A 72,089-nucleotide genomic window follows, 5' to 3' on the forward strand; every position below is an offset into this window, starting at 1 on the left:
TGCTAGTTGCCCTCACAGTCGTAGCCTCATTTTGCATTTGACTTTCGTTAGTCATTTTTCCTGTCACCACAAGACAATAAAATTTAGTATTTTCAGAATACTATTTATAAAGTTAAGCAACTTTAAACTCTTCTTCTTGTTTTGAGTTAACGATGAAGTTTTTATGACTTCCAATCGTCAACCGAATGATCTTTAACTTGTGATGAAGATTTTATGTCTTCGAATCACTAGTTAAGTTCAAATGAAGTAGAAAGCTTAAAGCTTTAATCTCCAAAAACAATCAATACAGATTCTACAGAAATTATTCCTTAAGATTGTTATTTTATGTATAGTTTCGGGTACAAGAATCTGTATAATTGCAACACCAACTTCAACAATAGTTCATGTATAAACAAGAACACCTTTGAAGTTCTTTAACACCTTCAACACAAGATTACTTAATAATCTATCCAAGAAGTGTGTTAGATTTTAGAAAATAGATGAAACAGAATTTAAGGTCAAGTCCCCCGACTTCACAGAGTGTCCTTAAGGAATAATTTTCCTCACTGTACCCGAGGTTATGGAATCTTTTTTCCAAGATAAAATGGCTTACAATCCGAACATTAGCGGTACCTAAAATTGTTGGATTCTACAAACTCACTCAATAGTTTGATTGGTCACACAGAATGTTTTTAAGACAAGAAGAGAGTTTTTATTTCAGAAAAATTTCGTACCTAAACTTGTGGATGAAAGTAGGTTTATATAGCCAACATGCGCCTCTTCTGAAAAGTGGCAATGGTTCACTTAAAAGGTGTGACCTTTCTGGAAAACTCATGTCAGTTCGTCCAAAGAATGTGTCTTTTCCGAACAGGCATACCATTTCATGAATCAATGTGTCATTTTCAACACTGCACTATTTTGAAATCCATAAACCGATCGATCATTTGATAAAGCCGAAGCCGAAGCCGACCGACGACGACGACGACGCAAGTCATCTCTCATTTCTTGCCTCACTTACCATGTGGAGTAAGTGTTCCTTATTTTAAACACTCACAAGTTCTCTTCTTCCACCAATGAGAGAGAAAGAGTGAACTTTCCAATTTGGGAGTACACTTTCTAAATTGGTGTCTCCCTTCTCCACCATTTTTCCGCCATTTTTTCATTGCACTTTTTCATATATACTTCCAACCCAACATTGAATACTTTCACCAACTTATAATGATTTTGCATTCTTTCACATGTTGCTTTTTATAGGTTTAAGTTCAAATTTTCTTCCACATTATTACTTGGTTACCTTGTCAGACACGAAACAAGGGTTGAATCCTAAGCAAAATAGTTGAAAATAAAGGGTCAATCCTGACCTGAAAATAGTTAAGTTCTACTTTATACAAACTAACACGTAATGAATAAAAAACATGGATTATATTATGTCTGTATAAATTAGTTATACATATTATGTGGATACTCATAATTTTTAACATAGACGTTATGGGCCAAAGTTATTGAGTTCTGCCAAACTCGCAAGCAAAATAACTCAACCCCTGAGTATTCCATCAACTTATTGTTTAGATGTGGAGGAAGTTCTTTTCTATCAAGCTTTCAACAGTATCTTTCACGCTCAACTCAAGAGATGTGAATTTGACTCCTAAACTTTTTGCTCTTTCACTTGATACTTGGAAGTGTGGAGTAATAGGCAATCCATCTTCAAAACTGCATCCACATTTAACAATTATGATTAATCTCTAGTCAAATAATTGCTTTAAATAGAACAAAAGATTCTTAATTAATGAAACATCACGTAAGCTTAAGAAGGGTGCAATTTATGTTTTTTCTTTGCTGAAAGGAGATAGTAATGAAAACTAATCAGTATGAAGAAAATTATAACTGTGATATTGGCAATACTTACTTCTCAGGGAGAGTGATGGAGGGGTAAAGATTTTGTACAATCTTCAAAACCGACGAAGAGTATCCATTCACCCCAACTAAACAATATCTTCCATTTGCTGAAGGAACCTCAAATGCTAGAATATGTGCATTAGCAACATCCCTAACATCGACAAATCTGTATATTCCACCAGACCATGCTTCTTTTCCTTCATCAAATAAAAGACAAGTGTGTCAAACATTAGTACTATTTATTATGAAAAGCGTGATTTAAACCCTGAACAAGGAGAAAAAGAAAGCGCAAGGACCTTCATGTAGTAACTAAATAAAATAAGTCATCTACATATCAATTGAGCTGGTCATTTTTCATAGTATTTCACCACCAAAATATATATCTACTTCGTTTGGCCAGACAAGACTTCTTAAAGCTTTTTGGAGTAACTTGTTTGGTTAAGTTTTTTTCAGGAAAGTATTCTTTTGGATCTTATTGGGAGCACATGCTTGTTTTGGTTCACTTTTTCTCGACAAAAACATATTGCCATGGTAAATATTTACACTAAGTACACTCAGTTGGAGTTCTGTACCAACTAACTTAAATATTGCTTCAGCTTGACCATCCCTTTACCGACTAATATTGTCCAAGAGAAGGAAGGTGAATTGGTCCTCCTAAAAGTCTCATCCATAAAGGATGTGATGAGTTTTGTTTAAAAAATGGAAAGTTGATCCTGGTGTATATTAGCCAATTTGAAATTTTTAAGGAGTTTGGGTCGGGTGGGGGGTGTAGGCTTCAGACTGCCTTAGAATATTAATGATACACAATATTAGTAAGTAGGGAAATTGTAATAAGTTCCAGAAGTTAGTTAACACTGGAAAGCTACAGTGTAGTTAGTTACTCAGCAACTAAAGTTAGTTAAGTAGTTATTACTAACTCAAGCAGCCTAGTCAATGGATAGTGGATCATGAGCTCTATATAAACAATTAATCCATTCATTTTCATATAGATATACAAACATTAATTTTTCTTTCTCAAAATCTCTCTCTGTTTTCTCAATTCTCATTAACTGTTTTCTCGAGTTAGTTACTCCTGAAGCAGTAATTTCGATCCTCAAGTTCATTCGAACTCCTGCAATCGAGTAAAAGTTAGTATCATTGGTATCAAAGCCAATCGAATTTTTGGCAATCATGACGAAAACAGCTCGATCCATTGATAATTCTCCAGCTGACATGGGAGAAATAAGGGATATGTGTTGGTTTTTAACTTTGAAATTGGAGAAATAACATAGAAAGAGTTGGAGAAAAATAAAATACGGCAATAGTATTATCAAAGAAAATTATTTTATTAATAACTTAAATCATGTATTTATAGTTAAATTTCTAACTATACTCCAATTTAAATTGGATAACTAATTCTTATTCAAATAATAAAGGGACAACTAATTCCTAAATCACATAGGACTCTAATAATTTAAAACTACTAAAATTATTTATTCCTACTTTATTTCTGAGACATATTTTCAACACTCCTCCTTGGATCAGAAATTGTCTCGGCTTTGGCTGAATTTGACCTCTTGAATAAATCTGTCAATTCATCTTTGTTCTTGCATGGCTTGTGTGCATCTTCTGTTGGATTAAATAAGAAACTGTTGCCTCTTATATCAACTTGTAAAATTTCATGAGTAGTAGAATCAAAGATTCGACAATATTTGTCTCCAAATAATAATTTAAATCCTTCTTCCATTAGCTCACCAACACTTAACGAACTTTTGTCAATATCGGGCACGTAAAGGACATTTGAAATTATTTTTGTACCTGAAACTATTTTCATTGCAACATTCCCTTTTCCTTCTTCAAAAATATAGTCACCATTCCCAATTCTGATTTTATTATTTTCCAAAGGCAAAAACTCTTTAAAAAAAGTTTTGTCATATGTCATGTGGGTTATACAACCACTATCAATCATCCAAAAATCAGATTTCTTGGTTGAAGAATATGTTGCCACAAATAAGTGATTTTCTTCTTTTTTGGTGACTTGGGCATCTGCTTCATCTTCTTGATATTTGTTTTTGCAAATAACAACTTCATCGCCAAGTTGATTGCAGATCTTACATTCTGCATCTGGTCCATTCCAATATTTAAATGGAGGATGACCTATTTTGCCACAGTGCTGGCAAGGTGGGTAATTTTTTCTTGAATTATTATCCTTGTTTTGAGTCTTGTGGGCAGCGGAATAACATCATAATCCTCCTCAATGGCCTCCCAAAGATCTAAAGCCTCAAGATAAGTCTCCGTTTTTATTGCTCAAAGATGGTAATTCTCACCATCAAAGACAAGAGGGGTTATTTGGGAAAAGTTGTTTTCAGAATTCATCTCTCAGAGATCCCTCAAGAAACTGGCCCTGATACCAATTGTTGGTTTTTAGCTTTGAAATTGGAGAAATAACATAGAAAGAGTTGGAGAAAAATAAAATACGGCAATAGTATTGTCAAAGGAAATTATTTTATTAATAACTCAAATCATGTATTTATAGCTAAATTTCTAACTATACTCCAATTTAAATTGAATAACTAATTCCTATTCAAATAATAAAGGGACAACTAATTCCTAAATCATATAGGACTCTAATAATTTAAAACTACTAAAATTATTTATTCCTACTTTATTTCTGAGACATATTTTCAACAATATGCTGCAGAAATTGACTACAGATATGAGCAATTTGAAAGGGGAAGTTACTACCTTGAAAAGGTTGGATTAGGTGGTAATGGAATTAAAGGATTATTTGGAGAATTCTGCAGAGAATATGAGAGATAAATCTCCATTAGATCAAGCTGAAAGGGAGCACAAAGATCAAAGCCCTGGCAGTTATCACAATTCCCATTCCCAAGTGGTCGGGCATGGAGTTTTTGAGGTTTTCAGGGAATGATTTGCGTTCTTGGTTGTTCAAAATTGAACAATTTTTTTCAATGGAAAATGTACCTGCTTTTGATAAAATTACCATAGCCATACTACATCGGGAAGGAGAGGCAATTCAGTGGCATCTATCCTTCATTAGGTATTGACAATACCTTCAACCTATTGGATGGAATGAGTATGCGATGGCACTGGTGGAGAGGTTTGGATCTGACTTTGATGATCCTATGGAGGAATTGAAGAAGGTTAAGCAAGTTAGGACTCTCAAAGAGTATCAGGCTGTGTTTGAAAGGCATCTTACAAGGGTGAATTTGTCAGAAGAAAATGCCATTAGTTGCTCCATTAGGGGTTTGACACCTCAGCTTAACATTGTTGTTAAGATTACCAACCTTACTACCTTGTCTCATGTTTACAGGAGTGCAAGACTGCAAGAATCTTACTTGAATGCTGTTAAACCACCTGTAAGTTCAGATCGGGTGTTTAATTCAAGAAAGATAGGAGATCAAAAAACTTCCAATAATAAGCCTCTACTACCTGCTCCTAACATCACCCGAGGAAACTATAATAAGAATCTGAATAGGAGAAGGTTGAGCTTGGAAGAAATTAATGAGAAGAGGGCAACAGGATTGTGTTATTTTTGCAATGAAAAATATACTATGGGCCATAAATGTAAGACTACTAAGCAATTGTACTTGTTGGAGTTAGAAGAAGGGGATGAAACAGAAGATGGAGTGTCTGAAACTGAGGTAGAGTTACATGAAGATGGGGATAGCAAAAGTGAGTTGTCTCAACATGCTGAGCACATGGAGATTTCAATACATGCCTTAAATGGTTCTTTGGGTTTTAGGTTACTTAAGGTGACCGAATATCAAACCAAAAAAGGGTTGCATATTATAGACACAGGAAGTTCTCATAACTTCATAGATCTTGATTTAGTAAAACAATTAGGTTGTCCGGTCAGATCTACCAGTCCTTAAATGGTTGTTGCAGCAAATGGGAGCATGAAGGTGGATAAAATGACCACTATTACTTGGTTACTACAAGCAGCTAAATTTTTAGCAGATTTTCTGCTATTACCTTTGGGTTCTTGTGGTGTTGTATTGGGGATTCAGGGGTAGCTGCCCTTAGGAGATATCAAGATAAACTTCAGGAATTTGACCATGGAATTCTGGTACAAGGGAAGGAAACATCTGCTAAGAGGAGCTGGGAACCAGGTACAGACTTCTGGAGCTAGTAAATTAGCTAAATACTCAGGTAACCAATCTCAACTTTGTATGATTCAAGTCATGCCTATGGGGAGTGAACAAATAAAGGGTCACCCAGTATTACTGGAGGAAGATAAAACTGAATGTGATCAAGCTTTATTAAATCTATTATCAAAGTTTCAAAGGTTATTTGAGGAACCTATCGGCTTACCACCTCACAAGGGAGTATTTGACCATAGAATTGTATTGCAGGGGGGGACTGAGCCTATGAATAAGAGGCCATATAGATATCCTTCCATTAAGGACATTATTAAATGTCTGGTACAACAGATGTTTAGAAAGTGATCATATAACCTAGTTGTAGTCCGTTTGCATCCCCAGTGGTCTTAGTGGGCAAGGAAGATGGTACCTGGAGGTTGTGTGTTGACTATAGGGACTCAAATAAGTTTACTGTGAAGAACAAGTTTCCTATACCTATTGTTGAAGATTTATTGGATGAATTAGAAGGATCCAAAATCTTTTCAAGGATTGACTTAAGATCTGGTTATCACCAATTAAGAATGGCTGCAGAGGATGTGCCTAAAACTATTTTTAGAACCCATTCCAGCCATGTTGAATACCTGGTAATGCCTTTTGGCTTATCTAATGCACCTGTTACCTTTCAAGGATTAATGAACTCTATATTTCAGCAATTTCTCAGGACGTATGTGTTAGTTTCCTTTGATGATATTCTAATTTACAGTAGTACTATTGAAGAATATGTAAGGCATTTGAGGTCTATTTTTAAGGAAATGATCAGACATCAACTATTTGCTAAAAGGAGCAAGCGTTTTTTTGGGGTTTAGAAAATTGAATATCTTGGACACTTTATATCAGCAAAAGGTGTTTCAACAGATCCTCAGAAAATAACAGTTGTGAGGAAGTGGCCCATTCCAACTACTCTTAAGCAACTAAGAGGGTTCTTAGGACTGGATAATTACTGCAGGAGGTTCATAAAAGGTTTTGGTGTGATTTGAAGGCCTTTAAATGACTTAACAAAGAAGAACAATTTTAAATAGTCAACTGCAGCTCAAGATGCTTTAACACAAGCTCCCGTGCTTGCTTTACCTGATGTCAACAAAACATTTATGGTGGAGACTGATGCTAGTGGATTTGGAATAGGAGTTGTACTTATGCAAGAGGGACATCGAATTGCTTTCATCAGCAAGGCAATGTCACCAAGGCATGTTGCATTATCAGTGTATGATATGGAGTTATTGGCCATTGTTAAAGCTGTCACTAAATGGTCTCAATACTTGTTAGGCCAAAGATTTATAATAAGGACTGATCAGAAGGTTTTAAAGTTCCTTATGAAGCAAAGTTACATACTAATTCACAGTTCTTATGGTTGACAAAGTTGATGCCATTTGATTACTCTTAGAGTATAAAAGAGGAGTTGACAACAAGGTGGCTGATGCCTTCTCAAGAGTTACTGGAGCAGAATTGTTAGCCTTGTTTATTTCTCCTACAGATACTGATCTATTTCAAGCTATTGTGGATAGTTGGACTATGGATCCAGAACTTCAACAACTTACTGCAGATTTGCAGATTAATCCTACAGTTCACAAATAATTCACTTAGAGTCGAGGTCAGCTGAGAAGGAAAGGCAGACTGGTGGTTGGCAAGGTTCAAGAATTGAGAAGGGAGATCATGACATTGTGGCATGCAAGCCCCCAAGGAGGTCATTCTGGGGTAAAGGCTACATTAAGAAGGTTGCTCAGCCTCTTTTACTGGAAGAACATGAGAGAGGGGGTGAAGAAATTCATTTAAAACTGTGATGTTTGCCAAAGGAATAAGTCTGATTTGGCTGCATACCCTGGACTTTTACTGCCTTTACCCATACCTGATGTGGTATGGTGGCAAATTAGCATGGATTTCATTAATGGATAACTAAATCAAATGGTTATGAGGTGATTCTAGTGGTGGTAGACAGATTTAGCAAGTATGGGCATTTTCTTCCACTTAAACATCCTTATACAACCCAAACTGTTGCTAAGGTTTTCGTGGATAATATTGTTAAGCTGCATGGATTCCCTAATGCTATCACTAGTGATAGGAATGTTGTTTTCATCAGCTCCTTCTGGCAGGAGCTATTCACTCTACAAGGTGTTAAGTTGCATACTTCATTAGCATATCACCCTCAGTCTGATGGCCATATGGCCATACTGAGGTTTTAAACAGATGCTTAGAGACTTATTTGAGGTGCTACTGTAATGAGGATGCTTCTAACTAATTTTCTTGTCTTTCTACGGCTGAGTATTGGTTAAATACCTCCCATCACATAGCTATTCACTCAACACCATATGAGGCATTGTATGGAAGACCACCTCCACTATATTTACCATATCTTCCTAGAGAATCAGCTTCAGCTGAGGTTGATAACATCCTGCTGAATAGGGAACTCAAGCTGCAGCCGCTTAAGCATCATCTCACCAGAGCAGTTTATGGTCACCCAGTTTATGACTCGTATCTCATAAAGTAACTTAACTTTGAGTTTTATTTCAAAAGTCACTCAACTAACTTTGACTTTAGCAGCATTTACCAAACTTAACATTTCAATCATAAATATCTGATTTTTGGTCAGAGTTAATTTTTGTGAAGTAAATAAGAAGTGTTAAAAGATTGTTCCCATAAAACGTTCATCAGTGGCAGGGTAACAAATAGAACGTAAGCATTTAGAAAATCTTACTTCTGTAAATGATGGTTCTTCTTATTATAATCTTTAAGGCTTTAGAAAAGAAAATTGTTAGAAAAGATCATCAGAAGCAGAGGTTTGAGTTTCTGAATTGAGGAAACACTAACAGAAGATGTACAATGCAAAAATAAGTTTCCAGTTAAATGATCATTAAATTCCAACATCATTTCAATCTAGTCAAATGCAGACAAAAGAACACATGTTCCTCTTATGTATTTCTACACATAAATATTTCATCAAGGGTGTCATATAAGCTGATTAGAAAAGAAGAATAGGTGTCATGGAGGGTGGGGGCAGAGGGCGGGAGAAGGAGGTAAGAATATCTCAAGGAGTCTCGTGTCTCTGAACAAACTTACCTTCTATTATGAAGTTCACTATAGCTTCACAAGAGAAATTGAGCGTAGGCTGCAGAAGTGGACCAATGACTAGACCTGGATGAAGTGTTACCAAGTCGATCCCATTCTCTTTTGCAAATTTCCAAGCAGCCTGCTCAGCCAGGGTTTTGGAGAGTTGATACCAGTCCTGCAAACAAAATACCTTCAAGGCTTCAATAAGCCAACTGTGAAGAGAATGCTGACATCTTCCATTACTTTCTCAAACATATCTACCAAATGAAGTATATAATACCATCTCCAGTGTGTATTATAGACATTTTAGCAAACTGAATTTGTTCCAAAATATTTGACATTACAGGAAAACAAGAATCACTTATTGCTTTTTATTTTTCAAATTCACCTTAACTGCTTCAGTTAGTGGAGTGGTAACAAATTGAGATGTTTGAGGGATACAGAGTAGTTTAGACAAATACTCTTATGATTAAGGTTTGTAAATGTATTTCTTAACGTGTATGCAAACACCTTAAAAAGACAGATAACATATATTGAATGTAATAATTATCTGATCATATTGACAAATACAAGGACAGATACTTAGCATCTCACTATTCGAGACAAGATGAGGCTTTCTTTCACTCAGTACTACAGGGAATGCAGAATTTAATTTTCTTCTGATCTAAGAAACATATCTTACTAGGGCAGCATAACACAGACTAACTCCAAAAAGCATGCACACACACACATAGGGACAAATGTGAAGGGGAAATATGAGAAAGTTTGTTAAACAGCAAGGGTATGAATGTCCCAAGTATAAACCTAGGAGTATTAGCCGATCGGGTACATCAGTATACATGTTCCTAGGCCTATTCAAATACAAAGATCAAATAAAGATATTTCTACAATCGTCGATATGTAAGTTTGGACTTCTTTCCATAGTAAAAAGATGTGGAAAAGATCAAACCGGAGAAGAGCACCGAAACACTAAATCAACTTCCAATGCTGCTCCAATAAAGATGCTCATAAATTTTCTAAACCACTGCTACAGTAATCAATGGTCCTCATCAAATTGAAAAGAACTACCAATTAATAGACACATCGAACCTTTCTTTCCTCGCAGAATTCTGGATCTGAATACCAAGTCTCATCAGCTACAGCTCCAGGGGTTGACATATTTTTATTGCAGACAACAGAAGCAGTAGAAGAAGTTATCACCACTCTTCTGACAGATGGTGATTTGGCACATGACTGAAGGACATTCAACGTTCCTTTCACAGCAGGATTCACAAGTTCCTCCTGAAAGATGAAAGAGAATATTTATTAGTATGAAACTAAAGCATCCAGGTCTATTTAACTGCAAAGTAAAAGCAGCAAACAAACGTGTTCCTCCTTAAAGACATCTCTTAACATATTTTGATGTCACAGTAGGTTTCTGACCTTAGATTTTCCTGTGAGAAAAACAGGTGAAGCTGTATGAAAGACACCTTCACAACCATCAACGGCAGGATCAAATGATTGCTCTTCAAGTAACTCAGCTTTGAATAGATGCAGCCTCTCATTAGCTCCATCAAGGCTTCGCAGGTGAGCCACTTTACTTGTATCGTCTGCGTGCTTATAACGAACATTTTAGAAGCTGGGAACAATTTTATACATACGAAGGATTAATAGCAACAGCTAAGCCAATGATCACATAAAATTATTGCAGAAATTCAGTTCTGTCATGAAGATCAAATGTATGTGAAACCACCATTTCGATTTGACTAAAACAAAAACTGAATGTACTTTAACATTTCTGAGAGTTAATTTCACATTATTGTTATCAAATCTATGACTTACAAGCTCAGTGAATTTACTTATTATATTTTAATTTGCCAAAAGTTATTGTTAAGGCTGCGTACAATACACCCTTGCGGTGAAGCCCTTCCCCGGACCAGCGCATAACGGGAGCTTTAGTGCACCGGGCTGTCCTTTTTTACTAATATAGTAGATGAAGCTCAGTGAGTATACATGAAATCAAATCTGTTTTTTTATGATTGAAATGATCAGAGGCCATAGTTGATGTGTAGACCATATTTCATGTAGTTATAGGTGCTTGATAAAAAAGGATATCGGAACTCTGACTACTTAATCTGGAAAGTTGATCCATGATTATCACATGCTGCAGACAACTTGAACATTTGCAATGGTATTCTTCTCAATTGTCCTTCTAAGATATCAGCCAAAACACCACCAAAGGGGTTCCAGTTCATGGAAATTTCATAGAGCATCTCGTATGAGGGATCTTTTAGTCAAAATTTCATGTGAAAATGTTGTTCCGATGGGTACAAAATCTGTATGTTTTCTATACAAACTTCAATACTAAGTTCAATAACAACTTTCAAGAACTACAATGAATTTACAACAACTTCAAACACAAGTCCAAATAAATAATCAAATGAACTATCAAAATAAAGTGTTTATCAACTTTAAGAAAGAAGATGAAGTAGAAAATTGTAGAATCAAGTCTACCGAATGCACGGTGTGTTCTTAAGAAATTTATTTCTCTCAAGTATCCGAGGTTATGAAATCTTTCCTCCTAGGATAAAATGATTCTCTTTCTGAAAATAACAGTACCTCAAATTTTCAGAAACTTCGAACATAAAATGATTCTCTTTCTGAAAATAGCGGTACCTCAAATTTTCAGAAACTTTGAACACACTCAAAGATTTGATGATCACACAAGAGTTTTTATAAGAAGAAAAAGATTGTTTTTCCACCCAAAAAAAAATTGTCTTTCCCTGAGGAAAAATTCATATATTTATAGCCATCAAGGTGTTGCTTCATCAAGAGAAGCAATGGTTTAGAAAGGTACATCCCTTCATAAAAATGCAACTCTTCGAAAAAGTCACTATCATTGGAAAGGTCTTAACCATTCAATCCGAAAAGGTGCCTATTCAAATTGCATCCTTTCACTTAGTGTCTTTCCGAAAAAAAACACCACCTTTTTATTTTTCATTCACACCTCTTAATAACCCAACAATCCCCCACATGAATGGAAAATGACTATTTTATCAAAAATTTACGAACAAGTATGTGATCAATGAGCAAAGACTGATTGCATCCGGATAAGTGGGTTTTCCTTTGAACTTTCTGTAGTGAACATGCATCGGATGCACTCGGTCAATTGGTAGATTTGATATTTTTGAACCGTCGAACTTTAATGTACACCTAGACAACACATGTCACACAACTAACCTTTTACTGTTTATAATTCTCACGGTTTTGTTCATTTCAGCCATGAACACGTCCTGGTTTCATGAGAGCGTAGAGAATAGGCCTTTACTATCATTCTCCTTGAAGCGGCTTCCACTTAACCCTCACATAGGTGATTTCTAAACGTTCAATCCTATAGATTAAACTATTTGGTTAAATCTGCAAATTTAGATAACCATTAAAAAGCTTCACACCATAAGCTTTATCCTTGTTTCCTAAACATTGTCTACATCATGAGAATGGGTTGAGTATATTGACAATGTTGAACCGTCAGTCACAACTTGGTTTGATCTCCTTGAACCTAGCTCTTGGGATCTCCAGTCTGCTAGGTAGAGTCACCGCCATACTGACTTGTCCTAGGCCGTAAACCCATTCCCTTCTATGTTCTCTCAACTCCCTCTCTAGGTAGGCCTTTTGTAAGTGGATCCGACACATTATTCTTTGACTTCACATAGTCGACAGTGATAATTCCACTAAAGAGTAGTTCTCTAACGGTATTATGTCTCTGTTTTATATGACGAGATTTACCGTGATAAATCATTCTCCCTGCCCTACCGATCGTCGCTTGGCTATCACAGTGTAAATATACAGCCAATGGTTTGGGCCAATAAGGAATATCTTTCAAGAAATTTTGGAGCCATTTAGCTTCTTCACCGGCTTTAGCTAATGTGATAAATTCAGATTCTATTATAGAGTGGGCAATACATGTCTGTTTGGATGATTTCCAAGAGACTGCTCCTCCATCTAAAGTAAATACATATCCACTCATGGATTTTACTTTATTCGATCCAGTGATCCAATTTACATCACTATATCCTTCAATTACCACTGGATATTTATTATAATGCAAAGTATAGTCTTGAGTATATATAAGATACCCCAAAACTCTTTCTATTGCCATCCAATGAGTTTTATTGGGATTACTCGTGTACCGACTCAATTTACTAATAACACATTCTATGTCTGGCCGTGTACAATTCATGATATACATCATACATCCCAACACTCTTGCATAGTCCAACTGTGAGTCACTTTCACCTCATTTTTTTGAAGTGCAAAACTCACGACTAATGGAGTCTTAGCAATACCGAAATCCAAATATTTGAACTTGTCAAGTACCTTTTCAATGTAATAAAATTGTGACAACGCCAACCCTTGTGGAGTTTTATGGACTCTTATCCCTTAGATCACATTCGTAACTCCAAGGTCTTTATATCAAACTTGTTCTCAAACATTCGTTTCATAGCATTTATGTTAGAAATGTCTCTACTGATAATCAACATGTCATCCACGTATAAACAAACGATGACTGTGATTAAATGTGTCTTTAATATAAACACATTTATCACATTCCTTTATCTTAAATCCGTTTGCCAACATGGTTTGGTCAAACTTTGCACGCCACTCTTTGAGTGCTTGTTTTAGTCCATAAAGTGACTTAACAAGTTTGCACACCTTCTTTTCTTTACCAGGAACCACAAAACCCTCAAGTTGTTCCATGTAAATTTCTTCCTCCAATTCTCCATTTAGGAATGTTGTTTTCACATCCATTTGATGGATTTCAAGACCATATACCGCCGCCAATGCAACTAAGAATTGACGTTATCCGTGTTACAGTCGAGTATGTATCAAAATAATCAAGACCTTCCTCCTGTTTTAAGACTTTTACTACAAGTCTTGCCTTGTATTTGTCAGTAGTACCATCCACTTTCATTTTCCTTTTGAAGATCCATTTAGAACCTAAAGGTTTATTTCTTGGAGGAAGATGAACCAACTCCCACGTATGGTTGCTCAAGATTGAATCAATCTCACTATTGACTGCCTTTTTCCCAAAGGATGAATGTGAAGACGATATCGCTTCTTTAAATGTTTGAGGCTCATTTTCTAGGAGAAATGTTACAAAATTTGATCCAAACCAAGTTGACGTTCTTTGATGGGTACTATGTCTTGGATTCTCATCATTACGTACATTCTCATTTGGTTCGTCTAAAAGTCGTTTAGACCCTCCTCTAGACAGTACATGTTTAGTTTTATATGGATAAATGTGTTCAAAGAACTCAACATTATCTGATTCAATTATCGTATTTTCATTGATATCCAAATGTTCAAATTTATGAACCAAAAACCGACATGCTTTACTACTTTTAGCATATCCTATAAATACGCAGTCCACAGTCTTAGGTTCTATATTCACCCTTTTAGACATAGGAACTTGGACTTTCGCTAGACACCCCCACACTAAAATATTTCAAGTTGGGTTTCCTTCCTTTCCATTTTTCATATGGAATTGATAGTGTCTTACTATGGGTCACTCTATTGAGTATTCGGTTAGCTGTGAGGATAGTTTCCCCCACAAGTTTTGCGGTAAATCTGAACTTATAAGTAAGGTATTCATCATTTTCTTTAAGATTCGGCTCTTTCTTTCTGCAATTCCATTAGATTGAGGTGAATACAGAGTCGTAGTTTGATGGACAATCCCATTCTCTACACATATCTCCGCAAAAGGGGATTCATATTCTCCACCCCTATCACTTCTTATTATTTTGATCCTTTTCTCTAACTGATTTTCAACTTCTGCTTTATATTGCCCAAACGCATCTATCGCTTCATCCTTACTATTTAGCAAATAGACATAACGGTACCTAGCACAATCGTCAATAAAAGTTATAAAATATTTTTTCCACCGCAAGATGTTTTTGACTTCATATCACAAATGTCTGTATGGATTAAGTTTAGGGGATTGGAATTCCTTTCAACGGACTTATACGGGTGCTTAGTATATTTTGATTCCACACACGTTTGACATTTTAATTTTTTACACTCAAAGTTAGGCAACACTTCCAAACTAGTCAGTTTTCGCAAGGTTTTATACTTGACATGTCCTAAATGACTATGCCACAAATTGCTTGACTCTAGCAAGTAAGAAGAAGCCTTAGTTTTCTTCATTTCAACAACCATTACATAAAGTTTGAGAAAGACCCTCATTGAGGTAGCCATTTCCTACACAAGTTTCGTTCTTTCTTATTACAACTTTCTTCGAAAAAACATACACTTAAATCCATTTTTAACGAGAAGTGTTATCGACACTAAGTTTTTCCTAATAGTAGGAACAAAGAGAACATTGTTGAGAGTCAACACCTTGTCGGAAGTCACTTTTGGGAATATCTTCCCACTTCCTTCAACCTTGGTTGTTGTATTATTTCCCATAAAGATCACTTCTTTGGGACCAACGGTATCATAAGTAGCAAAAGTTTCTTTTTCTGCTTAAACATATCTAGTGGCTCCTAAATTAAACCACCATTTATTTGGATATCCAACTAGATTGCTCAGTGATCATATCACATAGATTTTCAATTTTTCTAGTTGTTTCCAATATGTTTATCTAATCTCTTTTCTTGTTCTTATTTAGAACTTGACTATTTGGAGCTTTGTGGCCAACATCACTACAAATGTAGCAATTTCCTTTGAACATTTTTTTACTCTGCTCTTTCTCTTGTCCAGAAGACTTCTTCATCTTCTTATCATTTGGAGCATCATCTTTAATAGGATTTGCAACCATCATTGATGATTTTTCATTCAACTCATTATCCTCGTCTATCTTGGAATGACTCACAAGATCTTTCAAATCGGACTATTGATTTTCAATCATTATTTTTTTTCTAGAATATGATGATCTATACTTGTGAACATTTGCATTTATAGTTTGGCCAGCCAAAATGACATCATTTGTTGTCATTCTTTGAAGTTCACAACAAAATATTTTTCTAATTTCTCTGCCATTTTCATTGCTAGAGCAATACCTCAATGACTTAATGATGCAACATTGGTTGTCGTTAAGACAACATCACTCACAATCGAATCAATTTGTTGTTCAATTTCATTTGTCATTTTTTTGTCAATTTTTGACATACTTTTTAGTATTTCAGAATACTAACAATAAAGACCTTAATCTTTAGCCAACTTGTTTCTAGTCAATAATGAAGTTTTTATATCTTCAAATCATCAACCGAATGAACTTTGAAGCATGACGAAGTTTTTATGACTTCAAATCATAATCAAATTCAAACAGAGTGAAACCCCATAGATTTTAAACTCCAGAAATCAATACAGAGATTTTAACGAATCAGTGAAGTTTTTATATTCTTTGAACCGAATTCCCACACTAATTTCTCGATGAAATTTTTATATTCTTCTAATCGAGGGAGTAGAAATCAAAAGATTTTAGTCTCCACAAAATCAGAGCCAATACAAATTAACCAAATACTTGATTTATAAATTGTGATAAAAAAAAAAAATTTCACCAAACAAGCAGAAAAAATAAATATTTTTATAATTTTCTTAAAATTGTTGTTTTTCTTGGGTTTGGTATAATATGTATTTTCCAACAATAACTTCAAGCGCGTGTTCAAAATAACATATGAACAATCAAATGGAGTTTAAACTCCATATTTACAACTTTGAACGTTTAACAATGAGTTCAACCCAACTTATGAACATCAACAAAATGAAGTTCAAACTATTTTTCTGAAAAATAGCGAAACCAAATATTAAGAACTTCAACATAAGTTCAACCAACTTATGAACTATCAAAATGAAGTTTCAAGAACTTCAAACACAAGTTCAGACAGTTGAAGACTATCAATATGAAGTTCAAACTATTTACTAAAAAAGTAAAAACAAACAATACAGCAACAACAACAACAACAAACCCAATGTATTCCTACAAAGTGGGATCTGGGGAGGGTAAGATGTATGCAAACCAAAACGCTACCTCCGAAGAAGTAGAGAGGTTGTTTCCGATAGACCTCCGGCTCAAGCAAAAAAAAAAAAAACAATACAGATTAGTATAAATTCCTTAAGATTGTTGTTTCGGCGGGTACAAAATCTGTATGTTTTCTATACAAACCTCAATACTAAGTTCAAGAACAACTTTCAAGAACTACAATAAATTTACAACAACTTCAAACACAAGTCCAAATGAATAATCAAATGACTATTAAAATGAAGTGTTTATCAACTTTAAGAAAGAAGATGAAGTAGAAAATTGTAGAATAAAGTCCACCGAATGTACACTGTATCCTTAAGGAGTTTATTCCTCTTAAGTACCCGAGGTTATGGAATCTTTCCTCCCAGGATAAATTCTCTTTCTGAAAATAGCGGTACCTCAAATTTTCAGAAACTTCAAATACACTCAACTATTTGATGATCACACAAGAGTTTTTAGAAGAAGAAGATTGTTTTTCCACTCAAAAAAGAAATTGTCTTTACCTGAGGAAAAATTCAGGTATTTATAGTCATCAAGGTGTTGCTTCATGAAGAGAAGCAATGGTGCAGAAAAGTACACCCCTTAGTAAAGGTGTAACTCTTCGAAAAAGTCACAATCATTGGAAAGATCATAACCATTCAATCCGAAAAGTTGCGTATTCAAATTGCATCCTTTCACTTAGTGTTTTTCCGGAAAAAAAAACACCTTTTTATTTTTCATTCACACCTCTTAATAACCCAACAAAAACTGCCCTAGATCTTTCCAATAAATTGCAATCTTTAGGAATGTCGTCAGCGGTAAGATATTGAGCAAATTTTCATTGTCTAAAAAGAACAATGTTGATGAAAAACTTAATAACTTATTCATTTTTACATAAATGGAGCTAAGAAAGGCCAACTAGCAGGAAATTTATGTGCTCGAACCACAGTTTGTAGGCTTTTGACACTTTATACTGTTGAAATAAAGTTTTGCTTACTATCCACTACATATTTTGGGGTCAAATCCGCCGTATCTACAATTACAATCTCATTTGGGTGTGAATGAGTAGAATGACTTATCCCTTGGTCTATTAGTGAACCATCTCTCCAGGGATTGTGAAAGATGTTCTACTAGAAATACTCATATCTGATCAATTACTCTTTGCGAATCATAAGCATCTAGATTTTTCATTAATATTAACGAAGGCCAGTCCTATTCTAGTTCTACTATCTACGTTATTAAGAATCAATTCCGTATATGCAGTTAGAGCTCGTCATAGTATTTTGTGATGAATTAGGAAAAGAAATACATATCAAGCTGCTGAAGTAAGGGTCCATCTAAAGTAGCTATAGCCTAGTGTCATGGTGGTAAAAGAGATTATAGTGATACCATAATTTGCTTTTTCCTCTGAATTGATTTACAGAGATATAATTGGAGATATCCAACTCGATGTATATTTTCTTCTGAATTTATTTTGTGTGATATAATTGGAGAGAACCAACTATCTTCTGAATTAATTTACGGATTTGGATCAAATATATTGTCCAAAGCTTACTATGTCTTGGATAGAGGCTGATGTATCATACGGACATTTGACATTGGGATTCATTTGAGCTCAGTGCTTTCGATGTAGAGCATAAATTTATGAGTAAAAAACACAAAGATGTAGAGAAAGAAAAAGAGAGAAGTAACTAACTGAGGTTGCGAACAGTGGCGTTGACAGTGTAGCCACGCTGTAGCAACAACTGAACCAGCCATGAAGCTATAAAACCAGATGCCCCTGTTACACATACAATCTTTCCTTTTCCACTCTTGTTGTTTTCCATTGCCGTGTCCAAGTTAGAATATAGAGAAAGTAAACAAACAGTGCCTTGTGTTTGGCCATATATGCCGTTTGTTTAAAATACATACATTTATGTTCTTGGAAGTATTCACCAACCATGTTGTCAAGTGAAAAAAATGCATCACGTTATTTTGCTGCTATTTGTTTCACCTCATCACCCTCTCATCTCAAGTGACTTCACTTAAAAACTAAAACAAGAGTTTTAACTCCAATACTGCGGCTAAATTTATACTTAGTCCTTATCTTGATTATAGGTCCTCATAAAACAGTCGACACTTAAATATGATTTTTTTTTTTTCTAAACAGAGTCAAAACACAAAAATCACCGAACAAATTTAATAGCTGAGATCTTGAAAGATTAAAATCGAAATCCTTATTAAAGTAAAACAAATAATGAGACAAATACATTTATTTCTCATTGATTGGAACGTTTATTTGCGTGTTAAAAATGTTACATTTTGAATATTTTAGAGTTATAATACATTTAAATATGAAGTAATAATAATCTAAAAATTACACAAACCCACAACTTAAGTTTCATTTATTATAAAAAATCTCATCTCTCCAAACATATTATAAAAATTCTATTTTTCTCTAAAAATACATATACATAGCTTTCTTGTATATGTCGGCCTGTTATGTATATGAATCGACTTTATTATGTATATGTTGGCCTTGTTATGTATATGTCGGTCTTGTCATACTTGTTATATATATAAATCGGCCTTGTTATGTATATGTCGGTCTTGTCATATACAAAGATTTCTATGTATATGTCGGTCTTATTATGTATATAAATCAAGACAAAGAGTAAAGTAATTAAATGAGAGAGTGTATATATAATTCTAATAAGGTTGAGATTTATGTTATTTTTATTAATGATAATACAGACTTAACATAGCCCACAAATAACTAAATAATGTAATGGTAAATAATTCATTAAATTGTTTGGTTTTTGTCCTGATTTTCTTACTATATTTAAGTTTTACTTTTTTTTAGAAAGAAAATAAAAGTTACCATAATTAATTTTATTTTTTCTGGAAGAAAAATATAATTCTTTTTCATATTTGGCTAACCTCTTTATTGGATGGAGGAAAGGTTTTGGACATCTATAAATAGAAGACCTCTCCTCATATCATAATATAATAGCATTCACAATGTAGTCATTAAAAAGTCTTTATTTAAGGGAGATTTCTCCCAATAGGTTTAATGTTTTTTATATTAGGTTTTATAATATGTAGGCCGATTGGCCAAAACATATAATAATTTTATGCTTTTTTAGTATTGTTTTCTTTGTCGTCTAATTTATTGTCTTGAGGTTTGCAAACGTTAAGCTTCCGCATGACGCCCAATCGAGTTCGAACCCAACAAGTGGTATCAGAGCCCACGGTTCAATAAATCGATGGTCCAATTGTTGAACAAAGTTGCAATCAATTTGATAATAATGAAGATATATGTCCAAAAGCTACATGTGGAGATAATTGTTAATCATATTTTCAACAATTCTATTGTCACATATTTGAAAATAAAGCTCACTTTTAACCCTGCAAAAGGGCTCCAATATTTTTAACCTGAAAAGGGCTAATATATTTTTAACCCCAAAAACTCCATTTTTAAACATGCCAAACAGCAGTGATATATGAAGAATATATATGAAGAACGAAGATCATGCACAAGAAGAAGGGGGAGGATCAAGAATATTTTGAAGAAAATCAAGCCAAAAAGAGGAGAATTGTTAGGGTTATAAAAATAATTACATATACATGACCATATTTAATGAATTTCAATTATGACATATATAATATTTACATTAACAACCGTTTTCTCATATTTGAAAATTTTAAATATGGATGTTATATTAACAGATCACTGCTTCCTGTTTTTTAGGTAACAAATATTATCTTTCAAAAAAATTTATTTTTTTAGAAATTTATTTAATTTATTTCCTTCATTTTTCGTTCCTAAAAAATAGAAAATGATGAGTTATATCTATGTAAAACATGTTTTGCATATTTATGGTATATTATATCATATACCATAAATATATAAATATGTTTTAGTATGTTTTTTTATACTTCGTATTTTTATATATGTGTGTCTATGGTATATACATGGTATAAACTTCATATATAACATACTTTGTATATTTATATTATAAATATTCTTAGTATGTTTCTTAATACTTTGTATATTTATATATGTGTATATGGTATATATATGATATAAACTTTATATATAACATATTTTATATATTTCTATTATAAATATAATACTTTATATATTTATGGGTATAAATATAAATTAGCAGTAAAATAATGTCTTAAATAAGGGATAAAAATAATGATGAGAGAGAAAAAGAGATATATATTAATTAGGATAGCATTAAGTTTGAAATTATAATTATCTTATTCTTTAAAACTGCTATATACGTAATATTGAAAAAGTAATGTTATAAGTAGAGTTTTATGTAAAAATTTAAAAGATTGGGGTTATATGTAGTAATAATAATAAAAGTTTGAGTTGGAAAATTGTGAAAACAACAAAAAACTGTTTTCCTTTTTCAGAAAAAATTTTCGAAATTATATTCAGAATTTTCATGGCCAAACACCACAATTTCCAACTCCAAAAAAAATTTTCGGAAAAAAAGGAAAATTTTCCATGGCCAAACGGTCCCTAAGTGAATCATTGATTTTTTTTTAAAAAAAATTTACCCTTATGATTTGACAATCAATTAACTTTTGAAGAAGTATTACAAAGTCAACTTTTTTTGGAGGGTAAAAATGGAAAGTTGTGTTAAATTTATGTCTTTAATATTTTTTCTTAATCTGTGTGCCAAAATCCAACAATTCATTTATTATGAAACGAAGGAGTAATTCTTTTCCATATTTGACTAACCTCTTTCTTGAAGGGAGGAAAAGTTTTGGACATCTATAAATAGACCCTTCTCATACCATAACATAATAGCATCCACAATATAGTCATTAAAAAGTTTTGTTTAGGGGGAGATTTCTCCCAATAGGTTTAATGTTTTTTATATTAGATTTTATAATATGTAGGCCGATTGGTCAAAACATATAATAATTTTATGCCTTTTTAGTATTATTTTCTTTATCGTCTGATTTATTATCTCAAGATTTGCAAACGTTAAGCTTCCGCATGACGCCCTCTCGATTTTGAAATCGACATAAATTTGATAAGTTTCACAAGCTGAAGGATCAAGCATGCTGAATTTCAATTGATCGAAGATTGAACATTCTTTAGCAAGATATTATAAGGATCAAAATAAATATTTCTCATATTAGAGGGACTAAATAAAAATTCACTCGAAGGAAAAAATAATTTCATCTTTTGATATTGGGATAAGGTTTATATGGTTTACTAAATGCGGTATAAATCTCATTTCATGTTTAATTTTGAATATATAGTTAAATTTCTTTATCATAATAGTATTCGTCCAAAAAAATTTATGTATTTTATAAGGAGATGGTGTTATATATATATATATATATATATATATATAACGTTTAGATTTCATGTAATTGTTATAAAGAAAAATGTATAAAATTTAAAAATGCATGAATACAAAAAGGCAAATATTTATACTTTTTTTTCTTGTGAAGTTATGAAAAAATTAATGCACATCATTTAAATATATTTTTTTTTTTAAATTAGATATTCTTACTTAAAATTTAGTGTGTGCATAAAATTAATGATGATTATTATAAATATTTTGATATAATAAATTTTTTACAAAATATTATTATTACAAAGTGTACTACAATAACAAATATTATTGATGTTATAGATAGGATATTGTTATAAAAGAATAAAATATAACATAAATAATTAATTTTGAAGAAAATCAAATTGTTCTAACGAGGTGAACTTATATGAGATTATGATATCCATACGACCCAAAGAGTATCTTTTAACTGCGTTGAGCAACAAAAACTTTTGCAACTGAACAAGTACAGTACTACTAAAATGACAAAATTTCATTTTAACACCTTATTGTAGGTAAATTTTGTAGAGTCATATTTTCCAGAACCGAACAGTAGATCCTCCCTTAGAAATTCTCAATTCCAGATCTCATACATTGTGAGCAATGTCGATGGATTCGGAAGATCCGATGGAGGAATCATCTTCACCGGTGACGGGACTAGTCCCACTGGCATCACCTTCACAACAGCCTTACATCTCCGAACTCCTTTCTTTCACTCTCGATCGCCTTCACAAAGTACCCTTCTAATTGCCTAGTTTGATTATATTGCTTTGATTTGGACGAACTTTGATGTGGATTATTTCTGTAGGAACCGGAACTGCTGAGAGTTGATGCGGAGAGAATTCGGAGACAGATGCAAGAGGTTGCCGTTGGGAATTACCGTGCTTTCATTTCTGCTGCTGATGCATTACATGCCATAAGGGAACAAGTTTCTTCTGTTGATAAGCATCTTGAGTCCTTGGTAATTTTTTGCCTTTACGTTGTGGGAATTTTTGCAATTGCTTTGATTTTTTAGGTAACTAATTGTGTATATTAATCACCTGCATGAGAATTACAATCCAGCTAACAACCACGGTTAGCTCAGTCTACACAATTCACCTCACTCTCATCATCTATGCAATTCAGTCCTATATCACCTTCAGAAAATCTAATTACTACAGCATCCACGCCTGAATTAGGCTTTTAATTCCTACAGGAGCCATAAATTTGCTTTGGTTTTTGATTTGTTGAATTGCTATTTTAGTTCTCATTTGATTTAATAGTGTATATTGATCTACAAATAAGATAGTAAGCACTGAGTGATTTGGTGTGTCACATTGCTATAGCTTGAATAGATTTAAAAAAAAAAGTGTTGGACTTGAATAGCACCTAAGGGTGTGGTTTAGTGGTTGATGAAGTGGGTTGAGTACCATGAGGTCTTAGGTTTAAATCCTAGTCGAGACAAGTCTGTTCTAGTCTTACTAGTCTTGGTGGACAAAGTTACTTGATATTGCTGGTGGGAGGTGGGGGTATCATGTGGAATTAGTCAAGGCGCGCACAAGCTGGTCCCAACACCATGGTTTTTTTTTTAAAAAAAGGTGTGACTGGAATATGAGTGCAGGAATCTCTTTCCGAAGAAGATTTAAGCTAACCACACAAAGCTTCTAAGGACCCTTTTGGCTAGCTTATTCAATTTAGGTGTGCCTTATAGTTGGCTTCAATGTTAGTATCATTTCAATTTATTCATTAAATTTATATCTAGTTTAGTTTCTCTGATCAACAAAGCACTATGTTGAACTCAAACTCAAACAACCACAAAGCATTGGGATCTATAATGGAAACTCAAGTCATTGGATTCAAATCCGCTACCCTAACAGAAATAGTTACTCCATTCCAGCGGTAACAACCAAAGAGACGCGCCAAAGATATCATCATGCTAATTACAATTATTGCAACCAAACTAATTCTAGATTGATACAGGTTAATTCTTGAATTTGAGTGATACCATGAAGTATTGTTAAATGTGGGCAAGTTTTCTCGCTTCATTTAACTCAAAGTGCAACAAAAATTAATCAGAGAAACCCGTAAAATGCCGTAAGGACTTAGCAATTTTAAACTAAAAACATTCTTTATCCATATAAAGATCAAGCCATCAGTTGCACCCAAGGGTGTGGCGTAGTGGTCAATGAAGCGGGTGAGAACCATGAGGTCTCAGGTTCAAATTCCAACAAAAAACACTAGGTAATTTCTTCACATCTGTCCTAGCCTTGTGGATAGAGTTACCTGGTAGTTCCTGGTGGAGGTTACATGTATCCCATGGAATAGTCAAGGTGCGTGCAAACTAGCTCGGACACCACGGCTATCCCAAAAAAAAAAAGATCAAGCCATCAGCTCTTCTTTTGGCTATTTTGACACTGAACTTTTTTTAAAATATTCTTTTTCCTCTTTGCGTTGTTTGGAAATAAATTTTAGGTTAACAGCTTAAAATAATTCAAATTGAGAGGTCTAATGAGCAAAAGTTTCCTGTTAACTTTGTTACTAGATTTAATCAATTGAGTCAAAATCGAGTTTATATTTATCTGAACCTTTCAGCGTTTACATCAAATTTGGTAGTGCTCAGAACCAAGGAACATCTTGTATGCTATCTTCGTTCTATCTAAAACCTATATGCCATTGTTTTGGGCAAAGCTTAAGAAGGCTGCTTCACTGGTGATTCTTTATGTATTCACCTTTACATGCTGCAGTTGTAATTGCAAAACTATTGGCTAGTTTTCTGCTCTTGCTTTCCTTTATTTCTCTGTTTAACTGTGCAAGTGGGAAATGCATTTCATAGTTTCTTAAATAAAACTTTTTAGGTAGAAAAGGGCGTAAAAACTTATGGCTGTGTTTCTTGGTTTGCAGATCAATGAGGTACCTAAGCTAACTTCAGGTTGCAGCGAGTTCAGCACCTCTGCAGAACATATCTTGGAGAAGAGGAAGATGAACCAAACATTGCTTGCAAATCATAGTACTCTGCTTGATTTGCTTGAAATTCCTCAGCTAATGGACACGTATGTTTTCGTCAATGCTGTAAGGATCATTCGTTAGAATTGAAACTGCATCCATTTCCAAATTGCAGTTTTTGTATTTGACTCGTAAATTTGTGAGAGGATGATTTTGGTGCAGACATTGTAATTGAGTTATAATATCTAACTTTACTTTTTTAGACAAGGGATCTTAGTCTAGTGGAAAAGACCTTTTACCTTAAACCATGAGCCACGAGGTTGGTGGTTCGAGTCACCAAAGGGCAAAAAGAGTAAACTGAGAGGATGTGTAGTGTTTAGTTCTAGGTAGAAAGGTTTGGATGTGGGGTTTAGCATATAAAAAGATCCAAGTTTTTTTTTTTTTTTTAAATGTTGGGTGATGAGCAATGTTGTGTTGTTCTTGGAGCCATCACTGCTGTCATATCTGGAGATTCAGCCTGAATTGTCTTGCATAGCATAGCCATGCAAGTAGTCAAGCTTGAGGAAGAAGCTTTATGTGTTCAGAACATAATATGTATAATTATTACTATTTCATATTAGTGAATGAATAGTATCCATATCTTTTAGCTTCCATGTTTTGGTGGTGCCAGACTTGAATGATCTCTTAATTTTGCAGATGTGTGAGGAATGGAAACTATGATGAAGCGCTTGATTTAGAAGCATTTGTTTCCAAGCTTTCAACTATGCATCCCAAGTGAGTCCTGGGTCCTTTTTCTTGTTTTACTGTAGGAACTGATTTAACTGAATTTAATGAAAATTTACTAAGGTAGTTTTGTTTCTTTTTCGTCTCCCCCTGAAGGTTACCAGTCATTCAAGCCCTTGCTGCAGAAGTTCGGCAAACCACCCAGTCTCTTCTTTCTCAGCTTCTCCAAAGACTTAGGTCAAACATTCAGGTGACTTCTGGCATAGATTTATTTATATCTTGTTACAGTTCTTCTGTTGGAGCATACTGGATGAAAGTTGTCCATAAATGATGATGTTTAAGATCTTACTGCTTACAATTTACTGGTGCAGTTGCCAGAATGCCTGCGTATCATTGGATACTTGCGTCGGATAGGAGTGTTCAATGAATATGAGATGCGCTTACAGGTGAGATTGATATATTTTAACAACAGTGGGTCTAAGGCCAGTTTGCTTTTGGTATTCAGTTATTGCGTTTAGTTCTATTTCTTTACCAATATTTGACCAATTTTGCCAATTCAACAGTTCCTAAGGTGCCGTCAGGCATGGCTTTCTGGGATCCTTGATGACTTGGACCAGAGAAATGCTTATGAATACCTCAAAGGGATGGTAAATTGTCATCGAATGCATCTCTTTGATGTTGTTAACCAGTATCGTGCGATATTTGCTGATGATACTTCAGGGAGGGAAGAAAACTATGATGGTGGACTTCTCTTCAGTTGGGCCATGCATCAAATTTCTTCTCACCTTAGAACTCTAAAGTTGATGCTACCGAAGATCACTGAAGGAGGTTCTTTATCAAACATTCTTGATCAGTGCATGGTGAGCATATATATTTGTGCTAGGCAGCTCATCGAAATTCATTTTGCTCAAGTAAAACGTCTATTTGTCTGTGATCAACATTGATGTCTTCTTCTTGCAATCACCATGAATGCTAAACACGTGAAAGAAAATGTATTGTAATTTGACTACAGAACAAAGGGAGATGTAAATTCCCAGAATGGCTGGAAAAAAATAGTTTAAGCTTGTCGTATCATTCAAGTAGTTTGTTGCATTTTGGTTATCCTGCTGGAAATGTTCCAAGATTTTGATATGATTTGCGAAAGGCAAAAAGTAAGCAGTTGTATTCTCTTCTCTCTCTCTCTCTGTCGGAGCAGGAAAGCAGATGGTGGAGCAAAAAAAGAAAAAAACATATTTACCTTTGGGTACACTTGTCTGGTGAGCTAATCAGGTGTCCCATATAACTCAAAAGCTAGTATTAAGCCTAAAAGAGTAGAGGCGAAATCCATCCTTTTGTTTCCTTCTAGTTGCTTTGCGTTTCCCAGTCAACTTCAATTTCTAACCTAACCTCTTTCTCACATTTGTGGCCAATTTCAATTTTCAACACAACTTTGTCATATCTAGAATCATTCTCCACTTTGGCCTCTATCTCCATGAAACCAAAGCAGATGGCATCAACTTAATTGTCGTTCTTCCATGTTAGCAATACAAAATAAGTAGGCTTCAATTCCCTGCAAGCTGAAAAGTTAAAATCACTTCACATGTTTAAATTGTACACTGACTTGGCTCTGATGGCATAAAATATGGTAGAAATTACTTATTATATGTTATATAGAAGAGAAGTATTAGTTACAAGAGTATGCCTGCAGACTTTTTCTTATGTTCCCTCCGTCCTGTTTGATGTGATATCATTTGAGTAGCGTGCTCTGAGATAGAGATACGGACGTACACTCTATCCTCCTCAGATCCCACTTCGGTGGGAATACCCTGGGTATGTTGTTGTAGTGGAAAGTGTGAATAGCACCAAAATTTAGAATTTGCTTACTAAACGAGTTTAAGTTCTTGAAAATTGTGAAGCTTTTATAGAATTGTATTATTTTGAGAATTGTGTCAAACAATTTCCCGAGGAAAGACTGTCATGTAAATGTGACTAGGGGAGTGTCCACCCCCACTTTTGGAGGATTGTTCTTTTGGGTAGGGTTGGGGGTTGAAGAGGGACAGTAACCATCAGTTCCTTGCTGGTTATTATCTACGAGTTTAGGTGAATACAGTTATTGCTTGTTTCGTAGTCTTGCAATAGTTGTTTCTATTGTTACACTTGTTATTTACTCATTCACTTGTTAAATCAAGATTTGGATTTTATTCACTTATTTATGATTTATTCTTTTGTGTTGACAGTATTGTGCTATGGGGCTTGGTTGGGTTGGATTGGACTTCCGTGGCTTGCTTCCCCCTCTTTTTGAAGAGTACATACCTGATTGGTTCTTTGTGATTCTGGAATGTTAAAATCGGTCACTAAGCTAGTTCTTTTATGCATTTGATTTTCTAATGACTTTTGCAGGGCGGTCCTAAATCTCTTTTCGAAGAACATGAATGCAGCTGTTGAGAATTTCCAGGTATATATTTTAGACCATTGACAAAAATATTGTGCATAGCACAGTCGGCCTAAATGGGAACACTTTTACCTTATCGTCTGAAGTAAGCAACCTATCATTCTTCATTCTGAATTGGTAATATGTATACTTTACTTGATTCCAGTTGGTCCTCGATTCTCATCGCTGGGTTCCATTACCAGCAGTCGGCTTTCCTACCAGCAGTTTTAGTGAAGAAAGTCATGAAGATGTTACTCCTCCCTCAAGTCTAATGGAGCACCCACCTCTGGCTGTCTTTGTTAATGGTACGTTACTAGATCAGTTCACTACTTAAGTATAAGCACCTTTGCAAAGGTCCCCTTGGGCCCCTTTTGTTCATTGCTCTCAAATGTTAATTCACCAAATAAAGGACAAGTAGTAGCAAAGGATGGGATTTCTTATGCCAGCATGAGAGATATCTAGGTTTTTGAATTCAAAATTGTGCTTTGAGCTCTTGCTGGAGTACTCCAATAAATTAATGGTTTTATGGATGCAAGTATGTCATTAGAATTGCTTAAATGTCTCCAACTCTGCCTGTGGTCTCGTACCATGCAAAGGAAAGTTTCTCCTAGAATTCTGCAAGTTCATTCATTGGGATTTCCCATGAATAAATAAACAACAAAGGATCTTAGAGAGCGACTCACTTTTCTGTAACTTGTGTAGAGTTCACTCTGTTTCATCTTGTTGAAAATCTAAACCAGTTTTTTGAAAAAAAAAAAAAATTACGGTTGCTGGAATTTTTTGAGTTCTGATTATGAAATCTGGTTATCTCCTAGTTGAGAACTCAACTATAGAACTGATAATTGTTCATCTTGTCTAACATCTCTAATTTGGGCTAATTATCTTCATTGAGAGCTACGACCTCCAGGTGTGTAAAAGCTGTCTTTGATATATTCCAAAAATTGAGCTTCTATTTATCACGGTAACATTTGCAGGGCATCATATTCTCTGTGAGTTGTTATCATAATCAATTTATTGTTGAGCTGATACTGTCATGACTAATGGTTTCAACACCGCCCTGTATCAGTTAGGTGTCAGGTTCTAGTCCCACCAAAGTCTTTTTCCCCTTTTACCTTCCATTCCTCACTATTCATGGGCCCATCCGCACCAATTAAAAACAGACAATAGCTTCACCAACTACTAAGAATTATTGACCTTTGCACTAATAATACTACCTTTGGCCTTATGTTTAAAGCTCAAAAAAAAAGGAAAAGAAAATCGTAGGCTTTATGATTCGACTAATTGCTAAATAGTCATACTACCTTTGGCCTTATGTTTAAAGCTCAAAGAAAAAGGTAAATAAAATCGTAGGCTTTATGATTCAACTAATTGCTAAATAGTCTTTTTACACTAATCCAGATTTGTATGCATCCTCCGTATATAATATGCAGGTGTCTCTGCGGCAATGAATGAATTACGACCTTGTGCTCCCTTAAGTTTAAAACACGTGCTTGCACAAGAACTGGCGAAAGGATTGCAGGCTGTTTCTGATGCTTTACTGAGATATAACACTACTCGCATGCTTCGAGAGAACGAGTCTCTGCTTTTCCTATCACTATGTCGAGCATTTATTGAGGTAGCATCATATGAACTTGTTTGACCTTAATGTACAATTGATTTGTGCGCCAGTTGACTCAAGCATACAAATTATGTACCTTTCAGGTTGCTTTTCCACAGTGTGTTACTTGTTTTGGTCGTTGTTATCCGGGTGGAGCTGCTCTTATAGCTGATGCCAAAACTCTTTTCGATGGAATCAGCCAACTATTGGCAACCTCTTCCTCCCGAGAACTTCCAAAACCAGTTTGTAATTCAGAGGCCAAGAGTGTATCAGAAAATGGCGACGTGACTAACAAGGAAAATGGGGAAATTCCTAGCACTGAACAAACTGAGAGTACCAACACAGAAGAGGAACCCGACAATGTCCCCTCAGAAAACGAGGAGAAGCCTGATAATGTGTCATCATGATATGAAGAGCATATGCATTTAGGAAGCCAGTTGATATGTACTCCTGTTCCCTGATAGGAAGTACTAAAAGAGAATCAGAAAGATGCTTGTTTTTCCTACTTCAAATCCGGGGAGTAACTTTTTCATCCAATGAGATAGTGATGGTGGCTGATTCATTATGACCAGATAGCTATATGATCAGTCACGTTTGTATTCGTTCTAAAGTATACTGCTCAGATGCAGTTCGGCTTGTAACATATTTGAAAAAAAATTCTTCCTGTTCCACCTCACTTGATGATAGTGTTACCAAGAATTATACAAGATTTTGAAGTGTAATGAAGATTTTGTATACGCTGATGCTGTAGGGTTTTTAAAGCACTAAATTGTATGAGCTCTCAGAATTGTTTATTTTTTCGAACCAAGTGGGACTTGTATGCTTCTTCCTTTTGCAAAGTTCTTATTTTTTTAATTGGGGGTAGGGGAGGGGAAATGAGGAGGGGGATTAACATGTGATAAATTGAACCCTCACCGCTGAGGTGGGGGTTTAGGTAGCAAACCAACGTCTCACAACTTTGAAATTCAAAACATGTATCTATAGGTTCTTAATTTCCCAAAGGACGATTAAGCTTGTCAATTTTCTTTTATGTTGTCGCGATCTCCTTGAGAGCTTAGATATGTTGCCGTTGATTCATGCCGCAGCAAGTCGAAATGTTCAAAAACTTGTGTTATGGTTTTGGCTTCATGAGCCATTTGAGTTACCAGGTTGTCTTGTAACTTGTGAATCTTTGCAAGCTTTGAAACTGAACTTGTGTGGGGACGTACTTAAACTGCCTAATCATTTGGGATTTCGTCAGCTGAAATTGCTTCATCTTGAGAGTGCTGAGTTACCAAATGAGCACTTTACAAGTTGCTTGTTCTCAAAATGTGATGTCCTTGAAAAATTGGTCTTAGTGCATTGCAATTTGGCATATATGACTACTTTATATTGATTCGCCATCTCTTTAATGCATTACTGTTTCATAGGGTCTGGTGTTTTGACAATTGTGAAATCAAAATTTCTTGCCCCGAGTCTCAAATCCTTAACATATAAAGCTCCAGTGCCAAACTATATACTAATCATGAATCTCTTTTCAATAGAAGATGTTCACATCTTCTTTGATTTTAAAGGCTCAATTGGAAAATCGGAGAATGATTTAAGGAAGTCCCTTCTATATCAGTTCTGAAACTATGCAAGGCTTCACTTAAGGTAAAGTTCTCTTTAAGTTGAGCATAGAAGGTATATACAAGTGTTAAAACATATATAAGCACATTTTTAACTCTCATTTTTTGTTGTTCTAGGGTCTCTGCAAAGAGTCTCACCAAGGAAAACTCTCTCCCATCTCCTTTTATAAGCTGAAGTCCTTAAAAGTTCTCAAGGTGGCAATCTCAGTTCATATTTATAAAATCAACCCATGTTACCCACATTTTAATGAGTTGGATCGTTCGTATTTTAGTTAGGTAAATATGGACTTCAATCTCTTTTTAACCCATAATAATATGGACAAATATGGGTAAAATATGGGCATCCATCTCTAAAGTCGATTGGTTTCAAAGATGAAGAAAACGAAATAGAACTATAAGGTTTTTTCTGAAGAATGCACGGGTACTGGAAAAACTTATGATTGTTTGGACTGGCTATGCTCATTTATCAGAAGTGACATCAAAGGAGGTTTTGAAGATTCCTAGAACTTCCTGTATGACACGGATCCTTCATGTTTATGAAACTTCTGTGTAGTAGGGTATGGTTTAAAGTTCATTTGTTAAGTGTCAAAGAAACAATTCTGACGTTGATGTTTTTGCAACATGTTATTCAGAAAAACACATCCGAACATCTATAGAGAATGTGTCATAGTTGAAATAAGCTCAGCAAGTACGAGCATTTCTTGTTCCTTGTCATCCTTATACAGCATACTCACTAGCTTACATATTCATGTACAACATGTTTAAACTGCTTGCCTTACTATTGTGAGTTTTCCTGAAGTTGGAAGATTACAGACAACTTCCCTTGTTCACAAACTCACTTGAAAATTGGGCTTTCGACAATTGGGCAAGACTCCTTTCTTTGTTAAGTTTCAGATCCACAATCATTATTCTTTCTTGCAGAATTGTTAGGCTTATTGACATCTGCATGACTTTCTATTAATAGCTCTTGTTTCTTAAGTCGAGAATATAATTTAACCTTCTGGCCATGATACATCTATGCAACTACAAATGAAAAACATGAGCAAAAGTAGCAAAACTGAACACCAAGAAAACAAAATTTCAATTACGCTAGTAACAATGGGCTTAAAATGCAATTGTTCTATTAAAATATACCTATAAAAAAAACAAAATTTCAATTACGCTAGTAACAATGGGCTTAAAATGCAATTGTTCTATAAAATATACCTATAAAAAAAAAATTGCAATTACATTGCAACAGCCTAGGGATGTCATGTTGACATTAATCAAAAAAACTGGGAGTTGGTAAAGAACGCGATCATGCATATATTACTTTGGATCTTTTCTTCTATTTTTGGCCAAACTGCAGAATGAACTTCTAAAAGCTTTCTTGCCTTCTCCTGCACTTTTGACTGGCATCGAACTGTTTCACCATGAATCTGTCCAGCACAAGTTAAAAGACATGTTAAACGACATTATATTCAACAAACATCACAGAAAAATTTCAACTAATAGCAAATTTGCAGTTAAGACTTGTGTCGGTAGATGGAGCCTCGGAACACTCTTTGAACCTGTACTTGACGATCCCTCTTAGCAAAGTCGTGCAAAGAATATAAACTAGAGAGCTTGTGAATCCAGAAATTTACCTTCAAAAACAATGTAATCAGAGCCTGTATATACTCAAAATTGGTTCCGCATGAAAGCTCATGTATAAAGTAATCAAGTAGCAGTTCAATAAAATGCAATTCTTGTCTCTTCTCAGGCTCCTGCTCGTCATCGTCATCTATTATCTGAAGCATCCGCAGCTCCATATCCAATATTGAAGGAGACAAGCTTTTGATATAATCAGTGAATGGTGCAACTGCAAAAGGCAATAAATAAGTCTTCCTAGAGTCTGTCCAATAAGGAAAGTAGATACACATAAAGAGAAGGAGAAGAGCTTACAATTCTCTTTCTCCGCGCATGACTGAAGAATTTGCAAGAATTTGGACACTGGAAGATCATTTTTCTTACTGCTCACTTCCAATCCAGTATTTTGCGTATTATTCTCCTCATTAGTACCTTCGCTTGGTTTAAATACTATCTCACCGGACAAAGATGGAATTGAAGGCAAGAAAAAAGGTGCATTTTCAGGTTTCTTTGGAGGCTCGATAGGTTTGTTGCGGGCCTTTATTATGTCAAGGTTGATCAAGCTCTGCCATTGACTCTTAGGCAAAAGTGAAAGAGTGACTAGATCTGGAATTTGAGGGATTGAATTTAGAAACTGAGAAGTGTCAGAGGACTCCAATGGCTTAATTATAGTTCTGGTATCACTGTTTTCACCGTCTTTTTCAGAAGAAGTGGATGGCATCTTAACGTTGACTATTTCTTTTCCACTTCCATATGATGCAAAGCTGGCAGCTCCTGAGAACATCGCTTGATTGACCCACAGATAGACACCATTTTGATCAACATGTGACGTGGCCAAGATATCCATATTAGGCGATAAAGATAATCCAGTGATAGACAGATCAACTTGTATTGCATCTATCTGTCTAGCTAAAATTACATCCCAAATTCTGAGGGTCGCATCCATACTGGACGTCAAAAGCCATTTCCCATCCTCACTAAAGCACATATCAGTAATACGGTCAGTATGGCCCTCAAATTTACGAACCAACCTCTGTGCAATAACATCAAATAGACGGATAACTAAATCATCTGCTACAGTAGCCAAAAGACCATTAGAACGGTGGAACACAATCTTGACTAAGGAACACCCAACCTCCCATTTATACTTTAACTGGCGTCCTTTGAAGTCCCAAACTTTTACATCGCCATGGTATCCAGCACTTATCATGATGTTATTTGTCGCATCACAAGCTATGCCAATCACTTCCCCATCATGAGCAGCACTTTCACCTTCCAACACATCAACATAATTGCCACGGCTGATTCCTGACTGAAGATTAAATCGCTCAATCCAACCGCCGGCAGTTCCTAGTACAGCAAAATTGCCACAGGCACTAATAGCACAAGCCTTGACTGGAGTTGGATTTTCAGGGCATGGGGTTAAGATATGCTCGCCAAGAACAAAATTTTGCAGCCTCCATACATAAGCACGCGGGGTGTCCATGTGACAGGTAACCACATTACACCAGTCGCGTTCCCTAATTTCAGCAACATCGAATGCAATAACAGGCTTCAATTTTATCTCCTCCTCTTTCAACTTCAGTTTCCTCGCTCTTTTAGAAACATGTCGTTGGGAAAGTTCTCTACTTTGTTGATCTTGAACAACAGAAAAAAGACGAAACGCTCGATCTTGACCAGCGGATAAGATGTGACGCCCATTTGCATAGAACTTGATACATAGAGGAGGAGCACTATGACCACTTCTAAACCGTAGTAAACGAGGATCCCCATCACTTCTATCGAAGATCCACATTTTTATTGAATTGTCTGCCGATGAACTCATGAGGACAGGCTCATTAGCAAAGAACTGAAGTGAAACTATGGAGGAGTCATGGGCTTCCTTGATGACAGACTGCAGCCTTCTTTTCTCAAGATTCCATATGCTTATAACACCAGATGAACCTCCAGAAGCAAGAAGAGGCTGCCCATCAGTGCTGAATGACAAGGCATTAACAGCGCCTCTTGTAGAGTGACTAAATGTAGCTACCTCTTCATCATAGCGAAGGTTATGGACATGAATCTTCCCATCCCCACATCCGGCAGCAATAACATCTAGTGCTGGAGATGAAACACAACAAGTAATAGAAGATCCCCATCCCTTGAACTCATAAATTTTCTCCTTTGTGCTTATATTCCATAGTTGCAAAGAACCTTCTTGACTTCCTAAAATAACCTGTTTGATTAATCTGTCAAGTGAAACATAGGAAATCAAAGGAACTACTAAATTATTACCTTTTTCCTCAATTAAGAGGCGTGTTTTTCTGGGTTGGGGGGGTTACTATTGTCACCAACTCATGCTTTAGTTATTGTGTTACTCAAAGTTAAAAATAGAAAATCCATACCTTATTTAAATAAGTATCTGGATGCATTATGCAGCTAGGGGAGAATTTGTCCTCAAGCTTTATGTGTCCGATAGGAGCAGGATTTTTGTCTATACCTTTAAATTGCCATATGAAGATATTGCCTTCAACATCAACACTTAGGATGTGTTCACCAAAAAGAAGCAACTGGTTCACCTTAGCACTATGGCCACTCCATGTAGCCACCTGACCAAACAAAAAACATTTTCACCAGAAAACAAAAAAATGCTCATTAATTACACACTGAAACTCGAAGATGAGCCCAAAAGAAAAATCTTAACCAAAATACTTAAAAGGAAAAAAGGAGAGGAAAAAAAAAAGTTGTTAATAATATATCAAGTAGAAAGAAAGACACAGTAACAGGTATTATAAGGCCAACCCTTGCACCATTTGAAACAAAATCTGATCTTCATCCAAGCAAAATGAGGGCAAAAGGTAAGGAAGAACAGAGATGGGGATTAATCAAGTAGAGATCCCCTGGCACAGGTTCTTCAGTAGAATTATCCTCCTACTTTAGAAACATTCCGATCATTGATAAATTTTAGGAAGTTAAAACTCATCTGCGGGGTAGGGGTAGACCGAAGATATACTGGACAGAAGTAATTAGATATGACATGGAGCAATTACGGCTCACTGAGGACATGACCCTTGATAGGTAGGTTTGGAGGAAGAGTATTAGGGTAGAGGGCTAAGGGATGTGGTTAAGTCATAGGCTGGAGTTAGGAGAGTTTCGTGTAGCTTGGTTGGTAGGGCTAGGGTTGGGGGGAGGGTGTGTCTTTTGTTGGTTCATGTACTTATTTGAGGTTGTTGTATCGTTGTTATTTTATCATGTTGTATGCTTGCGATATTTGAACACGGTCTCGGTCCTTTTCTTAAGCCCGGGGTCTATCGAAATCAATCTCTCTACTTCTTCGGATGTAGTGGTATGGACTGCGTACATTCTACCCTCCCCAGACCCCACTATGTGGGAATATACTGTGTTTGTTGTTGTTGTAAAATTCATCCGCACTTAAAAGGAAAGCTTTCCAGAGATCATGAGTTTTTGTGAATGAAAAATGACAAGAGTAACAACATTAATGGCCCCAACACAAGGCCAAGAATCTACAAAGCATATTAGGAAATTCAAAGGCGTTCTTCAAAATGATACAAGAGTGATGTGATCAATCATCACTAGATTCTTTTTCCTCTTCAGGGAAGTTCGTTGGAGCAGGGATGCCTCAATGGTTGATTTTTTTATTATTATTTTTTTTTGCGGAGAGGGGGTGGCAAACCCTTACCAATATTAATACATTCACAGGAAAAAAAAAAAAACCTGATGAGCACGCTTGACAACTGCAATGTCACTCCCATAGGCAGCAAAAGTATATTCACGATAAGAAGCGAGAGCTCGAATCTTCTTTGGCAATTGCGGGCCTTTATTCAAAATTCAAATATAAATGCCGAGGAAGTGCAGGGAAAAAAGATTTAAGAATGAAATTAAACAACTCCATATATAATTAGATACTACTTTTTCCACCACAATATGTTGAACTTAAATAAGTCTGATATTTGGCAAAAGTTCTGATTCATGTTTGACACTTGTATTTAGTATGGACATACATGATCATAGATTACTATATTTTTGGAAACTAGTAACCACTAACTTGCTTTGAAAAGATAAATCAATTGAAGTTGAAATGAAAATTGATGCAGGTAGATTGGATAGGATATAGAGAATCCATATAGCCAAAACAACAACTCTTGGATTGAGGTATAGTTGAATTTTAGTTGACAATAATCTGAACACGGCAGTATAGCAAACAAGAACAGGCCACAATCTAGCATCAAAACTAATACTAAAAGTAAAATTAAACTGATCACTGTTTCTAGAAGAGTAGAGCCCATTGTTTCTCTTCTTTTTTTTTGTCCAGCAGCACATTGTTTCTCTGATTTGACTGAAATAATCTTCTTACATTATGCCTTTTTCTGTATATTAGGCAACTGAGCTTCCCCTAACCCTATAAATGCAAAACACTGTGATGAGTTGGCTACCAGCAGGAACAGCCCCTCACGTCTCCTTCTGAAGATAATTTTCTCTTAAAACTTGTATCTATTTTTATATATCCCTCTTCACCTTGAAAATTGAACTCCATAAAGAAAACTTGAAATGAAGATTCCAGTTCCAACATCACTGACATTAATTCTCTCATCCTATAGTTATTGATTAATTACAGTTTGTGGGATGCGAATAAAGACCTGGATTCTAAGCATCATTTCTTTTTATATATTAATTAGAAGGTAAAACTATTGAATAGAAAAACGGAACTTTCTTAAATAACTATAGGATGAAGCTTTCACGGAAACCCAAAAAGGGTATCATGAAAGGTTAAAAGAGACTCGAAGTGTTTTGTTTCTAGGAACTTAAGTAACCCAGAACCAGATTTTATCTGAAGAGTATCAGTTCCCCTGACGGTGATCTCTTCAAGGATGTGTACATTAAATTAGGAATATTTTTGCAGCAAAGCCAGAGTATCGCAGAAAACTGAAAAGAAACACAATGAGCTCCATCTGTTCTGAAGTCCAGTAATGTTGGTCACGCAGACTATGAACGACAACTAAATCATACCAATTTGGTATGCATTCGATATCTATCGAACTTTCGTCTTCTTATTTCTCAGCTTGGAACCATTCATTTACAACAGAAGTAGCTTGATAAATTTGGGCACAGAATTGGATGAGTTCACTGAGCATAACAATGGTTAGTCTGGTATTCAAACTGAAAGGCTGAGAGACTACAATAGATATTCTCATAGTCCAACTCATTGGTACACATTGTGCAGTATAGAGTATATTCTAGTTATGCTCAGCTAAAAAAAAGGCAGTTCGATGCACAAAGCACCACGCGTTGGTAGAGCCTGGGGAAGTACATTAGTGGCTGCTTCCACGGCTTGAACCCGTGACCTACTGGTCACACAAAGACAACATTACCTCTGCTCCAAGGTTTCATTAACTATATTTCAAGAACCCATGTGTACAATGTTATGTCATCTGCCTTCGTCCTCTACTATTCCTACTTGGCTTCTTAGGATAATAATATATTTAACTGTTCAACACTCCCTTTAACAACTAAAAACCAACTAATTTCTTCAAATCACTATGTCCGAGTACTTTTCAGCCTACAACTACTGAAGATATTCAAGATTACATTAATACATTTCAGTCTAAGATCACCCACAGGATGTAAGAACGAGATAAAGTCTATAGGAGTAATTTCAGATATAGGACTCCTAATTTAGAGTTAACAAGTTAAATAAGGGTATGAATATCACAGATCCTTCAACATACACCAAAAGAAGCTTAGTAAAACTTGAACAACAGGTATACATAACCATATCCAGGTCCATGTAATACATGCTCCTTCCCTTCGATATTCCCCTTTCTCTGTGTAACTTAAGAGATCTAACTAGTGCATAAACCAATTAGCATGAAATCTTATTCTATTAACAACAACCAACACCTCACATAACCTGCACCCAGCAGCAACTACAACAACATACACAGTGCAGTCGCACAAAATGTGGTCTGGAGAGGGTAGTGGCAAAAGTCATAAATGAAATAGAACTCTCTGTCTCATTCCCCGCTAACCGTGAACAGAGTGAAAGGCTGGCCAAGAGTTTTTTATAAGGGGTCTTTTTTCTAAAATATTCCCCGAGCTCACCTATATCCTATTTCTCTTCTAAGGGTGATCCTATTCCTCAACTCACAATAAGTAAGGTAGGGACAACTCAAACAGACCTCAGCTCTACCTCAGATGTAGAGAGGTTATTTCCGATAGACCTACTGCTGATAACCTGCACCTAGCAGCAAAAAGATAGGTTCTTTCTCACTTTCAACTACCCCCATCACCCCCACACACAAAAAACCCCAAACGCAAAAACCCCATAATTTCTAAGTTCTGTTTTTTTTAATAACCATGGTGTCCAGGCAAGCTTTCGCACACCTCGACTAAATCCGCGGCTACCTGCCACCTCCCACCAGCAACAGTTTATCCTTATTTATCTATTAGTTTTCAGTTCTTATCTTCAGCGCGGGGTAGAGCAGTTTGGTAGCTCGCAAGGCTCATAACCTTGAGGTCACGGGTTCAAATCCTGTCTCCGCAACATCTTGTTTTTCCAAACTATTTTAGGGTTGACTCTGGTAACTAGTAATTAATTCCCGCCTTTCGCTTTTTGGGGGTGGAAGGCAAAAGAAAACGTAGGGGATATCAGGTAACTCTGTCTAACAAGGGTCGGACAAATGGGAAGAATCATCTAGTGTTGTTTGTCCATAATTTCGAAGTTGTAACTGAATCAGAAGTTCAAATTTAACAAATTCCAAGAATTAAACTGCTTAAAAATACTGAAACTATAAAAAATAGCTTACCAACAAGAACCAAACTGAGCTTAGCACACTGCACATTCAAAAAGAAATCCAAAAATTAATTAATTAATTCTTCACAAAATCAAAAAACTTGAGAATAGTGAAGGAGAGGGAAAGAGATACATTGTAAATTTGGAAAGCTTTGCCAACAGCGACGGTGACGAAGGTTTCAGTACCAAGTCTCTGTACAGAGAAAGGAACATTGGTCGTAATGTAACCAATTGCTCTAAATGGCTCGAATATCCCCATTTTCTTTGCTCCACAAGAAAATTGAAGAGCTTTGTAAAGATTTAGGCTACTACTATGCACAAGGGTTTAACAAGTGTAAGCTTTAAACCCTAATTTGTTGCACACCCTCGACTGTGTGTATTTGTGTGTTTCTCTTTTCGTATTATTTTTTGTTTTATGTTTTACTCCGCTCGGTCCAACTTTACTTACCCACTTTTTAACTTAAAACGCATCTCACAAACAATAAATAATAGAACTAATTTTACTACATTATCGTTTAAACATAATAAAATAAAGAATCGTTTGATAGACAGGCCGGCTTCAAGGTGAAGTCATCGAAGCAAGCGCTTTAGGTTTTTAATTTTTGGAGACCTTATTTTTTTAAAGCATTATAGGTTTGTATTTTTTTTTAGATTTTTTCTTTAGAAAATATCAAATATTTCTTAATATTTTTGTCACCATATTTTAATTTCTCTTAAGTTCAAATAAAAACATCACTTTAGAAATTCAAGATTAAAGTTGACAATCAACATTAAAAAATGTCTTTTAATACTCTCAAATCTAAAAAGAACATCTAATAAATAGAGGTAACTCAAAAAATCATATCTTCTATTTATTATTTTGATTAATGGGGCGAAAAGAATCAAAGCAACAATTACAATTGAATCAAAGAAGTTGAAAGATAAGATGTATTTCGGTCAAATAAAAAGATTTTACTATTTTATGAGTGCATTTTTTTCTTAATCTTATGTAATTGTCTTAGCTGAAAAAAGTTTTTTTTAAAATAAAATTTTAAAAATATTACTTAAGCTTAAAAAATAAATATTTCAAGAGTTATCAAATGAATTAAGCATAGTATTAATTGAAAAGGAATTTTTTCGGATAAATCAATTACAAAACAATTTTATTTATAATTTTACACCTCAAAAAGCTATAAATATAGATTTGTAAAAAAAATATTCAAAACCTCATTTTAAAATTTCGCTTTAGGCCACGAATTATGTTGAGTCGCCCTTGTCGATAGAATACATTAAAAAATTAATACATACATTAACTTTATGTATTATTAATATCTTATTTGATACACATTTTCAACCTACACTCTATTGTGTATTATGTTATTCATATTACATTCTTGATATTAGCAACGCAAAGGACTTTAATGCATGCATTAGCAAGATAAAGACGCAATAGTCCCTCAAAAACCTTTTCACATTATTTTCATTATATTTGTGGAGGATATTTTTATAAATAATTTTTTATTAAAAATATGCAATGCAAGTTATTTTTAACATGTCAAATCAAACACAACATAAAAAATAATTTTGACATAATTAATGCAAACATAAATAATATATCATATTTTGCACTATTCTTCTACACCCTACAAAATGATTCTTAATGTCTTGAAAAATGCATTATGTACCGAATATAATATTTACTAATAAAGATAAAAAATACACAAATAAATAAATTAAGCACTAATTTTTTGAATTAGATATCTATTTTTAGTAACATGGATAAATAAAAATGGATAATGTATTTATGTTTTAATAAATGTATATTTTTTTATGTTTATTTGTTGAAAAGTTACTACTTTCGTTCAATAATACTTGTCTATTATTGTTTTAGCACAAAAATTTAAATAATATGAATAATTTTATCATATTACTCTTTGAATACAATTAGTTCAGTATTTTAAAAAATATACTAAATAATGACTATACTGCAACCGTCGATAAAATAAATAAAAATAAATAAATTATTTATTAATTTTTTAAATTAAAAAAATATTACTATATATATTGTAGGAACCCTACCTTGAACCCTTGGGGGAGGGTTGAGGGGGGCTTGCTTGATTGTTTTTTTTTTGGTTAAATATGATGTTTCATAAGTAATTTTTCCTTTCTTTTTTTTGTATAGTTTTTTTTTTTTTTGGTTCTCACCCGTTGTTCAATATCCATATTGAAACTTTGACTAATTCAAATTGTGCATTGTATGGCCCATTCTGAGGGTGACGCTCCCAACGAGATTTTCTCCATACCCAGGGCTCGAACCTGAGACCTCTGGTTAAGGGTGGAGAAGTCCCACCACTACACCACAGTCCATGTTGGTGTAAAATCGTTTAGAACCTTGAACTTTGCTGTAAAAATCAAACACCCCCTCAACTTTGAACAATAATCATTTTCCTTCCTTTTTCCTATTTGATATTTTTAAATACGTATTTTACCCTTATATTTATATCAACATTTGTATCTTTTTAAGAAAAAAAAATTATAAAAATAGTTTTTTATTTTTAATCTATATAACATATTTTCTATAAAAGTTAAAAAATATTTTTAAGATAAAAAAATAAAAATGAGAAATATTAATTGAGTATATAATTTAATGACAAGCTATAATGAATGAACAAAATAGTAAAAATTATTTTTATTAAAAATCAAAACTTTAATATATATTTATATGTGAAAATAATAGGTAATTATAATTTTATAAATATATTTCAATATAGGTATACAAATTATCAAACCCACATTTTAACTTTATTAGTAAATTCTTTTATAATTAATTACAAAATCTAAAGGTACTTTTTACATTCAAATTTTTTATATTATCTATATTTATAATCTATATCTATAATATTTTAAAAGTGTGAAGACCCTTAAAAAAGTGGTTAGAATTTTTGTCCTTCATTAAAATACTCTGCCATAGACAAAATCGTCTTTTCACCTTTTTCCACCAATTATTATTTAATTAAATTAAACACTCCTAAAATATATAGCAATAACAATTCTATGGTAAAAAATATTAGGAGAATTAAAATATTTGAATATATATGAAAAGTCTAATTAGCTAAGGAGAATTAATGCTACTTTATAAAAACCCTAAATTAAAAATTATGTCAATTAAAGCAAAAAAAAAAAGTCCATAAAAGTATTCTTGAATAGGAATGCAATGATATTGAAGAAGCTATATTTATATACATAATAAAATAAGGAACATATTCATATATAGGACAATAATACTCATGTTTTTAAAATTCTTTTGAAAATTGCTATTTTTATTTATTTTGTAAAATAAAGTTTATCCCAAATAAATTGCCTCCCTAATTAAATTGGAAAAAGATTTATATATGATATTATATAAAAGGCGGTGAAAAGTCCCATAATAATTTCAATTAAGAAAAGAAATTCAACAATGAGAAAAGTTTTTATCAAAGTTATTAGATGTTCTTTAATAAATATAAATGGTATAAGTCATTATTGCTTGATTCTTCAATATTTTTGTGTGGGTGAAGAAAAATTCATGTGGAGAACGTGATTGAGATTTTGTGTCCATTACAAGCGAGTTTGTATTGAATTTTATTTCTAATGCATAATAATACTATTTATATTGTTAAAGTTAAATTATTAGACGTTCTTCAACTAATATTCTTCTACGCTTTTATTTATATGCATTGTCTTTTTTTTTTTGTCGGTTGGTGCTATGATTTGATGTATTTCTAATGTCATGATTTGCTTGATACTGGTGGTATTGGTTTGATACCTCAATATTGTCATATTATTTTGTTGTATTCTACTATGTTACCATCTACTGTTTTTGTTGTTATTGTTTCTTTATTGTATTTCAGTAATTACTTTTTTTAACGACTTTGGACTGTTTTTTCTTGGGTCGAAGTCCTTCAACAAGCTGAAGTATGAAAACTTAACAAATTGATGAGTGTTTTCATATTGCGAGTAGTTGAGAGTATTTGAAATTATAAAACTACCGAATATATTGTTTTATTGTAGTTTCTATTATATTATCATCTATTATTTTATTATAATCTATTGTTTATTGTACTTCTCTAATTACTTCTTTATTGAATTACTTTGGACTGTTTTTTCTTGAGCTGAAGTCCTTCATCAAGTTGAAGTGTGAATACACTACTAATTGATGAGTGTTTTCATATTGCGAGCAGTTGGGGGTATCTGAAATTTTATAGATGCCAGTAGAATTCATCATTTACTTTTTTGAATATGCAATTTATTATTTATCTTCGAATTTTGAGTTCTGCTTATTGAGTTTGCTTTATTGTTTTTCCTTTTCCAGTTTAGTTTGTATTTGATTGACATGTTATGAAATTTATTTTGTGAAGTTTCAATCTTGCAGATTCTTGAATAGACATATCTTGTTTATGTTTTAGTACTCATTAGATGCTTATTTTCATAAAATTTTAATGGCTTTAACGAATTTATAAATACAATATAAATTATACATAATAACATTTTATATTAATCATATATTCATTGAACACATACATGCGCAAAGCGAGTACATCTAAACTAGTATGTATTAAGTATGTATGTGAGTATGTAATTATGTATATAAATGCATATTTTGATTTTCTCTTATTCTTTAATGTCTATATAGATAAACAAGTTTTGGTTGTTAATATGAATTATTTTCTAAATTATAATTTAAAATTCATCAACAACAATCATTTGATTTGTAACAAATATACATCTACAACATCATATCTAGTGAAAATTTTTAAGTGAGGTCTGAGGAGGGTAGAGGTACACAAACCTTACCACTATCTCGGTGAGGTAGAGAGATTGTTTTCGAAAGACCATCAACTATTAATTATTTTGTATACCTATATTGAAATATATTTATAAAATTATAATTACCTATTATTTTCAAGTATAAATATATATTAGAGTTTTGATTTTTAATAAAATTAATTTTTACTATTGCTCATTTATAATATTATAGTTTGTCATTAAATTATATACTCAATTAATATTTCATACTTTTATTTTTTTATCTTAATAATAATTTTTAACCTTTATACAAAATATGTTGTATAGATTAAAAAATAAAAAATATTTTCATAAAAAGTTCTTTTTCAAATAAAAAAAGATACAAATGTTGATATAAATATAAGGGTTAAATAGGTATTTAAAAAAAATCAAATAGAAAAAAGGAGGGAGAATGATTATTGTTCAATGTTGAGGGTTTTTTGATTTTTATAGCAAAGTTCGGGGGTGTAAACAATTTTAACTCTAAAAATATTTAAAGGTGTATTTGGAACAATGAAGTAATATTTTGTGATAAATGCATTTTCTCAAATTTTTTGACTGGAAAATTTATTTTCTCATAATTGATTGGTCAGTTTGAAAGTATTTTTTAAAAAATATATACTATATACAATTATAATACCAATAAATGTGAGAATGTTTTGATAAAATCCTTTAGTAATAAGATATTAATGATGTTTAAATTTTAATTATAAATATCTAAATAATTCATATGTTTTTAAGGCCTAAATATATATTTACATGAGGATTATTGACATCAATATGACTATTGAAAAATATTTGGGAGTAGTGAATGAATACAGAAAAACAAAAATATATTAAATTGATGTTGATTATGCAAGATTTAGTTATTCATATATTAATTATTTTATCTTTTATTCTGCATAAATAGTACATAAGTTTTCTCAGAACTTATACATATATTAGTTATACGCATTTTTAAATTGCAAATCAAACATCGTATTAATTTTATACATGAATAATTTACATTCCAACCAGTGAGATTTAATATCCGCATAACTCACCTCCAAATCAGCTACCAAACGCCCCATTACAGATAAAATAATATTTTAAAACCTTATGTGTGAAAAAATAAAAAGTCTCGTAAAAGAAAAAAGAGAAAATTTCTTAAATAACAAACACGAGTCCATAATTAATTTTTTTCATAGCAACATGTTGTTAATTGTATCCCGTAGCCACTCACATCTTTCTTTTATATATGAAAAAATTACTTAAAACATCACCTTAACTTTCCATTATTACTTAAAACCCATCCCACTAAACTAATTACAAAAATCTTTTCTAACTCATAAAAGTAGCTTATTTAAAGATACATCACAATTCACCCCTATTACTTCACCTATTGCGCCGCAAATCTCACCAAAAATTCAGGTAATGTATCCGGCTATTTTCTAAGTAAAACTTTCGATTGTTTTTATTACAATTTCTATAAATTAATTTTCGTCCATTTGTTAGACTATTATGCATCAAAAGATATTTTACTCTTCAGCAATGTATCATATAAGCTAATTGTTGTTTTATAACTTAATGTAAATTATATAATGTACCAGATATTTTCAAAAATAAGTCAGGTATAATGCAAACTTAATCACAGTGATGTATCTCAACCAAAATAATGTAATGTATCAGAAACTTAAATTAATAATACAATAGTAGATATAATATTATTGTATTTGCATATAAAGTTATGTATCATAAGATATTTAACTTTTAATATAATGCATCAGATAATTTTTACACATATAAAATATTAAGCACATTAAATATAATAATGTATTAGTAACCACAAATAAGTGTAATGTGTCATGAATTGTAGTGTATCATGAACTCAATGTTATTAAATGAGATATTTGTTATCATAATACAATATACATAAGTTTTTACATAATCGGAAAACTTATGATATTTGTTATCATAAGTTATTATATGACGTATATTATGTAATTTAAACAACAATTTCTTTAATTAAGCGCATTAATTGCTCAACTGTAAGTTTAATTATCGTTTCTTTTCATTTTTAACCACAATTAAACATTTATTAATGTATCATAAACTAATGAATCATGACGTTAACTAATGTATCATATCTGGAATTTTATGTAATTATTATAAAAGTAGGGAGAGAGAATAATTAGGTAGTAAAGTATTGAGATTTATGTTGTTTATCCTTTATATATACTCCTATTCTTCATGTTTTCTATCTTTTCTCTCTAGCCTCTTTTTCTTTCATATATATTTTTTTTCTTGTATTTTATATTTTATATTTTCATATTTCTCCCCATCTCTCTCCCTTGCTCGTTTTTTTTTCTTTTTCTTATTTATATTTTGAATTTTATATTTTCATCTCTCTTTCTCTCTCTTGTTTTATTTGTCTTTTATATTTTTTTTTTGTATCAACTAATGTATTTTGTGTGAATTTATCATTTTTATTTAGATGGTCCAATCATGAATATGTACCATTTATCAATTATATTTGTATATAAACAAGTATATGAATTACTTATATTTGTTTGTAATGAATTATTTAAACAAACATGTAATGTATTATTTAATACAAATATATCGTTTCGATTTGTATGTCAAATTTATTAATTGTTTTGTATATAATCATGTATTATTTGTATAGTTAGAATTGTATAAACATTTATTTTCTGATACAAATATATTCTTTAAATTTGTATAGTTCAATTGTCTTAATAAACACAATTCGTATCAGTGAATACAAAGACAAGTATTTATAGAAAGAAAACAATTCCTTTTCAATTATTTAAAAATATAAATAACGCAATTAGTCAACTATAAATATAAGTACAAATATAAAAGAAATACAAATAATGCAGTCGACTACAAATACAAACATTTCAAGAGTTCGTTGATATGCAAAATACAAATATTAGCCATGAAAATTTAGGTGGCACAATATTCAATGAGATTTGACCATAGAGAGTTAGGACTTTTTACGTGATTGGACAAAACCCAAATGGATAATTGAATAAAATCTCAAAAATGGAGGAGTATGAGGCGACGTTATGATTTGGGATAATCCTCGTAGGTAATTCTTAGATAAAGGAATTGAGAGATATTGAAGAGTACCCAGGATATAAAGAAAATGAACAAAAAGAGTAGGAGAAAAGTAATCGAAAAATAAGAAGAAAATAGACATATAAGGTAATTAATGAAAATGTTGTGCGGTATAATTAAAATGTAATTAATAAAATATCTCTCTCTATATATATATATATTATAAAACAAAGGACGAAGCACTAGAAGAAGCCATGTGGCAAAATGCTGAGAATCCATGTGTGCAGTTTTTAGGACAAGTTTAAAAGTATTGTAATAAGATCTTTATAATTAGTTGAATTTTAAAATATAATAAAATCTTTATTATATATTTGAATTTGAAAATAATAATACTTTTAAATAAAAATAATAAAAAATTTATCAGCTTAAACCTAGCAACCATAGTTGAATAGTCTTAAATAAACTCTAACTATTTCATAATAATAATAATAATAATAATAATAATAATAATAATAATAATAATAGTTTATTGAAGAGAAAATCTTATATTATTATTTTTTAAAAAATATTTGAATGTGAAAATAATATGTTTTTAGATTTAAAAAATAACATATTTTCATTAGCTTAAAACTAGGAAATCATGAGTGGAGAGTAGTAAATACATAAATTTAAACTTTTTAAATGCTATAAAATATATTTATATATTAAATATAAAATAATAATTTTTAAAATTATCATTATTATCTCATTAACTTAAGATATTTATCTCAATTCAAATATATCGATAAGATAACTATATATTACATTTGAAAAAGGAAGGATAAGAAAGCCTAATAAACTAGATAACTATGATAGTGTTTGAATTTAAACAAAATTTGAATTGGAATGAAATTCCAGATTCTTAGGTTCTCTTATATATAATCCCATATATATATCATTAGCTTTATTTGGAATGAATTTATTTACTGCATTTTTTAATTCTTCATATTTTAAAAACTATTTTTGATTGAAAGAATATGTCATTTTTCATCTTTATTTTCCTCCATTAATATTCAAGGTACATCAATTTAATCAATCTGTTTTTCTTAAATTTATAAAATTCAATCTTTTGTTGTTTTTGAACAATATATATACATGCATTACATGCTTTATTAGGTACTAAACTATCTGAAAATTACAATATGTGAATGTTCATGGTGCCATGACAAATAATATTTTGTATAAGAATTGTATATCGTACTTTTCATCTATTTTTACTTTTTAGATCCATGAATCTTGATCATTTCAGGTTACAAAACAAATATGTTTTTGATTCTACAACAGTTAATTTTTTTTCGATTTGATAAATATTATTTTTACAAAAGTACTATCATTTATATATAGATTTTTTATTTACCAAAAAAAAATTCAAGATTTTGTGCACCATCATTCTTATCTTTTATCACTGAGTTTTTAATGATTTTATGGATGTGTTCATTATGAAGAAATATAATTTTTAGGAAAAATATTTTTTTAAGAAAATAAATTATTTCTTACTTATATTTTTTGTTCGCGACGCAAATAAAAAATATTTTGTAAAAGCATATATATACTCTAATACTAAACAATAAAAATGAATAGTGGCAAAAAGATGAATATAGTCAGAGTGAATTAGAAAAGGTGGGGATAATGTAAGGGGGTGGTCTAGGTGGGTGGAGGGTAGGGGGTGGTGAATTCAGGTTTAGTTGAGGTGGATAGGAAAAAAGATTCTTAAAAATATAAATTAAAGAGTTTAAAATTTTTTTGGGTTAGAAAAAAGAAATCTAAAAATAAAATAATTTATTTTTTTAGGGGGGAGGGGTGCTAAGAAAAAAGTTTCTTTTTTAAAATTAAAATAAATAATTTTTAGCTGTTGAGGGGAGTCAGGAATGTGAACTAGGGGTAGGGGGTTGGGTAGGGTAAGAAAAAAAATTTAAAAGTTAAAAAATATAAAATAAAAATTGGGGGTGAGGAGATGGATGATTTTGAGAGTAGTATGAGAGATTTTAACTAAATTTATTTAAAAGATATAAGAATACAAATAAATAAAATACTTAGAAATATTAGTGATAAAATCAAACAATGAAAAAAATTATGAGCAATTAAACTTTATTTGAAAATTGAAAAAGGTATTAAATTGTATGTGCTTTGTTTATTGAACCAAGAGTGTTGAAATTTAAATTTTGAAATTAGAGTTTTTGTAATTGTCACAATTAAGTGTTTTGAAATGAAAGTGAAAGATAAAATCTTTTTATAAAAGAAATGTAGTTAGTTGTTGAAGTTGAATTGATAGATTAAAATAAAAAAAATGAAAATGTGAAATGAAAGTAAGTATTGTAATTACATGCCTTAATTTATTAAAAATATAAGATAAAATCCCAATAACAAAATTAATAATTATTTAATATTAAATAATTTATTATATTTTAAATTAAAGAGGAGGCTGGGGTGGAGATGGTTAGGGTTTGATTTGTTTTTTTACTAAATTATTTTTTTTATTGATAAATAATATGATACTTAATTTTTTTAAGGTAATATGTTTTAGTATGCTGGAACGAGATATGTCAATATAAAATAATTAAAAATATTATTTTAATATTATTCGTGCATCGCACGGGTACATATACTAGTAGTTTTAAAAAGAGAGGACAAAGCCTCTACATCAAGCCAAGTGGCAGTCCAAAAATAAGTCACTTGATAGTTTAGAACAAAATATAATTAGAATAGTTATTAGTTGCTACTATTTTTAATTTGCTTTTAACATTTTAAAAATAAATTTAAATTTTGGCAGAATTTACAGTTGGCAGTTTTTTAAAAATTCAAATTTTAATAATTATATAGATGTTTTTGTCCTAATATACTGCCAACTTCCATTTATTTTTAAAATTTGAAACTTATACAACTTCTTACACTTACTAGATTATCCTTTAATCTTTAAATTAGATTGTAATTATACTTTTGATGTAAAATAATTTTACGTAAAAAAAAAATCAGTTACAACTTCTACGATTTTTTTTCTCTTAAGTTGATCACCTTTTACTATATTTGTTTCAAAATCCAACAACATCTATGACTACGTGAAATAACCAATGTTCTAAGAAAACTCTCTTCTACCTCGAAATCATCTGGAATGTATGGATGTTTGCTTTTCAAATGGCAAACATGATCTACTGTTCTGATATTGCTCAAGGACACAGGTAACTATTAGTTAGTATATTGCTAGTTTACCAACTTGATACGACGTTAACTTATTAATCTTGAAATAGCAGTAATTATACAAGCAATACATACCAATATTACTACCCATAATAAAAACTTCATTAACCCAAACAAATCTTTCTGTATTAAAGCAATATTTACAGAATAGGTGCTACGATTTTCTCTCTTATGCATCCAAATATTGTAGTATCGGATAGAAGCATCATAGCTACTATATTCTATGATGATTCTTTTGGAAATTTTGAATAGTACTATTGTGATTATATTATTTGTGCCTATTTCAAATCTAATCCGCATTTTATTCAAGTTGAATATTTGAATAAAACATATATATTTTTAAGATATTATTCGAACTTTTTTAAAATTATGTGTTTAGGAGTAGCCATGACATCTTTTGTACTTGCTAGTGATTATATTATGCATAATTATGATTATGATTACATTAATTATTAATATTGGTGAAATAGAAATAATGAGAAAGAAGAGTGGGAGGAAAATAGTTGTTTTTAGGATAATGGACACAAATTGAGAAGAGAAGGGGAAATAATCGAACACTAAGCAGAGGGTAAAAGTTTATTCACACCCGATGTTTATATCAAGTTAATACACGCATGTCATGTATTTAAATTTAGAATTTATTTTACTTAATTATAAGTAATTAACATATATTTTATTTTACTAATTAAGGTGTTACTAGATTGCTTTATTGGACTGTGTCTGATTACTTCAACGAGTTGTTTCCTTAATGTAGTACAACACATTGAGAGTTGTTGAGACTTGAAGCTATTTTTCAAGATCCAGATTAGTTACTGTTGGGTTCAATTGGAGTGAATGGAAAATGGAGGGACACAACCTTTTGAGGAAAAGACACATTATTTTGGAAAAGGAGTGGCTGTTCGGATAGTTGTGTCTGTTCAAAAAAAGACACAATATTTTGAATGAACAGACATGACTCTTCCAAATGATACACCTTTTCGGATGAACCATTGCCACCTTTTAGAAGGGGCACATTATAGCTATATAAACCTATATTTTTTCCACAGGTTTAGAATGAAAAAATTTCTGCATAAGAAAAATATTCTCTTGCTTCTAAAAACTCTATGAGATCATCTCCCGTTGAGTGAGTTAGAAGAAAACCAGAAAGTTAGAGGTACCGCTACATTCTGGTTGTGAAGTCATTTTATCCTGGGAGGAAAATTTTGCAACCTTGGGTACTCGAGGGGAATTATTTCCTCAAGAGCACTCCGTGAATTCAGAGGACTTGACTTTTTCCTGTTTCATCTATTTTTCTTTAAGAAACTGAAAACATACTTCTTTGAAAGATCATTTTGATCTTGTGTTGAAGGTGTTGGACAACTTCATAAGTGTTCTTGATTTATTCTTGAACTTGTGTTGAAGTAGTGTTGAAAATACAGATTTTGTGTACCTGAAAAATAACAATCTTAAGGAAATAATATTACTAATCTGTATTGTTTCGTTTACTATTTTTTCAGTAAATAGTTGAACTTCATATTGATAGTTCTTCAACCTTTTGAACTTGTGTTTGAAGTTCTTGAAACTTTATTTTGATAGCTCATAAGTTGGTTGAACTTGTGTTGAAGTTCTTAACATTTGATTTTGCTATTTTTCAGAAAATAGTTTGAACTTCATTTTGTTGATGTTTATAAGTTGGGTTGAACTTATTGTTAAAAGTTAAAAGTTGTAAATATAGAGTTAAAACTTCATTTGATTGTTCATATGTTAATTTGAACATGTGTTTGAAGTTATTATTGAAAAATACAGATTTTATCAAAATTGAGAAAAACAACAATCTTAAGGAAATAACTTTTGAAAAAAAATAGTATTTTTTTTGCTTGTTTAGTGAAATTTTCTTTTCACTAAAGTTTTTTTTTCAGAATCTGTATTGCTTGGTTTCTGGAGATTAAAGCTTTTAGCTTTCTACTCCGTTTGAACTTAACTGGTGATTTGAAGAAATAAAAAATCTTCATCACAAGTTAAAGATCACTTGGTTGACGATTGGAAGTCATAAAAACTTCATCATTAAACTAGAAACAAGAGGTGTTTAAAGTTGCTCCAACTTTATTAATAGTATTTTGATATACTAAAGTTACTGTCTTGTTATGATAGGAAAGTGACTATGGATAGTCAAGTGCATGATGTTGCAACGACAGTGGCTGCAACTAGTGTTGCCACAACGAGTCGTACAAATGCTCCGCCGACAATGGCACCAACGAAGAAACCCAAAAAGTTCGCGGGTATTAACTTCAAAAGGTGACAGCAAAAAATATTTTTCTACCTTACAACTCTTTGTCTTCAAAGGTTCACATTTGAGGAAGCTGTAGAGGTGCCCGAGAGAACCTCTGAACAAGAGCGATTTGTGATTGTGGAGGCTTGGAAACACTTAGATTTCCTTTGCAGGAACTACATCTTGATTTGTCTCCAAGATGATCTCTACAATATGTATAGTGGAGCAAAGACAACAAAAGAGTTGTAGGGAGCGCTGGAACGAAAGTACAGGACAGAGGATGCAGGAACTAAAAAGTTCTTCGTTGTAAGATTTTTGGAATATAAAATGATAGACAATAAGTCGTTGTCTCCCAAGTGAAGAAATTCAAGAGAAAGTGCTTTAACTGCGGCAAGATTGGCCACAAGTCTACAGATTGTCGTGCTTCAAAAAAAGGCAAGAAAAAAGACCAAGCAAATATGGCTGAGTCCAAGAAAAAAATGAACGATCTGTGTGCTATGTTGTTCGAATGCAACTTAGTGGAAAATCCTTGTGAATGGTGGATAGATTTCGATGTCACCCACCATGTTTGCGCTAATAAGGAGTTATTTGCTAATTTTTCTCCGGTTTAAGGGGAAGAAAATATCTTTATGGCTAACTCCGCTACTGCAAAAGTAGAAGGAACAGGAACAGTATGCTTAAAAATGACATCAGGCAAAGTGTTGACACTCAATAATGTCTTGTATGTACCAGAGTTAAGAAAGAACTTGATTTCTGTATCACTTCTAGACAAGAACGGATTTAAATATGTATTTGTGTCCGAAAAAGTTCTACTTAGTAAAAGAGAAGTTTATGTAGGAAAAGGCTACCTCAATGAGGGCCTATTTAAAATGAATGTAATAAATGTTGAAATCAATAAAAGTTCAGTTTCTTCTTACTTGCTTGAGTCTTATGATTTATGGCATGAACGATTAGGCTATGTTAATTACAAAACATTGAAAAAATTAATTAACTTAGAAGTTTTTTCAAACTTTGAGTGCAATAAATCAAAATGTCAAACGTGTGTGGAATCAAAGTATGCTAAGCATCTGTATAAGTCCGTTGAAAGAATTCCAATCTCTTAGACTTAATCCACACTTACATTTATGATATGAAGTCAACACCATCTCGTGGTGGAAAAAAGTATTTTATAACTTTTATTGAAGATTGCACTAGATATTGTTATGTCTATTTGCTAAATAGTAAGGATGAAGCAATAACTGCGTTTAGGCAATATAAAACTGAAGTTGATAATCAGTTAGAGAAAAATATCGAAACGATAAGAAGTGATAGGGGCGGAGAATTTATATCTCCCTTTGCGAAAATATGTGTAGAGAATAAAATTATCCATCAAACTACAACCCCGTATTCACCTCAATCTAATGGAATTGCGGAAAGGAAAAATCGAACCTTGAAAAAAATAATGAATGCCTTACTTATAAGTTCAGGTTTACAACAAAACTTATGGGGGAAAGATATCCTTACGGCTAACCGAATACTCAATACAGTGCCCCATAGTAAGACACAATCAATTACATATGAAAAATAGAAAGAAAGAAAACCCAACTTGAAATATTTCAAAGTTTGGGAGTGTCTAGCAAAGGTCCAAGTTCCTATGCCTAAAAGTGTAAGGATAGGACCTAAGACGGTGGACTGCGTGTTCATAGGATATGCTAAAAGTAGCAAAGCATGTTGGTTTTTGGTTCATAAGTCCTAACATCCGGATATCAATGAAAATATGATAATTTAATCAGATAATGCTGAATTGGTTAAAAATAATTATTCGTATAAAACTAGACATGAACAGTCTAGTGGGGGGTCTAAACGACCTCAAAATGAACCAAGTGAGGATATACATAATGATGAGAATCCAAGGCGTAGTACAGTCAAAGAATGGCAACTTCGTTTGGATCGAATTTTGTAACATTTCTCTTAGAAAATGAACCTCAAACATTTAAAGAAGCGATGGGTCTTCGGACTCATCCTTTTGGAAAGAGGCAGTCGATAGTGAGATTGATTTAATCTTAAACAACCATATATGGGAGTTGGTTGATCTTCCTCCAGGAAAAAAACCTTTAGGTTCTAAATGGATCTTCAAAAGGAAAATGAAAGCGGATGGTACTATTGACAAATACAAGGCAATACTCATAGTAAAAGGCTTTAAGCAGAAAAAAGGCCTTGATTACTTTGATACATACTCGCCAGTAACAAGGATAATGTTGATTCGAATGTTAATTGCCCTGACGGCGGTATATGATCTTAAAATCCATCAAATAGATGTGAAAATCACATTTCTAAATGGAGAATTGGAGGAAGAAATTTACATGGAACAACCTGAGGGTTTTGTGATTTCAGGAAAAGAAAATAAGGTGTATAAAAATGTTAAGTCACTTTATGGACTAAAACAAGCACCTAAACAATGGCATGTGAAGTTTGACCAAACCATGTTGGCAAACATATTCAAGATTAATAAATGTAATAAATGTGTGTATATTAAAGACACTCCAAATCAACAAGTCATTGTGTGTTTATATGTGGATGATATATTGATTAGCAGTAGAGACATTTCTGACATAAATGCAACAAAACAAAGGCTCAAGAGCAAATTTGATATGAAAGACCTTGGAATTACGGATGTGATCTTAGGGATAAGAATCCATAGAACTCCACAAGGGTTGACATTGTCACAGTCTCATTACATTGAAAAGGTACTTTACAAATTCAAGTATTTGAAATTTGGTATTGCCTAGGCTCCATTGGACGTGAGCTTTCCACTTCAAAAGAATGAAGGTGAAAGTGACTTATAGTTGGAGTACGCAAGAGTGTTGGGATGTTTAATGTATATCATGAATTGTACATGACCAGACATAACATGTGTCATTAACAAGTTGAGTCGGTACAAGAATAATCCCAATAAAACTCATTGGATGGAAATGAAAAGAGTTTTGGGGTATCTTAAATACACTCAAGACTATGCTTTGCATTATAATAAATATCCCTCGGTACTTGAAGGATATAGTGATGCAAATTGGATCACCGGATCGAATAAAGTAAAATCCACGAGTAGATATGTATTTACTATCAGTGGAGGAGCGATCTCTTGGAAATCTTCCAAATAAACATGGATCGCTCGCTCTACAATGGAATCTGAATTTATCGCATTGGATAAAGCTGGTGATGAAGCAAAATGACTTTGAAATTTCTTTTAAGATATTCCTTATTGGCCCAAACCAGTGACACCAGTATGTATACACTGTGATAGCCAAGCGACAATAGGTAGGGCAGGGAGAATGATGTACAATGATAAATTTCGTCACATAAGATGAAGAAATAATACCGTTAGAGAACTTCTCTCTTGTGGAATTATCACTGTTGACTATGTGAAGTCAGAATAATGTGTCAGATCTACTTACAAAAGGCCTATCTAGAGAAGAAGTTGAGAGAACATTCAAGGAAATAGGTTTAAGGCCTAGGACAAGTAAGCATGACGGTAACTCTACCTAGCATCCTGGAGATCCCAAGAGCTAGGTTCAAGGAGATCAAACAAAGTTTTGTCTGACAGGTTCAATATTATCAATATACCCAACTCATTCTCATGATGTAGACAATGTTTAGTAAACAAGGATAAGACTTATGGTGTAAAGTCTTATAATGATTATCTAAATTTGGAAGATTGATCAAATAGTTTAATCTACAGGATTGAACGTTTAGAAATTACCTATGTGAGGGCAAAGTTGAAGCCGCTTCAAAGAGAATGTTAGTAAAGGCCTATTCTCTTAGCTCTTATGAGACCGAAACGTATTCATGGCTGAAACGAATAAAATTGTGAGAACCATAAATGATAAAAGGATAGTTGTGTGACATATGTTGTCTAGTGTACATTAAAGCTCGACGGTTCAAAGATATCAAATCTATCGATTGACCGAGTGCATCCGATGCATGTTCACTATGGAAAGTTCAAAGGGAAACCTATTTATCCAGATGCAATCAGTCTTTGATTGATGGTCACATACTTGTCTGTAAAATTTTACAAAGAATAGCCATTCCCCATTCATGTGGGAGATTGGTGGGTTCAATTGGTATGAATGGAAAATGGAGGGACACAACCCTTTGAGGAAAAGACACATTATTTTGGAAAATGAGTGACTGTTCATATAGTTGTATCTGTTCAGAAAAAGACATAATATTTTGAATGAACATACAAGACTCTTTTAAAGGATACACCTTTTCGGATGAATCATTGCCACCTTTCGGAAGGGGCACTTTATGGCTATATAAACTTGAATTTTTTTCACAGGTTTAGAATGAAAAAATTTCTGTATAACAAAAATATTCTCTTGCTTCTAAAAAATCTGTGTGATCATCTCCCGTTGAGTGAGTTCGAAGAAAACTAGAAAGTTAGAGGTACCGCTACATTCTGGTTGTGAAACCATTTTATCCTGGGAGGAAAATTCTGCAACCTCGGGTATTTGAGTGGAATTATTTCCTTAAGGACACTCCATAAATTCGAAGGACTTGGCTTTTTTCTGTTTCATTTGTTTTTCTTTAAGAAAGTGAAAACATAATTCTTTGAAAGATCATTTTGATCTTTTGTTGAAGGTGTTGGACAACTTCATAAGTGTTCTTGATTTATTTTTGAACTTGTGTTGAAGTAGTGTTCCAAAAATACAGATTTTGTGTACCCAAAAAACAACAGTTACATGTCAGTTAGCTGTAAATTTCATACTTGAGTTGCTATTCTGTTTGGATTAGACTGTGTCATGATTAATGAATCAAATAATCCAACATGACGAGTACGTAACATTCTATCTAAATTCAGAGTCTATCAGAAATAACCTCTCTATCTCTATGAGGTAGTTTTAAGGTCTGCATATACTCTACCCTCACTAGACTCCACCTATGAAATTACACTAGGTATGTCATTATTGATAAGTAGCATTATAAAAGATCGAAACTTTGTACCAAGGAATTTGTAAAAAAATAAAAGGGCGTGGTGTCTCCTTTATTAGTTGAAACTTCATTGAAACTTTAAGAACCAAACTAGAGACATGAAACATCAATTGCAATATTGCTTCCCAAGTGTCTGTTGTGAGTTACTTTTAACCCTACGCATATCGGGAGCTTTAGTGCACTGCGCTGCCCTTTTACTAAGTAACACAAATTTTTGATTACTCTTTTCTTATTTGATTTTAGAATGCGTGGTCTCTTTTTAATTTTGGTGTCAAATTTCAAATTGCTTCAACGGGCATTCCCATAAGAGGTTGCAATTTTTAGAGATTTGAGAGTGCTGCTCTTAAGGCATATTTAGAGGATTTTCTTTCTTTTTTTCTTCCTTTATGTCCAAAATATTAAAGAGTTCTTTAACCTTTGGCTTTTTTCCTTATTGATTTTGCACATTCATTGATAATTTTGTGTCTCCTTCAATAGTTGCCACTTAATAAGCTATGCATGAACAAGATGACGTGACACTACTCTTGCATTTTGGGAGGCATTTTCTAATATTCCTACGTATTATTCCTTTTTGGCATTCCCTGTCTCTTGCATGAAAACATACACTAATTTGTTTTAGAGAAACTCTAAATTGAGTCTTGTGAGAAAACTAAAGTTGTAACTCTTCAACTTTATGTAGTTAACATTGTGTTTTTTGATGTTTATGTTTTTTCTTTTTAAATATTTCTTTAGTCTGTTTAATGGATAGTAGTCCAATTTCTAATTTAGTGTTTGGTTATCTAATGAATTTTCAGTGATCTTTTCATTCTTCAACGTATATATGCTCATTTCTTTCTTCCCATATGCTATAATCTTTTGCTTAATATGTTTTAGTATAACATTATGGTAACTGGTAAGGAGATCTCATTTTGTTTATTGAGTACTAATAAATTTTGTTTTATACCCTGTCTTAAAAGGGCAGTCCGGTGCACTAAAACTACCTCTATGCGCGGTGTCCGGAAAAGGGCCCCACCACAAGGGTGTATCATACGCAACCTTACCTTGCATTTCGGCCAGAGACTGTTTTATACCTTGTCTTAATCCTAGATTTTAAATTTCTGATCTTTATATGAATTTAAGAAAACACCATCAATAGAATTACTTTAAACACTACTTTGGTGTTACAAATTGCCTCGGTGTAACTTCTGTAAACATCGAGCGCCAACACTATTTGCTTTATTATTTTTCCCTTGGAAGAGTAGGTTATCGGAAACTGCAAATTCAAATCAGATTAATCAACTTTATCAAGGCTTAGGTTCTTTGGAACATTTTTTTTTTTTTTTTTTTTACAATTTTAGAAAAGATAATTTTAGCACTTTTTCTTTATTTTAGTATCTCGAGCCGAGGTTCTTTTGAAAACTGTCTCTCCTCAAAGTAGAGTTAAGATTTGTGTACATTCTATTATCCTGAAATTCACTTACAGGATTTCACTTAATATATTGGCTTTTAAGCACTGGTGTAATTTGTTTAGAGAATATGAATTTCATAAGCACCAAGTTGATGAAAAATAAAGCGCTTCGTCCAATACGGAGTATCAGAATAATATGTCTACAATGGAATTAAAGGTAACTTTTTTTATTTAATTATCAAATTTGGTATATCAACCTTTTCCTTACAATTAAATTATTCTCTATAATTGCCACAAGGTGTCTCAGCGGTCAACGAAGTGGGTTGAGAACATGAATGTCTCGGGTTCAAACCCCGACAGAGATAAAAAAACAAGGTGATTCTTCTCATATGTTCTAGCATTGGTGGACAGAATCTGGTGGGAGGTGTTAGGTATCCCGTGTATATAGTCAAGGTGCGCATAAGCTGGCTAGGCACCATGATTATCAAAAATATTATTCTCTGTAATTTAATGTTTTTGTTTTGGTTACAAGAGAATTCATGTTTGGTTAAACAACATTAAAAGCATTCTTTATAATCTTCAAATTTACGGGTGCTATTCCAACTGAAAATTAGTTCTATGATTAATTTTCTTAGATTTATTTGAAACCTGTTATTGAATTCAGGATATGATTTTACTTAATGGTGTATGTTGCAAAATGAAGTGATTTTATTGGTTATATGTATCAAAAAGGATTTTATTGGTTATATGTATCAAAAAGGATGTTCAGAAGTAATGAATAAGATATACATCACCGATTCTATTTTTTAAAACATAAATGCAGAACTTTTAGCTATAACTTTGATAAGAAAATTACAAATTTCAACTAAAAACTACAAGCAGGTGAATATTTGAGTTTACAATCGTAATAAGTTTATATACTTGGCCAAAATTTCAATTACAAATTAAGTCTTTTATACTTTCTGCGCATCGTGCAGGTACTACACTAGTGGTAACTAGGTTCCTTAATTAAATGCGTAGAAATATATGAAATAAAGTATTAGAGTAAAATTGATGGAGACCATCTAAAATGATGCTATATTTGTTGGTTAGCAATTTTTTTAAAATTGGTGGTATAGTAAGGGCTTATGTTTCTTATGTCATGTAATTTTTTTTATCAAAAAAGAAACATAAAATCAAAATTAAAACATGTTTGTGAAAGGTTACAGAACCAAATCTTTCTCTAAGTGCTTACTAAAAAGGTCACATATTCAAAAGTTAAAATCTCTTGACCACTTGTAAAATGAATAGATAAAAGTATTTTTTTATATTTGTTTTAAGTGTAAAAATGAAAATCTATTGAAAAGATTATAAAACTAAATAAATAAATAAAATATAAATTTCCAAAAAAAAAATCAACTCTCCCCGCATATTAGCAAGTCATTAAAAATTAAAGTGTTCTTCTTGGTTTGCTCTTATTAATTTTTTTTTTACTTGTTCAATTTATTTATTTTTATTTGATGAAAAAGAAATTGATTTAAATTGATATTGGTGTTTTTTTTTTTTTTTTTTTTAAAGTATTAAGACCAATTCTAGTATTTAGATTAATTATTTTAATTCCTAATTTACTCCTGCCTCAATATGACCACCTTTCATCTAATACTTTTAGGAAAACGGATAATTTTTCAGTCAAATTCTTTTTTCATAATACAAATCATTATAGCATAAAACCTTAAACCGAATTTGAAAAGGTTAAGTTCCAAATACAATCCAATTAGAATTAGGATTAGGTTCAGTTCTGCCCTGCTATGTATTGCTATCCATTATATCAACATCCTAATACACCTTATTAATTCCACCACTTTGTGCTGCCTGTTTAATAGGTGTGAATAAAAAATGGAGAGACACAATTTTTGAGGAAAAAACATATTATTTTAGAAAATAAGTGACTATTCAGATAGTTGTTTCTGTTCAGTTAAAGACACAATGTTTCGAATGAACAGACATGACTCTTCCAAAGGATACACCTTTTCGGATGAACCATTGTCACCTTTCGGAAGGGGCACTTGATGACTATATAAACCTTCTTTTATCCACAGGTTTAGGAATGAAAAAAATAATAATTCTGAAATACAAACTCTTCTTGTCTTCAAAACATTCCTTGTGATCAATCAAATCGTTGAGTGAGTTCGACGAATCCAATTATTTGAGGTACCAGTATAGTTGGATTGAAAGACCATTTATCCTGGGAGGAAGATTCCAAAACCTCGAGTACAGTGAGGGAAATTATTCCTTAAGGACACTCCGTGAATTCGGGGGACTTGGCTTTACATTTCTGTTTCATCTTAATTTCTGAAAAAATAAAACACACTTCTTAGAAAGACCACTTTGATCTTGTGTTGAGTGTGTTGTTGTACTTCATAGTGTTCTTGTTTTAAAGAAAATGATGAATGTCTTACTTATAAGTTCAGGTTTACCGCAAAACTTGTGGGGGAGGCTATCCTTACAGCCAACCGAATACTCAATAGAGTTCCCCATAGTAAGACACAATCAATCCCTTATGAAAAATGGAAAGAAAGAAAACCCAACTTGAAATATTTCAAAGTGTGGGGGTGTCTAGCAAAGGTCCAAGTTCCTATACCTAAAAAGGTTAAGATAGGACCTAAGACGGTGGACTGCGTGTTCATAGGATATGCTAAAACTAGTAAAGCATGTCGGTTTTTTGTTCATAAATTCGAACATCCGGATATTAATGAAAATACAGTAATTGAATCAGATAACGCTGAATTCTTTGAAAATATTTATCCGTATAAAACTAGACATGAACAGTCTAGTGGAGGGTCTAAATGATCTCGAGATGAACGAAGTGAGAATGCACATAATGATGAGAATCCAAGACGTAGTACCCGTCAAAGAACGTCAACTTCATTTGGATCGGATTTTGTAACATTTCTCTTAGAAAATGAACCTCAAACATTTAAGGAAGCGATGACGTCTTCGGACTCATTCTTTTGGAAAGAGGCAGTCGATAGTGAGATTGATTCAATCTTAAGCAACCATACATGGGAGTTAGTTGATCTTTCTCTAGGAAACAAATCTTTAGGATCTAAATGGATCTTCAAAAGAAAAATGAAATCGGATGGTTCTATTGACAAATACAAGGCAAGTCTTGTAGTAAAAGGCTTCAAACAAAAAGAAGGCCTTGATTACTTTGATACATACTCACCGGTAACAAGGATAATGTCGATTCGAATGTTAATTGCCTTGGCGGCGGTATATGATCTTGAAATCCATCAAATGGATGAGAAAATCGCATTCCTAAATGGAGAATTGGAGGAAGAAATTTAAATGGAACAACCTGAGGGTTTTGTGGTTTCAAGAAAAGAAAATAAGGTGTGTAAACTTGTTAAGTCACTTTATGGACTAAAACAAGAACCTAAGCAATGACATGCAAAGTTTGACCAAACCATGTTGACAAACGGATTTAAAATTAATGAATGTGATAAATGTGTTTATATTAAAGACACTCCAAATCACCAAGTCATTGTGTGTTTATATTTGGATGATATGTTGATCATTAGTAGAGACATTTCAGACATAAATGCAATGAAACGAATGCTCGAAAGCAAGTTTGATATGGAAAACCTTGGAGTTGTGGATGTGATCTTAGGGATAAGAATCCATAGAACTCCACAAGGGTTGACATTGTCATAGTCTCATTACATCAAAAAGGTACTTGACAAATTCAAGTATATAAAATTTGGTATTGCCAAGACTCCATTGGATGTGAGCTTTGCACTTCGAAAGAATGAAGGTGAAAGTGACTCATAATTGGAGTACGCAAGAGTATTGGGATGTCTAATATATATAATGAATTGTACACGACCAGACATAGCATGCGCTATTGGTAAGTTAAGTCGGTACACGAGTAATCCCAACAAAACTTATTGGTTGGCAATGGAAAGAGTTTTGGGGTATCTCAAATACACTCAAGACTACGCTTTGCATTATAATAAATATCCCACGGTACTTGAAGGATATAGTGATGCAAATTGGATCACCAGATTGAACAAAGTAAAATCCACGAGTAGATATGTATTTACTATCAGTGGAGGAGCGGTCTCTTGGAAATCATCCAAATAGACTTGTATTGCTCGCTCTACAATGGAATCTGAATTTATCGCATTGGATAAAACCGGTGAAGAAGCAGAATGACTCTGGAATTTCTTAGAAGATATTTCTTATTGGCCCAAACCAGTGGCACCAGTATGTATACACTGCGATAGCCAAGTGACGATAGAAAGGGCAGGAGCATGATGTACAACGATAAATCTCATCACATAAGATGGAGACATAATATCCTTAGAGAATTTCTCTCTAGTTGAATTATCACTGTTGACTATGTGAAGTCAAAGGATAATGTGTCGAATCCACTTACAAAAGGCCTATCTTGGTTAGGAGTTGAGAGAACATCCAAGGGAATGGTTTTAAGGCCTAGGACAAGTCAGCATGGTGGTAACTCTACCTAGCAGACTGGAGATCCCAAGAGCTAGGTTCAAGGAGATTAAACAAAGTTGTCTCTAACAGGTTCAACATTGTCAAAATACCAACCCATTCTCATGATGTAGACAATGTTTAGTAAACAAGGATAAGACTTAAGGTGAAAAGTCTTTTAATGATTATCTAAATTTGGCAGATTTGACCAAATAGTTTAATCTATAGGATTGAACGTTTAGAAATCACCTATGTGAGGGCGAAGTGGAAGCCGCTTCAAGGAGAATGTTAGTAAAGGCCTATTCTCTAAACTCTCATGAAACCGAGACGTGTTCATGATTGAAAAGAACAAAACCGTGAGAACAATAAATGGTAAAAGGCTGGTTGTGTGACATGTGTTGTCTAGGTGTACATTAAAGCTCGACGGTTCAAAGATATCAAATCTACTGATTGACCGAGTGCATCCGATGCGTGTTCACTACGAAAAGTTCAAAGGAAAACCCACTTATCCTGATGCAATAGTCTTTGCTTGATGATCACATATTTGTCCATAAAGTTTTACAAAAAAATAGCCATTCCCCATTCATATGGGAGATTGTTGGGTTCAATAGGTGTGAATGGAAAGTGGAGGGACACAACCTTTGAGGAAAAGACATATTATTTTGGAAAATGAGTGACTATTCAGATAGTTGTGTCTGTTCAGAAGAAGACACAATGTTTCAAATGAACAAACACTACTCTTCCAAAGGATACACCTTTTCGAATGAACCATTGTCACCTTTTGGAAGGGGCACTTGATGGCTATATAAACCTGCTTTTATCCACAGGTTTAGGAATTAAATATTTTTTTTTTGAAATACAAACTTTTCTTGTCTTTAAAACATTGGTTGTGATCAATCAAATCGTTGAGTGAGTTCGACGAATCCAATTATTTGAGGTACCACTATAGTTGGATTGAAAGCCATTTTATCCTGGTAGAAAAATTTCAAAACCTCGGGTACAGTGAAGGGAATTATTCCTTAAGGACACTCCGTGAGGTTGGGGGACTTGGCTTTACATTTCTGTTTCATCTTAATTTCTGAAAAAATAAAACACACTTCTTAGAAAGACCACTTTGATCTTGTGTTGAGGGTGTTGTTGTACTTCATAGTGTTCTTGTTTTAAACTTGAACTAGTGTTGAAGTTATTGTGTCAAATTACAGATTCTTGTACCCGAAAACGTTGAAAGATAACACTGCCTTCTTCACAAATCTCAAATATACATACATGGCTGCCTGCAGTCGTATTGGGGATTCTCTCTCTGTTTTGCGTTGGCGCATATGCTTTGAAAGGATGCCCGTTTAAAGCCTTGTACCAGCAACATAGGAATTCAATATCAATTGATCACCGTCAACAACTCTCAATTCATGTCAACAACGATACGCGGACAGTGATTGGAGAAACACCTCATGATATTAACTTCTTTACTCGATATGATCAATGGCACAAAAATCAAGCCACCACGATGGAGAAAGAGAAAAGTACCAATAACAATGACTACAACAATTTCTACATAGTAGGTTTCATCATTGTTATAACTCTTGCGATTATCCGTCTATTTCGTGTTGATCATGCCGCTCACGCTCCGAGGGAATGTCCGTTTAAATCCATGTACCGCAAATATGGAAATTCCATGTTGTCAAGTAGTACTAATCTTGGAGTAATTGGAGAAACACCTCATGATCGTAGCGCCTTTTTTGATCAACATCAATGGCTCAAAAATCACGTTAACATGATGCAGAAAAAGATGTAATTAATGAATCAAAGATCAATTTTATGGAGAACACATTGAAGCAATGATTAGAATGTCTTTATTGGTGACTAAAAACATAGTAATATGTATTGTACTTAGTAGATGTTGGTCTAAGTCATTGAACAAGCGTCTGTTCTAATTGTGAAATAGAATCATAGTATTAGTTTATCCATGTTTTCTTAGTTTTGTTTTTAATTAGCGCTATAGACTTGTTTTTCCAGATGTCATGACTCATGAGCTCCACTTTGAATGTAAACTATAGGATATGTGGGGTACTTAATGATTGTTAAGTATGTTTGGTTGTGGTTACTCCAAAAATCTCCACATGGAATGTGCGTGTTTTTCCTCTTTGGAAATCGTGATTTCCGATTTAGCTTATTACGTATCTTTCACTAGTGAGTATCAAGAAAGAAATTATCTAGTGTTTTTATAATTATGTTAAAATTCAAATCTAAGATCTTGTATTTTTTTGTTAATTAGTTGTTAGGTCTGAATGTGACTGGAAAAAGATTGTGTAAGGAAGTGCACTTCAATTTTTTTTTTTAAATCGTGAAAGTTGTAAACGAGCATTTCATTTGAAATATATATTTTCAAACCAATTTTCATTTCATGTTCAAATACAGAAATTTCAAATACTTATGATCAAAATTGAGGAAAAAAAATTAAACGAACAAAACTGGGAAAAAGAGAAACAATTAGGATCGGGATTCACAAGAAATTTGTGGTGAAGCGGTAGTTTATCCTTAACTTAGTCTCAAAGATTTAAGCTCAAGATATGAAGCCGCCTTACCTTCAAAGTGCGATTTTCTAACATAAATTCAAATTAATTTTTGTACTTAACTTAATTAGTCTCATTCAATAGCGACTCAAGTAAATTCGTGGCCTAAGACTAAAATCAAACGGAAGTCTTAATTTTTTAAGAAAAAATAATTTTTTTTTATAAAGTCTACTTTTAAAATTATATAATCGATTTCTTCTAATAATTTTTTTTAATTAATAATATAATCAATGTATTAAATCTTTCTTGAGACATATTATTCTAGACTAGATATATCACTCCTTTTAAATTCCTTTTACGTAAAGAGTTTATTTTTTCTACAAATAGTGGTAATCTATTATTACTAAAAATAAATACATAAGGCCCCTCAAATTTGGAAATATACGGAGGTGCCTTTTTTTTTTTTTTTCGAAAGGGCAGAGTCGCTCCTAGTCTCAAGGTTGTGCATTTATTTGTCTTTTTGGTTTGCCCTTATTTTTTTCCTTCTTCAATTTAATTTTTTATTTGATCATAAAAAGTTACTTTAAATTGTTATTGATATTCTTTTTAAATTTATTAAAACCAGTTTTAGCATTTAAATTAAGTGTGTTGTCCAATAAAATAAAAATAGCTTGAGTGTTGGAACTTGGAATTCTCAATTTTACTCATGCCTCAATATCTATATCTATATCTATATCTATATCAATATCTATATCTATATCTATATCTATAATCTATAATCTGTAATCTACAATTCTATAATATATTAAAAGTGTGAAGACCCTTATAAAAGTGATTTAAACTTTTTGTCCTTTATTACAAGTCTCTACTTTAGACAAATCGTATTTTCACTATTTTTCTAATAATAAAAAACAAACATTAAACAAAAAATTACAAGAAAAATTCAATCCAGATTTGATTTGGATTTGGGAGTTAAAACTCGTGCTTATATATATGCTTTTGTTTAGATTTTCTTGTACAACTAAAGTCAACCAAAATTAAATAAAATAATATTTAACACTTCTAAATCAATTCAAATTTTACCTTATATAAATTAGAGTCCTATTTAAGGAGTAATATTTTGGATCAAACTTTACAAAAACATAGTTTTGCATATATTTTTTGCTTAATTTAATAATTTTGATTCAAGTTTTCTTCTTACAATCATTATTATCATCTACTTTCTCTTGTTTTTTCTTTCAGTTTATTTTGTTTGATAGGACAATTACAACTTACCTTCAACTGCTGATCCTTTGAAATGTACATATGTATATGTCCTTTGAAAATATTGTTTGGTTCCTCACATAGCCAAATTAGAGATAAAAGAGCTAAGAGGTTTTTTTTTTTTACAATTCTGTCATCGTAAAATTTATTTGAGTAGAAATATGACAGAACCAGGTAAGAATTAGTTATACTAAATGGCTCATGCATAAAGTCCTTTATATACTAGTAGGAGCAGTAGTTTTTGATTAAGAGTCATAATTGATCTATGCTTCGTATTGAATATTGAAGTTTTAAATTTTTTGCATTGTTCTTATTTACTTATTTTTAGTGAGTTATAACTTATTTTAGTCAGTAAGTTCTCTTTGATTCTCTTGTGTTGTATTCTATAATTTTTTTCTTTAACAATGAACAAACGTCTTCTGTGGAAAGTTGGACAATACGCTATTTCTTTGGTCATTATTTGATTAATTTTTTGAAATTATAGATTATTGTATGGAGTAGACATGAAATTAATATATACCCACATGAAGACATCTCTATATCAAGTTCGTTTGTTTAATCTGTCATTTAGTTAAATTTGAAGTTGTAAAATTTCATTGTGTTAACTCTTACATGTTCATAGTTAGTATGACGGGATTTTGTCATTGGTGGTGAACATTTAGAGGAAGAGGTACATGGAGAAATGAGTGTTTGATAGCTCAATTTAAAGATGTGTTTGATTCATTACGAGGTCACTTCTATTCTATTCTTCTTCTTCTTCCTTTTTTTCTTGGGTCATCTTCTTAATTTCGCTCTAAGCTATTAAATTATGTCAACTAATTCGTTGAGTAAAAATGATAACAGAAAAGATATTTTGATGAATACAACTAAGAAGAATAATCTGGATCATACGCGTGACTTGCGAGCTACCAATATAAGAGTCTTTTGAGCCTTAAAATTCTTTCATGTTTATTTCTCTTATATGATTCATTATTTGAATTTAACTTTTAAAAGTATATATAAATTTAAAGATTATTTTTTATTGATGGTTATTAAGGACATATCAAACAAGTATTCAATGTAATTGTAATAGCTTCATTTTAGAAGTCACAATTATGACTTTGGAAACTTTATAATGTAGTAAGATGCTATATTAGTTGCTTTAATTGTGTTTATAGCTAAAAATCAACATGTCAAGGGTTTTCCTCTTTTAATAATTTCTCATGTATTTTCTTTAATTAAAATATTTTGATCGAAAAATTTGACGTGATACACGTACATTAAACTAGTTTCATCTAATAATAGGAAACTAATATTATTATAGCATAAAATTTTAAACCGAATTTGAAAAGGTTAAGTTCCAAATACGAATCCAATTAGAATTAGGATTAGGTTCAGTTCTGCCCTTCTATATATTGCTGTCCATTATTATTATATCAACTTCCTAATACACCTACAAATCACAAATATACATACATGGCTGCCTCAACAAAATTAGCAGTCGTCTTGGTGATTCTCTCTCTGTTTTGCATCGGTACACACGCTTTGAAAGGATGTCCGTTTAAAGCCCTGAACCAGCGACATTGGAATTCAATCTCAATTGATCATCGTCAACAACTTTCAATTCATGTCAACAACAATACACGGATAGTAATTGGAGAAACACCTCACGATATCGACTTCTTTACCCGACATGATCAATGGCTCAAAAATCAAGTTATCACGATGGAGAAAGAGAAAAGTACCGATAACAATGACTACAACAATTTCTACATAGTAGGATTCATCTTTGTTGTTATTCTTGCGATTATCAATCTACTTCGTGTTGATCATGCCGCTCATCACGCTCCAAGGGAATGTCCGTTTAAATCCATGTATCGTAAGTATGGAAGATCTATGATGTCAAGTAGTACTACTCTTGGAGTAATTGGGGAAACACATCATGATCATAGCACCTTATTCGATCAACATCAATGGCTCAAAAATCACGTTAGAATGATGCAGAAAAAGATGTAATTTATGACCTACAAGATCTTTTATAGCATAGACATTGAAGCAATGATCAGATGAGGTACTTTATTGGTGGCTATAAACATAGTAATATGTATTGTAGTAGATGTTGGTCTAAGTCGTTCTAATTGTGACAATAGAATCATATTACCTACTTATTGGTTTATCTATATATGTTTTCTTAGTTTTGTTGTCAGCTTGTACATACTCGTTTTCCTAAATTTTCACATGCTCCAGTTTGAATGTAAACTAAGATATGTGGGCTAATTGATTATATGTTTGGTTGTGGTTACTCCAAAAATCTTCACTAGGATGTTGTGCCGTGTATTTTTATCCTCTCAGAATCGTTGTGTCTTATGTCTTGTTATCAGCTTGTACAAACTCGTTTATATGAAATAATTCGTATTTATTGAAAAAACTATGAGAATTAATTCAAATTTGTCCATAAATCGTACGTTAATGGTATACAGTTTAGATGCAACTTTGAACCATCATATATAATTTAGAACAAATTTGGACCTTTACCATGCCGTAGTAATTAAAAAAAACAAGAAGAAAAAATTTCAAACAAACGAAATGGGGGAAAAGAGAGACAATTAGGAATGGGCTTCACCACGAAGGGTGGTTGGGAAACAAATTATTTCCGAATTAGTTATCCCCAAATTATTATCTTTTGATTATTTATTTTGGGATTGCTATTTCACTCTCAAGGTGAGATAAAAATAACACCACAATCTCCGGATAAGTTATTCCATGATTTTATCTCAATCAAATATGAAATAAACTCATCCTAAAATTAATTTCGAGATTAGTTATTCATTGTTCCTCCTACCAAACGAGTTCTAAAGGTTGTGGTGGAGTTGTAACTAGTAAGTACTTGTTTATTCTTAAATAAATGTCTCATATTTGAGCCCTAAACATGAAGTCGTGCTTTACTCTATTTCTAACACAATTTTAAATAAATCAAACCTCAAAACATCCGATCTGGATAAGAGAAAAAAAAAGAGAGTAGGAACAGGAATCACATGGGTATACACTACTCCCTTCGTCTCATTTTGTATGACACACTTTTCTTTTTGATTGTTCAGACAAAGAATGATGCATTTTTTTATTTGGTAACTATTTAAGACGTAGTTTTTTTATCCTTATTGATTCCTCTTAATTTTATTCCTTCTCTTTTTTACCTTTTTTTTAAAAAAGAACAATTTGATAAAATTCACAAAATTTTTATTTATTTTTTAAACTCCGTGTAACAACTCAAGTTACTAATACAAGAATAGCAAGTATTATAACCTTTACTTATTTTTAAAACTCTGTGTAGCAACTCAAGTTACTAATACATGAATAAAGGTATTATAATCAGCTTCATGTTAGGGGTTTTATCTTTTCAACTCAGCTATGTCCTTCATCCGAAGACATGATGGACAACTACCCTTATTTGTTCACTTCTAACAATGATTCAGTAAGAGTAATAGATCTCTCTCCTAGCATTACGCTCTTCAAATTTCATGTCTAAATTGTTCCATATGATTCCTATGTATGTGTTCATGTTCCATATGTACCAGTTGAGTCAGTACTCTGTCAAAAGGGTGATTCCAGATATGAAACATGATCAATTTTAGAAATTCAGTTTTATTTTAACTTTAGAAACACCTCTGACAGAAATGTAAGGTAAGGTTGCACACAATACACTCTTGTGGTGGGGTCTTTCCCTGGACCCTGCACATAGCAGGAGTTTTATTGCACCAAAATGCTATTTTTTTTAGTAACTACATTCTTTTCATCCTAATATCAATCTTCATCATAGGAAGGATGACCCAGGGGAGAGATATTATAATACTCCCAAAGTTCATGCAAGTTCTTAGTGGGTTACTATGTGTTTTAGGGTTATGAGAAGTCCCTAACACATATATAGTTAAATTGTAAACTCCTCTTTCGGCCAAGTTTTAGTGTGAGGTTATTTTTGAGTCAAATTCAAACAATCATTACTCCTTTAATATGAAAGATTTTGCAGCGTAAAACCCACCAAACAAAAGATCTTTGATTCTTGTTTTCAATGCATTTGATTTCTCCTTAATCTGATATCGGAGTAGAAAGTTATGCTCATTTTAC

General features: G+C 32.7%; 3 protein-coding genes, 1 non-coding gene and 1 pseudogene across 5 annotated transcripts; 3 read left to right on the forward strand and 2 right to left on the reverse strand.

Moving 5' to 3' along the window:
- Positions 1-1,382: 1,382 nt before the first annotated feature.
- Positions 1,383-18,963, reverse strand: LOC107839627 (phenylacetaldehyde reductase). The gene is made up of 6 exons (XM_016683203.2): positions 18,737-18,963; positions 10,482-10,648; positions 10,149-10,340; positions 9,069-9,234; positions 1,886-2,072; positions 1,383-1,689 (listed from the first exon to the last, which is right to left on the reverse strand). The coding sequence occupies exons 1-6, from the start codon at positions 18,864-18,866 to the stop codon at positions 1,545-1,547; spliced, it is 987 nt and encodes a 328-aa protein (XP_016538689.1). The 5' UTR covers positions 18,867-18,963; the 3' UTR covers positions 1,383-1,544.
- Positions 18,964-22,752: 3,789 nt separating this feature from the next.
- LOC107839637 (conserved oligomeric Golgi complex subunit 8) lies at positions 22,753-30,845 on the forward strand. Its single transcript, XM_016683213.2, has 12 exons — positions 22,753-23,120; positions 23,194-23,346; positions 25,266-25,414; positions 26,004-26,081; positions 26,187-26,280; positions 26,402-26,476; positions 26,594-26,890; positions 28,247-28,314; positions 28,410-28,464; positions 28,607-28,745; positions 29,871-30,055; positions 30,142-30,845. The coding sequence occupies exons 1-12, from the start codon at positions 22,989-22,991 to the stop codon at positions 30,442-30,444; spliced, it is 1,728 nt and encodes a 575-aa protein (XP_016538699.2). The 5' UTR covers positions 22,753-22,988; the 3' UTR covers positions 30,445-30,845.
- A 128-nt stretch (positions 30,846-30,973) lies between these two features.
- Positions 30,974-32,582, forward strand: LOC124898164 (annotated as a pseudogene).
- A 120-nt stretch (positions 32,583-32,702) lies between these two features.
- Positions 32,703-40,559, reverse strand: LOC107839647 (WD repeat-containing protein 36). 2 transcript variants are annotated; one of them, XM_047397756.1, is made up of 7 exons: positions 40,176-40,464; positions 40,056-40,083; positions 36,967-37,067; positions 35,637-35,840; positions 33,568-35,467; positions 33,270-33,484; positions 32,703-33,062 (listed from the first exon to the last, which is right to left on the reverse strand). In XM_047397756.1, the coding sequence occupies exons 1-7, from the start codon at positions 40,299-40,301 to the stop codon at positions 32,910-32,912; spliced, it is 2,727 nt and encodes a 908-aa protein (XP_047253712.1). In that variant the 5' UTR covers positions 40,302-40,464; the 3' UTR covers positions 32,703-32,909. The 2 variants fall into 2 exon arrangements, with proteins under 2 accessions (XP_047253712.1, XP_016538709.2); XM_016683223.2 differs by lacking the exon at positions 36,967-37,067 and having other exon boundaries at positions 40,176-40,559.
- On the forward strand, positions 39,720-39,793 carry TRNAM-CAU. The gene has a single exon. It is a non-coding gene; the product is annotated as a tRNA-Met (tRNA).
- Positions 40,560-72,089: the final 31,530 nt, after the last annotated feature.

The sequence above is a fragment of the Capsicum annuum genome, chromosome 1 (assembly GCF_002878395.1).
Source record: "Capsicum annuum cultivar UCD-10X-F1 chromosome 1, UCD10Xv1.1, whole genome shotgun sequence".
NCBI lineage: Eukaryota > Viridiplantae > Streptophyta > Magnoliopsida > Solanales > Solanaceae > Capsicum > Capsicum annuum.

Excerpts from the sequence above, each read along its gene's own strand:
- LOC107839647 (XM_047397756.1), bottom strand. The coding sequence starts at position 40,301 with ATGGGGATATTCGAGCCATTTAGAGCAATTGGTTACATTACGACCAAT. Across the intron at positions 40,084-40,175 it reads AAGCTTTCCAAATTTACAAT|TGTGCTAAGCTCAGTTTGGT; the intron begins GTATCTCTTTCC and ends TTGAATGTGCAG. Across the intron at positions 37,068-40,055 it reads GCTCAGTTTGGTTCTTGTTG|GCCCGCAATTGCCAAAGAAG; the intron begins GTAAGCTATTTT and ends TTTTGAATAAAG.
- LOC107839627 (XM_016683203.2), bottom strand. The coding sequence starts at position 18,866 with ATGGAAAACAACAAGAGTGGAAAAGGAAAGATTGTATGTGTAACAGGG. Across the intron at positions 10,649-18,736 it reads CGCCACTGTTCGCAACCTCA|ACGATACAAGTAAAGTGGCT; the intron begins GTTAGTTACTTC and ends ATAAGCACGCAG. Across the intron at positions 10,341-10,481 it reads TTCTCACAGGAAAATCTAAG|GAGGAACTTGTGAATCCTGC; the intron begins GTCAGAAACCTA and ends TTCATCTTTCAG.
- LOC107839637 (XM_016683213.2), top strand. The coding sequence starts at position 22,989 with ATGTCGATGGATTCGGAAGATCCGATGGAGGAATCATCTTCACCGGTG. Across the intron at positions 26,082-26,186 it reads CTTTCAACTATGCATCCCAA|GTTACCAGTCATTCAAGCCC; the intron begins GTGAGTCCTGGG and ends CTCCCCCTGAAG. Across the intron at positions 26,891-28,246 it reads ACATTCTTGATCAGTGCATG|TATTGTGCTATGGGGCTTGG; the intron begins GTGAGCATATAT and ends TTGTGTTGACAG.